Genomic DNA, 72,089 nt, shown 5'->3' with positions numbered 1-72,089 from the left:
AAAATGGATATATTATAGAATATGCAATCTACAATTTGAGAGAGAAAAAAATGAGAAAAAAATGCAATATAAGGGAGTTATCAAAATTTCTGGCATTAAGTAAATTCTCCTAAATTAGTCAGTACAACACGTCCCTGTTTTTGATTCAGATACAAAAGTTGGCCAGCCCTCTCCTGCCTACCAACTTATCACTCCAAAATAACCACAGTTATAATGACCAGATGTCTATTTTTAATTTTTTAAAAGAAAATAGGTGATGAGAAATGAACCCTATCCTATTTAAGGAGGATCTCAACAGGTGACCAGATTTTAACCTAATTGCATGATTACCTAAATACAGAGATAACATAAATAAATAGCAAGAAACAGCACACCCACCAACAACTATCGTTCTGCTTTCTTCTTCTATATGGTTATGGAACATGTGTTGTTCTCCACATTATGGTGCAAGGTACTTACTGTGATGTCACTTTCAATGCCAAACTATAGTAGTGTGTTCAGAATTGAATGCAAATGAAAATATAAAAGTAGTATTATAAACAGTTTATGTGGATGAATGCGGCTATTTTTTCCTAAACTGAATGCAGCTTTTTCCTAAACTGATTATTGTGAGTTTTCTGACTTTCTCCTACAGCCTATCTTCTTAAATATTATACCAGCTATCAGTTACTTCTCAAAGTCTATCTGCTTTAATCAATTCTGAACATGTTATTACTATGTTAAAGCAAGAATAAACAAGATCTAAATGAAACCTGGAAAACGCATTTATAAAAAACATGTGAGAGTAGTGCAAGCAGTTTTTGATGTATATTTTGGCTTTTGCTTACCACTTCTGCTTTGAATAATTGACATTGACTTAAACACTTCTGATAAGATGTCCTGCATGCTTATGATCTATTTGCCATGTATGCTTTTTAGGATGATATAAAGTACATGAAGCAAAAAGATACCATCATCTAATCGTGTTACTGTGAGCAGAGAAGAATCCAAATTCAGGCATCCAGAGTAACCAATCTTATGGGACACATTTGACTCAGCCTTAGCCTCCTTCTCTACAATTACATTTCCCCACCTGGGACTTCACAGATCAGCAGTAAACAAACTCCAGGTTTCATTTCCATAACGTGACAGAAGATGGGTCCCCTGAGTGAAGACGGCCTTCTACCCTTCATCTGAGAAATTTGAGCCAGCAGATTTGATAATAAATGTTAAGGGTGTGCAATTAACACACAAAGTGGCACCTGGAAAGGGCACTGCAGACAGGCGTCTGGCTAGAGTTAGTTCTGTGCCCAGGAGAGACAAAGTAGCTAATAAATGTTGTTCTCTATTTATGTGTTGACTTCTGAGACACTCCACTTTGACTGTTTTCTTGGTAAAGAGTTCATCGGATCTCAAGAACCTAGCCCCCAAGGAGGGAAAGGCCATTGTCTTTGCCTTAGATTGGCAGGCAGAGTAAATGAAAAATTAAGAAATTATGTTAATTCCCTCAAAGAGAAGAGAAGGCCTAGGGTGACTATTTTATGTTACATGGAGATGAGGGTGTGCTTATTCTTTCAGCTGAGATAATCTATTAACATATGTAAAATACTTATAAAGAGTCTCTAGCACATGTTAAGTGCTGAATAACACAGCAGCCACCACCACCAGCATCACATACTGCTGACAGGCATTGTACTAGCTCCTGGGATTCAAACATTAAACATATGTATTAAACATATAAACAAATAAAACACCTCTATGTGTTCAAAAATATATGTATACAAATGAATATGTCCAATACATTTCTATGAAAAGTGACTCTACAAAGAGTCTCATAAAATCATGGTTATGGCTGGTAGACCAGCAGGTTAAGTGAAGGAGGTCTTCAAGGAAGAGGTAGCACAGTCTAGGAACTGTTCATCAAGCACGTAAGAGAAAAAGACCTTCCCAAAGAAGGAAGAAACAAACACACCCTGGTTAACAGGGAATTCTAAGAAGCCCAGTTTGACTGTTGACTCTGATGTGAAGAGTAAGGGGAAGACATGAGGCTAGGGGGAGGTAAACTTGTGGGCTCACCTTGTGGAAGTCTTTGCTGCCCTGCTAAGGAATTGGAGCTGTATGTCATAGAGATCCATTTGACAGTTTCAAGAGGGCCATGTTACAGGGTCTCTAAAGATAGCATGCCCTTCAATTTGCAAAAACACATACAATTTAAACTCCCTGTGCTGACTTCCTCACTAATAGAGTGAAGGTTATTATGGATGGAAGGAGTAACATGATAGAAGCAAAAGCAATGCTAAAACCTTGCAGGGATGTATGATATATTAGTTTGTTTTCACACTGCCATAAAGAACTACCTGAGACTGGGTACATTATAAAGAAAAGAGGTTTAATTGACTCACATTTCCACATGGCTAGGGAGGCCTCAGGAAAGTTACAATCATGGAGATAGGCCAAGGGGAAGCAAGGCATGTCTTACATGGCAGCCCGGGAGAGAGAGAGCAAGGGTGAAATCATCACATCTAGTGAGAACTCACAATTCCAAGAACAGCATGAGGGAAATCCAACCCCAATGATCCAATCATCTCCCACAAGGTCCCTCCCCTGATACATGTGGATTAAAATTCCACGTGAAATTTGGGTGGGGACACAGAGCCAAATCGTATCAAGGGAAATCACAGAATTTTGTGTTGCCATTGAAAATTTGAAAAAAGCAAGGTGGAGGTGAGTCTTATCACATCTCCACTTAACTTGCCTGTCTGATTCTTATAGAAGTTAGATGGGTTTCAGACACAGCCAATGGATTATTGCAAACATAACAGAGTTGACTCCAAAATTGCTATTGCTATGCCAGCTGTAGTCATTTTACTAGATCAAATAAACACAGCTTTTGGAACCTAGCATGGAATTATTCAAAAAAAAATATTTACTTCTATCCCAGGGATCCACAGCCATACCCATGGGTAAAATCTGATCCTCAGTTTTTATAAATAAAGGTTTATTGGAACACAATCACACCCATTCCCTACCATATTGCCTATGGCTACTTTCATGCCACAGTGACAGAGTTGAATAGCTGCAAGAAAGATTGTGGCTCACAGAGCTTAAACTATTTAGTATCTAGCTCTTTTTAGAAAAAGTTTGTTGACACCTGCCCTATCATAATGAAGATGATAAACAGGCTGCTTCCACCTAGCATAAACATCAGTATACCTCTTCTGAAACTATCCCAGGCCACGATAACTCTTATGTGCTCTTCAAAACTCAGTCTACAGAACTTTGATCATTTTAATATGCCACAGAACATATTACTGGTCCACATACAGTAGTTTCTTACTGATAGGATCTATCAGTAAGATCCTACTGATAGGATTTGGTTTCTTACTGATAGGATCTAGTGATCAGAAAATAGAAAGTGCCTCTGAAAGAGAAAACCTGCTTGATCTCACTTGTGTATAGATTACAAGTGTGAAACTCATATAAGCAAGTTGAATGGTGGTTACCAGAGGCTGGGCTGGGGTGGAGGGGAAGACTGGGGAGATGTTAGCCAAAGAATACAAAATTTCAGATTGACAAGAGGAAAAGATTCAGGATAACTATATTATACATTACAGGGACTATAGTTAATAATAATAATAATGTAATATATACTTGAAAATTGTGGAGGGAGTAGACTTTAAGTGTTCTCATCACAAAAAAATAAGTTTTTAAGGTAATGGATATGTTAATGAACTTGATTTAGTCATTACACAATGTATACACATATCAAAACATTATATTGTATGCCATAAACGTATACAATTTGTCAATTAAAAAATAACAGAGTAAAAATTGTCGTAAATATATTGTAAAGTAAGACATAAATGCTAGATGGAAATACAGCCCTTAAAAATAACCATGCTATTGATGATCTGACCTATTTACTGAGTAACTATAAGGCTGTCAGGTTTATGATGGGGCTGTCATGAAGACTCCCCAGCTGGGATGCTCTGCAGTTCAAGCAGCTGCCTTTTGATCCACCAGATCCAATGGTGCTCAAAGTGTCAGTGACAGGTTAATAAATATATGAAGTCTATTGCAAACTACAATAGGATAATTAATAGTACGTGCCTAGACTTTTGTTAAAAGCCAAGCCCTTTAGGCAACCAACAATTCTCTTGTTGATAAAGATGTCTGAACTTATTACCAGACCCTGGTAGAATCACAAAACCATAAACTTGCATGTGCCATTATCTTTGCTTCTTTCTCTATTCTGCTGCCTGGAAATCAGATATAAACTTGAATGTCACACGCTAGGGATGATGAAGGGGTAAGTTAAAAGGTACTTGGATCTATGTGGGCTTCATGGAGTAGAGAAGCCTTACAAGACCCTGCCCTACAAAACCCCACATGAAGATTCTGTTGCTCTCTGGGTAACACATTGTAGTAGAGAGAAATATGAAATTATTGCCTTAAATCTAGAAAGGGCTAGAAAAGAGTAATGTGTGCCCTTCACAGAACAGAGGAAAATCTGAGGAGTTTTCATTTACAGAATATGTGTTAAAAGAAGAACACAGGCTTTGCAGTTTTACGGATTCAGACTCCAATCCCCTGTGTGCTATTTGACAACTCTATGGGCTTGAGAAATTCACTTAACTTCTGTATGCATGAATTTCCTTATTTACCAGATAAAGAAAATAGCTACCTTATAAGGCTCTTGTGAGAACTAAATAATAACCTATATGCAAAGTATAGTAGGGGTTCTTTCATTTAATAACAAAGAAGAGTTGCAATCTCTCCATCTCTGTCCCTATATAACTCCCAACAAAAACTAACAACCACCAACCAAACCAACCAACCATTTCTCTGAATGGGTAATTATAAAACTTTAGTAATTGTAAGATAGATACCAGAATCACAGCTACCAGAGATGTAAAATTTAAATCATGGGTGAGAAATGGAGGGAGAGTAGCATAGAGATATAGGCTTGTATAACATGATCTAGATCTAAAATGATCTGGAGGGTGACTTCTAAAAATGTACATAAACATCACACTCGAAGTTCCATTAATTCCATAAAGAGGACATTATCAGGTCATTTGCTATTTCATTTTATTGTAAAACACAATTTATATATATTTCTTTAACTTATAACAGTGTAGTAGCTCAGACATGACAGTTATCTCAGATAAATGGAACATATAAAATGCTACAGCAGTTTATGAGATTGGCATTAAAAGCACATATTTGAAAAACAGAGGAAGACAAGTCACATATTGGAGAACTTATGATCTGTCCTATATTTGTTTTATATAACTGAAGAAAGAGGCCATGTCAAAATTGGCTGAACACCTAGACCATAGATGTGGTAACTGTTCGTGGTAAATAGTAGCCTATCCTTGAGTTATCACTTGGACAATAAAAATAAGTGGAGAAAGAGCTAAAGAGGTAGTCTAGTTTTCCAGCTAAGAGCATAAAAAGATCATGTCAAATAACATGAGTTGTTGGAATGTCTACTGTTCCACTTCCTTGCCACAAGACATCTGATGAGTTAGTTAACCTCTCTGCATTTCATTGTCCTTATCTGTAATTCAGGGGCAATACTACCAAAGTCACATCAATGCATAGACAGGAACTGAAAAAATGAACGTGAAATATTCAGCACAGGGGGTGGTATAGGCTACTTACCCAACCCAAGTGGCAGTTACTCATTTTGTTAAAGGTCAATATACATGGTGATTAAGAATAAAACTTTGGAGCTAGAATAACCTAGATTTTAGTGCTAGTTCTGCTGTTTATTTTCTCTGTTTCTTTGAACAGGAATTCTTGCTAAGTTGCTGTTCTCTCATATGCAAAATGGTGAAAATGATAGTACCTATTTCATGAGATTATTTTGAACCTATCGTTAAAGCAGTCAGTAAGTGCATATTATTGCTGTTATTATTAAGTGGTTAATAACTGTTAGCACTTATTAAGTACTTACCATATAACAGAGTTGGGTGAAAATACTCTTCATGTACTGTGTTATTGATCTCTCACAGAAACCATTTAATGCACTTTCCTCATTTTAGCAAAAGAAATTGAGGCAGAGTTAGTTACTTGCCTAAGTCCTACCTATAGCATTGTCAGAGTTAGAATTCAAATCCACTTTAAAAGGTTAGAAAAAGAACAAATTAAAGAAATTAATCTAAATGAAGATAAGACATGAAATCAACAAAACAGAAAATGGACAAGCAACAGAGAAATCAGAGTAAAAGTTGGTTGTTTAAAAAGATTAATAACGTTGCAAAATCACTGGAAAGAATAACAAAGGAGAGAACACAAACTATCATTATTAGAAATAACAAAGGTGACATTACTATAAATTCTACAGACATTAAAGGGGTAATTAGAAAATATTAACAACTTTACGCCAGTAAGTTTGATATCTCACATAAAAAACAAATTACTTCAAAAAACTATAACTCACCAAATACAAGAAATAGAAAATAAGAATAAACCTATATCTATTTAAAGGAATTTTAATTTTTAATTAAAAATATTCCCCCAAAGAACATACAAGATCTATAGCATTTGTTAATTCTATACAACATTGAAAAAAAGGAATACTAAACTTATCTTAACTCTTTCATCTGTCCATTCCGAATATAACACCAGCAAAACCCTGTTACTAAAATCAGAACAAGATATTTAAAAGAAAACTACAGATTAATATCTCTCAAGAACATTGGCACAAAATTTCTGAACAGAATATTAGCTAACCAGATTTAGCTTATGTAAAAAATAATATATCCTAAGTAGGGATTATTGCAGGAGTGCAAAGATGGTATAACCTATGAAAACCATCTACATAGTCCACAAAATGATTACAATAAAAGTGAAATGTTATGATCACTTTAATAAGTGCAGAAAAGATCATATAACTCTCTCATGTTGTAAACTATCCAAAAACTAGAAAAAAAAGCAAGTTTTCTTAATCTGATAAGGACATCTGAGAATTCCCTCTAGCCTGTTTCATGCTTAATTATGAAATATCAACATTTTTCCTCTAAGATCAGCAACAATGCAAGGATGTCTGCTCTCACCATTTGTACTTAACATTCTGCTTACAGGAGGCCTTAGCAATTATAATAAGGGCAAAAAAGTGGACTTGGTCTGAGCCTATAGTAGATAGCATGTGATATTGTTGAAAGAATAGACAAATACATCAATGGAATTGGAAGAAAGTCCAGAAATAAATCCACATCTATACAGTCAAATAATTTTTAATAGGGCTCCAAAGTAATTCAATGGGAGAAAGAAAAGACTTTTCAATAAGTGGCAAAGAATTGACTATCAACTCTTATCTTATACTATAGGCAAAACTAAATTAAAACGAGTCACAAATCTAAACATAGACACTAAAACTGTAAGTTTTATAGAGAAAACCTAAGAGAAAAATTTGTTAACATTGGAGTAGGAAAATAGGTTTCGAGAGGTAAGGGAAAACACTCAACATTGAGAAACTGAACTTTATGAAACTTTTTTAAAAAGTTGCTTACCAAAAGACCTTGTTCAGAAAATAGAGAAGCCATGGAATGAGAGAAAATATTTGCAGCATATATGTCTGATAAAATATTTTTGTCCAGAATATACAAAAGAATCTTACAACTTAATAAAATGGAAGACAACCCAGTTTAAAAACAAATGAGCAAGAGACTTGAAGAGACACTTGTGAAAGATGATACACCAATGACCCTTAAGCACAGTGTAAAGTGTTCACCATTATTCATTATCAGGCACATAAAAACTGAGACCACAATGTGTTTCCATGGCATAGACACACTAAAATGGCAAAAAGATTGTTGACATGGGCAAAATGCAAGTGGAACTCAACACTGGTCAGAGGGTAATCACTTAGGAAAACTACCTGGCAAATCATTCATTAAACCATCTACACCTGAAAGTAACACACATTCCTTTCTTCATTGCCCAGAACTAGCCATGAAGCCAACCCAAATGCAAGGGAAGCTAACGAAAATAGAGGAGCACATGGATGCTGTTCAACAAGAACTGTCTCTGCTTCATGGAGGTTTTACAGTACCAAAGGTGAGAGATGAAGATGGCTTGAATTACGGTGGTTATAAAGGAATAGAGGGAAATGCATAAATGCATGAAATGTTGCCAAAGTATCATTGAAAAGACTGAAAAGAGTGTAATTTGGGGCAGGGAAGAGAGGATTCTGGAGAAGAGAATGAAGAAAAATAAAATGAATACAGTTAAACAACCAGTATTTATTGAATGCTTATGGCAAAACTCCTCTCCAATAGTTCATCCTTAGAAAGGAGTGAAAGAAGTTAGTTAATAATTAGGTTATTAAAATTCTGTTATTGTCTACCCTACTTTTACCTAATATGAGGCAGAGGTTTATCATATCTGGGCTAGTGACCTATAGCACACAGACTTATAGTTTCTTCAATCACAATCTGCCCTCTGTATTAGTCTGTTTTCTCACTACTATAAAGAACTTCCCAATACTGGGTAATTTATAAAGAAAAGAAGTTTAATTGACTCACAGTTCTGTATGGCTGGGGAGGCCTCAGGAAACTTACAGTCGAGGTGAAAGGGAAAGCAGCATCTCTTCCATGGCAACAGGTGAGAGAGAGCCCGTGTCAGCGCCCGAAAATCTACCATCAGATCTTCTGAGAATTCACTCACTATCACAAGAACAGCATGGGGAAAACCACCCCCATAATCCAATCACTTCCCACCAGGTCTCACACCTGAAGATTGTAATCCAAGATGCGATTCAGGTGGGGACACAAAGCTTAACCATCTCACCCTCCATCAACTCTGAATTTGGACCACCTGTGCACTCAGTGCTACCTTATTCAGCCAATCATTACCTTAGTTACAGGTGGGCATAATCTACAGCCTCAATCTGACTCAGGGCAAGAGTAGATTCAACTCACTTAAGGATGAGGTCTGAATGCCAGAATTACAATAACCTCAAAAGAACTAAGAAACTGTTAGCACACCAAGTTGCTGCCTTCATGCTAAACCACTTCTGCACGCTCAGGCTAAACTTCAATTTTGCTTATTTTTTTTCCTTTCAACCTCATATTTTATCTCTCAGTCTTAGAGCTTTAGCACTTAGCCTTTTCCCCAGGAGTAACCCTTGTTCCTTGAATCCTGTGTCTCAGTAGGGCCCTCCTGTGATCATCATACTATCCTGCCTGGAAGCAGGATACTAAGAATTGAGTGTATTCATGCTCTGCCTGCAAGAACAGCACTCTCAGGCCAGTATCATGGCCTACTGGGCAGAGCCAAGCATGTAGTCTACAAGAAACCTGTGCTTAATGTAAGAAATATTTGATTTAGTGATTTCATTTTGTCTTTTTCCTACTAGCCTGTTAACAAGGTCCTAGCATACCTCAACAGGGACTTACTGGAATTATTCAAGATGGGGCTAAATTTCATTACTTATAAAATAAAGACTTTACTTTTTAAATAAAAATGATAAATGCTCATTACTTTTAAAAGCAGTGGAAAAATAGAACAAAATCTACATACTTGTGTTTTCTCCTACTTCTCTCCAACCTCTATTTCTTGTTTTCTCCAATTCTTAGCATATTGTTTTGAAGGACATCTTGGTCAGTTGAATTTTGTTACTCAGAAATTCTTTCAAGAAGTGTTCATGAATACTGTATACTGGAGGATGTTCATCTCCAGCCTCTATGCTGGAGGAACAACTTCGTGTAAAATGCTTGGGTAAAAATTTCTCTTGGAACCTTATTGCTCTGCTCACTTGTGGTGCTTCATATTTCTGAAATACATGAACCCATCTTGAAAGGTTTTCCTAATTTTTCAGAAGTTTCCTTCTATTGGATCTTCGAATATATTCTTGGACTTTTCCTATTCTATTATCATCTGATGAAGCACTAAACCAAGTTCAGAATGTGACTCCTTTGCCTCCCTTAGCTGCTCATTAGCTTCCCTATAATCATTTTTTTTCCCCTATAATCATTTTTACCACTACTCTCCACTTTGTGTTAGGCACCCTCTTTAAGACAGGACAACACATGCCCAACTGTTTTCATTTGCAGATATTTAGTTGCTTCTAAGGTGGCTTTAATCATTTTTATAATTTAATCTATTTTATACCTTTTCCCTCAGGCTTGTAGCTAACTTACTTGATTTTAACCTTATTCGTTTGCCTTATGTTATCCTCCTTTGAATTTTGCATCTCTCTCTGACCTGTTTTAGAGAGACGCTTTTATCTAAAGCTACTTTGAGTTTAGAATGAAGTAGTTGTACAAGACCCTTCCAGAATTTCTTTGGACAATTAATTCTTAGGATACATGTCTGTTTCATCTTACTTTCACTTATATTTTCAGTTTTTGTGCCAGAGGCCACTTCTTTCTGGCTATCACTTATCTGTAGAAGGGGCTAAGTTACTGAGGATGGGCACAAAAAGGGAGCAACAAAATCCTCTGCTCCAAATCAGCTTTGTTGTCTGCAATGTGATTTAGCCAAAGCTTTTGTTTCTGTGTTTTAGGTTAGTATATTTCTTAGGTTTCATACACTCATTTATTATTATGTAATCAAACATTGTGTTATGAATATTGATGAAGCCTTTATATGCCAACTCAGTCCAGATTTGGGGGATACGGTGGTGAATAGGATGAGCCACATCTGACCTTTAGGCCCTTTTTTCTTTTTAAACCAGTGAGCGTGGTTTTGTTGTTTTTGTTTTGTTTTGCAGGACGACAAGGCCCTTATTTTTTAATGGGGATGAGAGACATTAAACAAGTAACAAATAAATTAAAACATATAATTACAGTTTCTTATTGCTATTAAAGTTGGTTTAGAAATTTACTTGTATGAGTTAGCACAAGTTAAAGCTTTTATGAGTCGGGGTAAGTCACTGAGCTCTGAGTTTTCTCATTTGGAAATGGATACAAATAAACCTGTCCGCTGATGGTTTTGAAGGGCCTTAAGTGTGATAATATATGTATAACGCCTTTGGAAATCAATTATATAAACCTTGAACATTGCTAAAACAAACACTTTTTTCTAACTCCACTTGCAGCTCTCTTTCTCCTTGGCTGATGATAAGTGAATGTATGTAAAGGAAAATCACGGGTGTTTCTTCGATTGCACCTCCCCATCTTCAACTCCCTCTCCCACACCTGGGAGTGGGGAGGATTGTGCTGTGGTTGAGAACCACTTTATTCCCAGTTACTGCTGACACAGGGACAGTGCTCATCTTCCACAGGGACCCTCGCACAAAGATGTGCTGACTCTGGACTATTTTCAGTCAGAATTAGTAAGAGAACATTATAATTTATCAATCGACTTGAGTTGACGTTATTTAATTAAAATCAATTTCCCAGCATCTAATTATGCATGGCGAAGCAATACCAATGCCGATTCTGAATCTGCAACATTGGGAACTACTGGTATATGGTTCAGAGGCTCTCCGATTCCCTCAACTCCATACTTCTAACATAGTGTCTCTGTTGGAGTTAGAGTCTAAGGTAAAACCTTCAGAAAAGCCTTTTGAAGTGTGAGTGTGGAAGCCAGGATAGGTTCTTCAGCATGCTCTGTTAGCATAAGGAGTGCAAGAGATAAGGAGAGACTCATGGGTACACCGCCCAAATTCCTGCAGGAAAAAAATTGCTAAATGCAATTAGCAGCAGTTGAATTATTGGAGAGAGAAACTATCATTGGCACAAAGGCTGTGTGATTTGAAGGGGAAGAAATTAGTCAGACCTGAGCACCTGCTGTATTCCAATCCCTTTGTGTGAATAGGGTTTCATTCCTCCCCTGCAGTCCAGCGAGGGAACAGAAAAATTCAACATATAGCAGGCATTGTGCTGGAGAAATGGACAAAGTGCTCTTGGAATCCAGATCAGTGCCTGATGGGGCGGGGAAGAGATTTCTCAAAGGTTCACTTTTGATGTGGCCTTAAAAATGAGTGGTGGATTGACAGTCAGAAAAGGAGGAGAGAACTTTCAAGGCAGCAGACCTGAACATCCCAAAAGGTGTGTGTGTTCATGAAACAGAGTCTTCTAGTGTAAAGAAAAGAGGACGATGTCAGGGACAGGCCAGGAAGAGCCTCCAATGACAGGTTTCGTACAGTCCAGATCCTATTGAGGAGCTCAGTTTTAAAAGTTAGCCAGAGAGGTGATATGATTCATAATGTACTAGAAAGATGATAGTGACAACAGTGTGGTAAGCAGTCTAGAAAGAACAAGGCCAGAACCCACAGACTGGGAAAATGGTCCTGGTGAGAGGTACCAGCTAGCAAATATTGAGCAGCAGCCACAAAGCAGCATGCCAAGCACTTTACACATAGAACTTCCTATAATCTCTGCAACCCTATCAGGATCCACAATCTCTCTCCCTTGTGCATATGAGGATGCTGAGAACCAGAAGGATGAATTGTCCGAGGTAAGACGTGTAGTAAGTAAGCGATGAAACTAGAGCTCAAGGCCAGGTTAAATAACTCTAGGTTGCATGTTCTTAACCACAAGGAAGAAAGTTAGTGCAGGATGAATAAGAACTTTCTAACAGACCTATGTCATTAGGTTACTGCGAAGAATAAACGAGATAATGTACTTAAAGGAGGCTCTGTGAGGCAGTGAGCCCACGTACAAAGAGGTGAATAAGCAGAGGCTGTTTACTGAGACACAAAGTTGGGAGCATAAGTCCCCACCCAAACTCACATGGCCAGTAGTAGACCAGTCTATAATCCAAATCCAGGCTCCTCTGACCCCAAAGCCTGTGCTCTGAGATCCTGTTTCACACTGACATCTAATGTTCCTTCAGCACTGATGCTACGTTTTCACGATGTATCCTTTCATGCCCCGTAAGTGGATCACCTACAATAGACTGGACTTTAAAAGCTCCTCCTTCTCTCTCCTTAATTGGGGCTTTTCTGTGCTGAGAAACTGTGCTTAAAAACCCCACAGAGCTACGGATGAAGTGCCAGCCCCTGGGTTGCCTCCTGGTCCCCTTTCATCTGGTTTCAAAGAGAAGACATGATGGATAAGAGCCAGATTTATTTCTGGTTATTTTGCTAATTCTAAGCACCGTGTCTCTGCCACAGGAGCAGAATGTTAAGGTAAAAATGTTCAGACCAGCAAAACAGAAACCCTCTTTGTAGGTGAGCAGGACTATGCTAGCTGAGTGGACCTGAGCTTGTAAACATGCAGATTTAAATGTGTGTATGTGCATTCATGTATTTGTGTGTGTGGTTGCTCTCTAAAAACAGACCAAAGAGAAAAGGATGCAGAGAAGTAAAAAAATGTTTAGGAAATTTAGAAATATGGTGTAGTCTAGAAGAAAGGGCAAGAGTTTGGAATGTAAATGACCTGAGTTTAAGTTCCACATCGGCCCCCTAGATGCTGTGTGACTTCGGAAAAGTTAATAACCTCTCTGACTCTCACTGATGAGATATGGAAAGGGGAACATGGAAGAGGTATGAAAGGATGTCCATTCAGAAGCACCCCCTTTTTTCTAAGTTGGACGCTTTGCGTTTCTGGACATCTGGGTCCTTACTCTCACTTATTTCAGTGGACACTGCCTCGCATAAGGGCTGACCTCCTAAAGATATTCCAGAAGGGATTCACATCTCTGATAGGAAAGTAAACTAGCTCTGCAAGCGCTCATCTGATGTTTCTTCCATAGGCATACATTTTGGGCCCCCATGTCAGTTGCCACTGCAGTCAGCCTTGGCAGGGCCCCCTCTTTCCAAGTGTGGGATGCGGCATCTGTCTGGCCCTTTTCTGTGCTGGGGGAAGCAGAGCAGTGAAAACAGCCTCACTCCTTTTTACGTTTTGGCCGTTTTCTTCTGGTCCGTGTTCCTCTCCCTCTAAGAGTTCTCAAAATCTTAACTGATTCTGGCATTGGTTGATGTCTTGCAATAAAGTTTACAGTTTTCATCTTACAGATCATCCATGCTGTGGATATGTGGCTGGGCATGGGGCCAGTGAAGACACTGAAGGTGTGACTGCCTATAAATAAATAACCCATAAATGACTCTGAGAGTCTATTTCTAATCTTATTTCCTGCCTTTCACCATTAAGAAGGGTCCTATAATCTATAGACAGTTTAATTGTATTTTTTCAGTGTATGACCTTAAATTTTTATAAGCACATATTCGTTAGCAAAATCTAAATTTAATTAATATCCCTACCCTTCTCTTGAATTGTGCATGGATCTTAAAACTCTTTAATTCCAATTATACCTCTCCTGCTTTACTAAGGATGCTATTTAACATTTTAATTTCCCATTGTATGTAAACTCTGAAATTACTCATTATCATTATAGCAAGGTTGTTTTATTTGATCAATTCTTATTCGGGTTTTCTCACATGTTGATCAATTTCTTTGCTTGTCCTTGCTTCTTTCAGAGTTCAGTTTCTAATAGGAAAGTGAACTACCTATCCAGGGGCTCATGGTCTGACGCTTCTTCCATATGGATACATTTTGTGCCCCCATATCAACCACCCGTGCAGTCGGCCTTGGCAGGGCCCCCACTTTCCACATGTGGGGTAGGGCAGCTGTGTTCCAGGCTTTGGTGTATCCTTCACTGAGATAAGTGAGGGGCAGTCCTCTTGGAATTTTCTCTCTTTTGGGGAGAGGAGAAGGTGTAGAAATGCTTATTTCTTCTTATTCTTGAATGATAATTTCGCTCAGTATAAAATTCTAGATTGATATGTTCCCCTGACACATCGAAGATGTGATTACATCATAGCTAGCTGTAGTTTTTCTTGAGGAATCACTGAAATTGCATCAGTGGAATTGATGCCTTTTTGCAGTAAACCTGTATCTTCTCTTTGGTTGTTTTAAAAGTCCTCCTCCCCTTCCCTTTGGTCTTCTGTTTCAATATGATATGTCTAGGAGTGAATTCATTTTTCTATTTTGACTCTGTATTTATCATTGTTCTTGAATCTGAGGATTCATATTTTTCACACATTCCATAAAATGGTCAAACATTTCCCCTCTGAATATGTCTTTCCTTCTATTTTCTCCATCATTTCTTCCTGGAACTTCTAGAGATAAGTTGGATCATTTTATCTACTACTATCTGTGTCTTCTAATCTCTCTTTCAAATTTCCTGTCTTGTTACTATGTGCTGCAGGCTTGGTAATTACCCTAGGACTGAGCTTCCAGTTCACTAGTTCTTCCTTCAGATGTAACTAATTTGATGTTTAATCTACCTATTCCCTTTGAGTTTCTTTCTCAATAGAAATATTTTTATTGTAGAACATTGAATATATTCTTTTTCAAATTTGGCAGTTCTTTATTAATAGTGTTTCTGGATTTTTGTTCCAATTTTTAATTTTTATGTATTTAATTATATTACATATACACATTTTGTATTCATTTTCAGACTGTCTTTTATCTCATTCTCTAGGTAGTCTAATCAGTTTTGTTTTGTCTGCACTATTCCATAAGTAAATATTTTTCATTTTGTTATTATTTGTTTGCTTTTTTATAAAAGTACTTTATTATATAAAACTCTTTTTTAAAAAATTCCTTTGAAAATCCTTCCTGTTGTGTGTTTTGAGTACAGTTGGCCCTCCGAATTAGTGGGTTCCATATTCATGGAGTCAACCAACCTCAGATAAAAAATATTCAAAACAAGTTTTGTCTTTATTGAACACATACAGACTTTCATTCCTTGTCACTATTTCGTACTTTATACAACTATTTACAAAGTAGTTGTATCTTATAGGTATCATTAATATAGACATGATTACATGGGAGGATGTGTGTAGGTTATATTCAAACACTGCACCTTTTTATATCAGGGACTTGAGCATCTTCAGATGGGAGGTTCTAGAACCAATTCCACATGAATACCAAGGGACATCTGAATTTCCCTCAAGATGCCTGAGCTCCAGTGGTTATCTTCAGCCTGGGGCTGACTTTTTTTTTTTTTTTTTTTTTTTTTTTTTTGAGACAGAGTCTCACTTTGTTGCCCAGGCTGCAGTGCAGTGGCGTGATCTCAGCTCACTGCAAGCTCCGCCTCCCAGGTTCACACCATTCTCCTGCCTCAGCCTCCCGAGTAGCTGCTGGAGCTGACTTTTATGCTACTTTCTTTGAGTGGGAGTTCTTGCCCCACACAGGTAGTGTTAAATCAAGCCCCAGGTCCACATGAAGCCCAGCACTGGGTTTTCTATTCTCAGGATCTCTAATTTTCCTTCCCCAGACCCCAGGCAGAAATTATCTCTCTCTTCTAGGATTTTTAAAATTCTGTCCTATGAAAACTTTTAATTATAAACATTATTTCTTATTTCATCCTTGGCTAGAAAATATAGTTGAAGCAGAATCTAAATGAAACCCTTAACAGTTAATAAAGAACTTTTAATAATTGAGAGTTTGTTGATTCGGATACTTTGAGATGATTAACTGTGAGCTAACCAATATACCTTCTAGATAAAAAGGGAAATATGAGTAAATATTGGCATAACCTGTTAGCATAAAAATTAAGTCAAATCTGTATTTATTCTGGATCTTGTCATCATAGAGCTGAGTTTCTTTCTAAATGACTTGCTAAAATAGGCAAAGGCCTCTCTTATTATATTGAAAGGAGGTTTACAAAAATACTGCAGTTACAAGAACTCTTGAATTGCAACCTTGAGACTGGCACTAGGCTATATTTGATGTAAAACAAATGTTCTTAGAAGGTACATTTTACACTATATATTTTTGCATAACTTACAAACTACGTCTATCATATAAGGTTGATCTTACCTACCTACCATGGTGATAAAGTGATTCACTATAATTTCCCCACTATGACATCACTGATATTAACCCAATTAGCTTAATCTTTGTAAAAAAAAGATGTAAAGACAGTCTTAAAATGAGGCAGGCAACTAACATCATAGTTCACTTTTTTCAATATATGTACAAATGAAAGCAGGTGACCAACAGACTCACTTGAGAATACAATGTATCTCAAATTGGCCCTATAAGCCACTCTACAAAGGGTTCAGAGCTTTATGCAAAGGTCTAGGTTCTAAGTCTCATGTGGGTTGGATCCAGAACTTCCTGTCCCCACTACTTTTGAGACCTACTGTGGTGGCTTTCTACTCTGTCAACTGCACTCAGCTGGAACTGCATCTTCTAGAATCCCCTTCCCTGCATGGCTAACATTGCCGTCAAGAAACATTTTGTGCAAGACTTAGGAGGTTAGAGTGAAGTGGAAGCCATGGTTATTCTCTGACATCCATGCTCAGGGACTTTATCATGTCCTGCTGAGTCCCTGCATTGGCATGCAGTGGCTGCTGGCCCTTCCTCTCCAGCTGAGTCTACATTAATTACAAAAGTTCATGAGTGTGGCTGAGGATGGCTCCTGTGTAACCATCTCCAAAGCTTAGAACCCTATCCAAATATATTAATCAGATCACTTTTCCTGATGGAAGTTATTTGGTTTTAGACAATGTGCATAGGGTGGACGGAGCTGGAAAGGGAGAGTGCTTGAGGAAGGTCTGAGTTCATCTCACTACCCAAGAAGGTAGGAAAGTGGAGTAGAAACTGTGTGTTAAACTTTCTCTGGGACTCACGCTTTGTAGATATGAGTCTTTGACGCCGTTTCATCTACCTTGAAAACAGTTTCCCCAGCCCCATTTTTGTCCCTAGCAATATGTTTCTATTTCGATTAAATACGTAGAATGTCATCTCCTTTTGAGGCTTTTTCTTGTCCTTCCTTTCTTAGAATATTCTCTTTCACCTCCAACAGAACCAGATATAATTATTGCCTCCTTAGAGTTCCCTTTCTTTTTGTTTGTACCCCTCCTGCAACACTTGTCAAGTTTCTTCTTTTATTGTAATCACATTGAATACATTTCTATTCTCTCACCTCCCTCTTTACACCATAAGGAAGAGATAGAGAAAGAAATAAAATAGAGGAAATAAGGAAACAAGAAAAATAAAGTGGAAGCAAGAATGTCAAGTTGTGAGAAGGTAGTTGAAAGCTATACAATTATAACAGGTGTAGGTATAGAGAAAAGCATGCTCTACCAATCAGATTTTATAGACTGGCAAAAGAAGATAATCAAGAATTTTGAACATGGTAGTTTCAGGATTAATGGGTGTCTGTGATGTTTGTGCTAACAGTTAGTGTTTACCATGCACCCAGGTGACCTTTGATAAAAATCTTGCAATATTTGATAAAAAATCTTGAGAGATAACTCAGACTATTTTTATGTATTTGAATTTTGTAATGAGGGAATTGAGTCTCGGGCAGGTGAAGTAATATGCATATCACTTCATTAGTACATGGCAGAAGTAGCCCTAGAAATATTGACTGCTATTTTAGTAATATGTCTATTAAATGTGATGTAGTTGCATAAAGTTGAACCATATAAAATGTAATCATAAACCCTAGAAAAAGTGAAATTATTTGTGAAGTGAAATTATAATGTAGAGCAGAGAGAATAACTGCACCTAATTGGGAAGCAGCATCGAACAGCCATCTTTAGCATATAAAGAAAGAAATCCTGCTGGCCAGTGACTATTTTCTCTACTTTTGGATCTTGGCATCATCATTCACTATATACCAGGTTGCATGAATCAGGGCTGTGACTGTGGGCACTAGGATGAAGAGTTCTGTGACACTGAAGAAATGAAACATGTCTTCAGCACTCACAAGAATGGCCTTTCCAGGTTGAGAACTCCCATATAGCAATGAGGTATAATGTAAAATATATTTCATCAGAGACCTGGGTTTGAATCCCAGCATTGTTGTTATCACCAAGTCCTTTCACCTAGCTAGGCCTCCATTTTTTCACCTGCTAAATGAAAATGATAATCTGCACCATGCTGGGAAAAAGAAATAATATTTTACATGTAAAATACCCATCACATAATAGGAGTTTTATGAATCCTCCATCTCTATCCCCACTTGCCTGAGAAGGAAAAAAAAAAAAAAGAATAAAACAAATAAGCTCATATGTGTTTGTAGGGTGAGTTCATCTTTTTTACTTCGATGTAATATACTATGCGAATGTCTAAGGTGGCTGAGTAGCTAATAAATGCCTACACTACATGTCTCAAAGTTGTCAACTAGCAGTATGTAGAAGTGTAAATACTTTAACTTTCATATTGGCTGAGACCTTGTTGCTCATAATTCCCTTTAAGTAAGTTCTTTCTTGGCACACAAAAGAACAATTCCTTCCAAATGTTTCGCTCTGAGCAGCGTATTGAAGCTATTGTAGATACATTGTTCTACACTGATCTATCAGCATGATTACTTAATTCTAGTTCTACATCACTAGTTAAGGTAGAATAAAGGTTTGCAAGACTATTCTGGGGCTAAACCCAATGCTGGCTTAGGATCTGCAGAGCCAGCTGTATTTAAAATGTGTATTTTGGGTTACAAAAGCTGCAGCATTCTGTCTAAATGAAGGGGCCCTTGCTTCTGTGTGATGTGTGCTACAGAGTAATAGAAACTTAATAGCAGCCAAGTGACAGAAAGACCCTAATCACAAAAAAGCAGAAGGGGGAAAAATGGATAAAGTTTGCCTCAAGAGATTTCAGCAGAAAACTCTCTAAGAGAAGGTAATAAGGTTGGAAGTTTTTCAGAAAGTGGTAGTGGGAGGCATTGCTGGTGATTAAAGTAAGAAACTGGGAATAAGATGGTCTTGACTCAACTTCTGCTGGCAGGGCTATTTGGCTGGTGACTCACAAAATAGAACTCTGCATTGCTGATGGTCAAATTCCCTCAGCTGTAAACAGACACCATAGCATGGCAGTTAGCAGTATGTCTCCTTATGTGGCTCTGTCTTTAAAGGGCAGCATGGAATAGTTGAAGGAGCACGGGCTTGACATCAGGCTCTGTGTCACTACTAGCTGTGCAACTTTAGGCAAAGGAGTTTCCAATTACCTTGCTGAATCTCTCTAAATAGGTCTCCTAATGCCTACCAGACAGTGATGTAATGAAAAACAAATGGGAGTGTATATATTCAGCCAATAAAATAAGGTTCTATTCTCCATGAACCATGTTAAAAAAAAAAAAAAAAGAGGGAGAGAGAGACTATTATAATAATTTGACCTGTTGCCCTACGAATTTCCCTCCTGCCTTTCTTCCTCCAAGCCCACTCACTAGCCCCTGGATACCTGCAAGATACACAAAAAAAGATGGGAGTGGGAAACCCTGACCTGTTCAGGCCCCAGCATCCAGCTAGGGGATGCAGCAGGTAACTTAAACTCTCTGAGCCTCAGTTTCCTCATCTTTAAAGTAAGTACAGCAGAGTTTCCCACATTTACTGGTTGTTCTGTATAGCAAAAGAGACACAGCATGTGAAAGCTTTTGAAGACCTGTAAAGCCCATGCATATATTAGTTATGCATATTTATGGTTAAAATTGCCTAAGAGAAAACAGGGACTCAGGGATCCTAAGTGACTCTCCCAAGATCATGCAGGAGTGCAAAGACAGAGCCAAGATTGAGATAGAAACTTTGGACTGAAGGACTGAATAAAATTTCATAATTCATAAGTAACCATGGGTGATGCTATAGGACTAAGGATTACATGGCATGATTTTGAAAGCCCATATATAACTCATATGCCATAATGTGCATATTACAGATATATATGTATAGGACACATGTGTATACTACATATATATCATATACATGTATCCTCATATGTATAAAAATGTGTATAGGTGTACATATATATATGTATAAAGAGAATGAAAGAATGGAGTTCCAGATAGTTCTTAGAAGATGGATTTCGATTTTAAAAATTGTAAGTAGGCTCTGCTTCTAGTGTAGCAACTAAAATTCAGCTTTGGGACAGAAACTTCCTTTCCTGGGGGAGGAGCTGTGGATGCAATCAAGTTTTCCAAAAGCTGCTGCCTCAGACTGAAATTTCTCTTCAGTAAAGCCAATAGGATACAAAAGCCATGGGATACCCGGGAAGGTTTAAAATTGTTTTTATCCTAAAATTATCTTCAGACTGCAATATTCCTGACAACCACAGGACAATCTTTATAAAACCATCGTTTCCATTAGATTGAGAGATACACCAGGGCTAGGTCAACAACGGCATGAAGACATGATTCATCCCAGGCTGGGAGGCAGATTGGAACGGGTCTAAGCTGGTTGTCTGCCTCTCTCACTTGGCATGAGTTAGGAGTCACACAGATTTGGCGGCGGGGGTGTTGTGGCAATAGCATTGTCTCTATCTTGGGGCTGGACCATGTCCTTGTGCTTGGTGTCAGGTTTATCCTGAACATTCCTACCTCCCATCTTTTTTTTTTTTTTTTTTTTTTTTTTTTTTTTGCATTTGTTACAAACCTGAAACATTATAATTCTGAAATAAATGTTCTAAATGTAACTCAAAACCTTCAATATTCATTCTCATCAGAGGTCTTGCCCATCAAAAGAAAATGTCCTTTATAAAAAGAAGATGAGGGGGATTAGGGGAGAAGACTTTCACCTGAATGGGAATGTGCCTTTCAGCTTTTCCCTCCTCTCATCAGTTTTCACGTGCATGGGAGGGCAGTTCAGGCCAGGGAAGAGTGAGGGAGGTTGCGGCCCTGCGGAGGCTTGAGTGGTGCTAATTGAGGGGAGAGCAGTCAGTATGGCCTGCAGTCCAGGAAGGTGGAGGAAGGACAGTCCTAGGAGAGAGTGGAAGAGAATAATGGTCACCTTGGGGTGCGGAAATCATGGGGACCTGTGGGGGACATATAAACCGGGTGGATTAACTGAATATTACTCAATATGTCATAGAATTAAGGCATAGAAGTGAAGTGTCGTTTCGTGGACACTTGAAATAGGCCTTCTGCTTTGGCTGGCATAAGAGATAAGACCAGTTAGCATCTAGAATATGGGAATGAGCACCATCATTTGACTTCCAGAGTCCTGGGGGCGACAGGCATTTGTGGTAGAACAGAACATCGTGGCCTCTCTTCGTAGCCAGTGCTTACACCAGCAGGGTACTGTCTCCTGGTGATGCTTTTTTAGGGTTCCAGAGAGAACTATTTCTGAGTTACTTACACAGAGGGGTATTGCCATTCTTTTGTGAGGAAGGTTGGACGAGACTCCATACAGGAGGGCGCATTTGGCCCGGAATCTGGCAGCGGAGTAGGAGTTCCCCAGGTGGAGACGAGCATCAACAAGGTAAGCTCTATGACTGAGAGGCACTGTTTGATTTGCTCGCTGTGTCCCCAGAACCCGGAGCAGGGCTTGGGACATGGTTCGTGCTCAGTACATTTTTTCATGTATGCAAGTGTAAAGTGTGAGGGACAGAGAGAGATGATTTGTCGTCAGAGTGGTTAAAAGTAGCTCCTGGATATCTTTGCTGGGGCAGAAGAATGACAGCAAGGAACCATCAGGAGCTGAGGCTATAGAAATGGAGATGGGACAGATTTGAAAGGCTGTACGGGGGGATGTGTATGAGCGTCATCTTGTAGATGTCCTGGGGAAAAACCGCTGTCTGATAAGAAGGTTCTGGGTGCAATGCCAGGCATTTTCAGATGCTTTCAAATTGCCCTGGAGCCATTCTTGATGTTTGCCTCTTCAGCTGTAGTGGATAGAATAATGGCTCCCCATAGTGACATCAATACCCTAACCCCTAGAACCTGTGAATATGTACATGGTAAAAGGGGCTCCATAGATGTAATGAAGGTTACAGACCTTAAAATAAATATGAGCCTGGATTACTGAGGTGGACCCAGTGGAATCCCCTGAGAACTTTCTCTGACTTGAGACAGGATAGATGCGGCAGAAGGAGAGCTCCGGGATTTGAAGCATGGAAATAGTTCACTGCACTATTGCTGGCTGTGACACCTAGGGGGCCACATGCAAGAACCAGAGAGAGGCCCCTAGGAGCCCATGGAGAGCACAGGAAGGGATGGGGGTGCCCTGGACAGCACAGGCTGGTCCCTGGCTAACAAACTGCAGAGCCCTGTCTCTCCTCCTCGCCTTGCCTTATTTTTCTCTGTAACACCCTCAGCTGACATTTTGTTCTTTTTTTTTTTTTTGAGACAGAGTCTGGCTCTGTCACCCAGGCTGGAGTGCGGTGGCCAGATCTCTGCTCACTGCAAGCTCCACGTCCCGAGTTCACGCCATTCTCCTGCCTCAGCCTCCGGAGAAGCTGGGACTACAGGCGCCCGCCACCACGCCCAGCTAATTTTTTGCATTCTTAGTGGAGACGAGATTTCACTGTGTTAGCCAGGATGGTCTCAATCTCCTGACCTCGTGATCCACCCGCCTCGGCCTCCCAAAGTGCTGGGATTACAGGCGTGAGCCACCGCGCCCGGCCCTGTTCATTTTCTTAATAGCAATTAGCACTTACTCCTTCCCTAGCATCTAAGCTGATGAGAGCAGGGACTATTTAATTAGGATGCTATCTAAGTTCCTAGAAGAGTGAGTGGTCTATAGCTGCTGCTCAAAAAATATTTACGTGAGTAAATGATTTCTATCATTATATCCTCCCAAGAACCCCATGAGGCATGCATTATTATTCTTGTTTTATGGAAGACAGCAACAGGTCTCTGAGAAGTTGCAAGACTGTCCCCAGACCTCCCCAAAGTGCCCCAGCTTCTCAGCTCAGCACTAGAGACAAGGTAGGAGCCTGCACGCATTCTCTTAACAGCTAACCAAGGTGGCTGCATTGAAACCCAGGCCTGTCTCATGGCAGGTACAGGCAATCTCCACGACACCTTGTGGCCTGCCCTGCCCTGGCAGCGCACAGATGTGTCAGGTGCCATGTGGACCCACCTCTGCCAGCCTCTGTTCATCTCCCTGCAGAAACGTCCTCCTCCTTTCAGTTTCCCATTTCCTTCCATAGTAAATATTCCATTTATTTCATGCCAGAGTAAGCTTCAGCCTTGAATCACAACAAGGGATGTCATCTGACATCAATTGCCACTGCTTAAAGAGGTTTAGGCTTGACAGACTGTAAAGCTGTTTGCAGGGGCTGGAGCTGAGTGACAAAATGCCCGTCATGAGGTGTAAACCTGTCAACCGCAATTACCCACGAGGGATTCCAGAGAAGCAGGAGAATTAAATCTTGTAAATCCAAAAGGCCCGACTGGAGTGACGTATTTATTGGGCATCACTTAATGAGGGCTCCCAAATGGACTTTGTTTCTCTCCTTGGGACTTTACTTTCTTCCTTTTTGTATAACACAGATATGTACATGCAAGGGGAAGGGCAGGAAAGGGTGCCAAGGTACTGTGAACTGGTCATACGGTCACTTAGAGCTAGAGAGTCCAAAGCCCCCATCTGCTGGGACCACTGGGACCACCAGCCACAGCATCACATCCAACCCCTATTAACAAAGGGCCCTAAAATGCTTCTGGCTCCATATTGAGGGAGCCCATCAGACTACTCAACAAAATACTGTATCTTTTCATAATATGGGGGTGTAGCTGATGTAACCTAAATAATGTTAGGTATTCACCAAATCCCATTTTCCTCTCCTGTCCATATAACTAACCTAAATTTCCCAGGCTCACTTTTCATTAGCTAGGAACATATGTCTTTGCTCTACATAGAGGCAAAGTGACAGCCATGTCCACCTCTATCACAGTTCTTCCTTCCTCTCATCCCATCCTGGCAGGCAGATGTAGGGAATCCAGCAGAATGATTTACAGTCTTGGGGTCGAGAGAGCCTTGCCATGGAAGGAACCTGAGTCCCTGAATGACTTCATGGAGCAGAACTCCTGTATGGACCTCACTGCCCCAGTTTCTGGTAGAGAGTAAATATTAAATGTAGCTGTAGGCAAGGAAGGCTTTAAACTATTCTTTGAAGAATTAGTACAGTTTCTGTAGATAGAAAACATGGAAAAAAGTGTCTGTATTGGAGAAAAAGTTTTAAGTCGTAGGCAACTTACATTTTTAAAGAATCTACAAAGTAGCCTGATTACACTTGGACGTGTAATAGGTATCTCAGACACATCATATTCCACACTGAACTCTTGTTTCTTAAATCACCCGCTCCCCTACCCCACGAAAGACCTTTACCTTCTCATCTCTCCCAGTAAATGGCAATTCCACTTTTCCAATTTCATATATCAAAATTCTCTGAGCCAAGCTCAACCCTTTTCCTTTTATATCACTCCACATGTAATCTAGCAACAAATTTTATTAACTCCACCTTCAAACGATAGCCAGATCCTACCACTTCTTGTCACTTCCTCAGCTAGTAACACTTGAATTGAAGCCAAAATCTTCCCCTAGACAGCTTCTAAACACAATCAATTTCCTTGCTTTCATTCTTAAACCCCTTAACTCCACCACTATTTACTGTCCACACAGCCAAGAGACTATTTGAAAACATGAAGTCACCACATGCGCTTTTCTGCTTTCTGACGAGTTTCCAATCTCATTAGTAATGGAACTGAAAGTCCTAACCATACATTTTAAGGCCCTGTATGAACTGCCTCTCCACAACTTCTCTGGCCTTGTTTCCCACCACTTGGCCCCTCACTACCTCTTTTGCAACCACCCTGGCTTCCTTGCTGTTTCTCAAGCAGCAAAGTTCACTGCTATCTCAGGGCCTTCAGACTTGCAGTGCATTCTGCCTGAGAAATCTCTCCACGAGTAGTGCACAACTCAATGTTGCTTCTCAGCCACCCCCTAAGCAGGGCAACCTCCTCACCCCCATCACCCTGCTTGAAATAATATCCCTGCCCCTGGCTATCTCCATGCCCTAGTGGACAACATTTTCCTGCATAGCCTGAGATAGCTCATCTATATTTATTATCAAGTTCCCCCTATGGGAGCACAAACTCCAACAGAGCAGAGACTTGGAGCAGGGGCAGGAATTCACTGCTGCATACATACTTATTTTCCTGCCTGTTTTGCTTAGCCTTATACCATACACTTTTTACCACATTGTTCATAAACACAAAACAACTTGTGCTGATGGTCTTAGAAGGTTTCTTATATCTAGTGACACTTAGTTGATGTGTTGAAGGACGAGAAGCACTTCAGCAAGGTGAGGAATCCTACCCCAGGCAGAGCCAACCACACAGTGTTAAAATGTAGTATCTATAAGGTCAGGGTGCCTATGTGTTTTATTCACTGTCGTGTCTTCAGCAACTAGGATGGTGCCTGGTGCATAGTGGAAACTCAATCTATGGAATAAATGAAATTTCAATACACAAAGGTATAGACAGGCAAAATTGTTTAATTCAGAGAAGAACCAAATGCTATGTGGTTTACACACTGAGATTTTACTGCATCGCATTGTCAAGACACTTCTGGTGGCAAATGCCAGAAACCCAACTTGAACTAGCTTAGGGGAACAAGAAAATTATTTAGATGAATACCAGGGTCGTACTAAAAGAGCAGGGATTGGATTGATCAGCAGGCCAATGCCGTCCAGCCAAAGACTACCAGGGACACACCTGTAGTTAAACAAGTTGGGTCAAGGGAAGATGAGTACCTTGGGAAACTGTAGGGTATCTCAGTAAAGGGGTGGTAGAAAGAACAGGGTTTGGGCTTTGGTTGGGTGATTCTGTGGAGTTTTAAAGAAGTGAAGGTGTACCATGGATTGAACGCTGTCAGGTGGCCAGGGCAATTCTGTGATTGAGTATTTTAGTAAATCTCATCTATAAGGATGGAGACTAGAGAAAGAGTAAACCATAATTGACAAAATAGAACAGTCACTCGTATCAGCCAGGATGGTGGAACATTTGTTATTTGGTGGTCTGGAGAAAGTTTATGCTCCTGGTGGAGCTGTCTTGTTTTTGTCTTGATCCGTCATGGTCATGGCGTGGCCTTGTCTGAGGTTGCTGTTCTGTGAAATTACGTTCAACAGGAGTGCACCAAGGTCTAGCTCTGTGGGCCAGGCCAGCTCCCAGAGGAAAGAGCTGCTTTTCTGAATTATGAGAAATGACAGGGATGCAGTTGGGCTCCAGGAAGAACTGACACCAAGGATGTAAGCACATCAACTGTCTTCCTCGGCCAAGTCTCCTTCCCACCTCTCTCCATGGGGGAGATATTCTCTAGGAAAACAGTAGCTCTCAATTTTCATTCAAACAAAATTAAATCAAATGGCAGTGTCAAGGGACAAAATCAGAAATAATCAATTTCCCCAAGTCTTCCATAAGAGTCTACTACAAAAATGCAATTTATCTAAGATGACTTTTTCTCAAAACTTACTGAGCCTGGGGACACTCTGCGACCTTTACCCTTTGTTCAGATGATCACAAAACAAGTTTTGCTTTATGTCTTGTTCCTGCTAACACATTGCAGGATATCTTGCCCTAGCAACTTCACATGTGCTCGCTCTTAGAAATTCCTGCCTTTTCTTTGCAAGGGGTCATTTGTTGCATTGGACAGTAGCTTTCCCTGCAGCAAGCCCAAGCTCCTCAATGAGATCACAGGCCATTTCATTTCATAATAGGGTTATTTTATTATTTCCCCAAGCATGCAAATCAAATCACTTCTGGGACTCAAATCTTTGCTCAGCAAGGAAAACCAGCGGAAGGCTCCAAGCAGAGAATGGCTTTGCCACTGACGACTGCATCTGTTAATGGACCTGCTCCCTGCCTCTCCCCACCATTCTATATGCTTCCTTGCCCTCCTTCCAAAGTAAACATGTCTCAATGTCGATTTGCTTTAAGGATAAGTAAAAGGGTACCTTAAGGGGAAGGGAAACAACTGAGAATTTATTGAGTACTTACCACACAATGAGCATAGGTTATTTCATTTATTCTTCTCAATGGCCCTCTGGAGGCAAATTTTAACCCCCAATTTACAGATGCAGAAACCAAAGCTGAGTGAGTTGGAGTTTCTTGCTCAAGGGCACACAGCTAGCCAATGACAGATCGAGGATTTTATCCCACCCTGCCTTTTCAGAGGACATTGTCAGGACAGGAAGGACACAGAGGCTAGGATGGAGACGATGTCCCCGTAGTCAGAAAGGACTTGATGTTCAAACTCCAGGAGACCACAGTGGGATGGGAAGACATCCCTTCTTGCAGTTTATCAATGTGGAGAGAACAAACTAAAGCCAGATGCTGAAAACAAGAGACAAGTAAATATTAGGCTGGGAGAAGAGCCTGCCTCTCCCCTCCTTTTTTTCTTGTCTCCTTTATTTCTTTCCCCTTTATCTTCCTCTGTCACTTTTCTCCCTCCTCTCCTTCCTATTGTCTCTTGCCATCTTCTTCCCTCCCTCCCTTTCTGCCTTCCTTCCCCTCTCCCTCCCTCTCTCCCTTGCTTTCACTCTTCCTTCCTCCTTTTCCTTTCTTCTTCCTTCCTTCTACCCTTCCTTCCTTTCCTCCCTTCCTCTTTCTTTCTTCCTTCTTCCCTTCCTTCTTTTCTTTCTACCATTTTGCTCTACAAGTAAATGTCCTTAGCTATACATTATGCTAGGAACCAGAAAACTGAAATAAATTTGACAGAGGTCCTACTTTCAAAGACTACCACAATACAAAAATTAGGATCTGGAATCAGTCTCACAGTGAACTTATGTGGGATCCAGGATCCCAAAAAAATTCTATTAGGCAGGCAAAGCAGTACATGGGAGGATGAAGGACAAAAGTGTGCAGTGTGGAGTTTATGCAGGAGCACCTGCTGGAACCACGGGACCACCTAATGTAAAAAAAGAGATGGACCCCCGGCCCACCTATGAGTGGGGAAGAGTGACTTTCTACTCAACAAAGCAGGTTTCTGGTGCTTTGAGGAATGGGCAAATGGGGATTGGCCTGCAGACACTTTCAGGGGGACTGACTGATGAAGCAGACTGCTGCTGACAGCAACAAAGCAATGGCCTCAGTTGTGGAAATTCAGGACCATTCAATTCTTTCAGCACTACTGTCACACCCGCTCGGTTTTTTGCCTAGGTTTATGTCCTCCCTCCATTCACTTAAGTAAGTGTTTATTAAATACTTACTATTCATCAGTCCTTCTGTTAGCCTCGGTGGTATAATGGTAAGCCAGATGGAGACAGCCCCTGTGCCAACTGATTGACATGGTGGAGAAGTCAAAAAAGAACAAGTGTACTTGTAAAATAAGTAAATGATTATGTTTGTGATGAGTGCTAGCGAGGATATACACAGAGTGATACAGTCAGAGATCACTGGGAAAAATACTCTCAGCATCCTGGTGCCTTATCTATTCAATTTATACTGCCGAGACTGGAGAGATTTCTTCTTCTCTCACTTACATTGGCTTCTCTCATATTCAACTGTTACAGGGAGTGGGGACTCAGCCACCCCCTCTTACTAGAAGAAGCAAGCTTGGAATTCAGGATCCAATGAAGCTACACGCCAAGAATCTCCCATTGTCAGGATCTCAAAGGCTTCCTTTTCCAGTTCTGTGATGCTCCATTCTGTGTTTGAGTTTTCTCAACAATAATTCTGCCAAGAAGACAGGTCACCTCTGCTTACTGCCCTCCAGGCATGAGCAATGAGGCATCTCCCAAAACAGTCCATTGAGTCTCCAGACAATCTTTTTAGAAAGATATTTTAAAAATTATTCTGAATCAACTTTTCCCCACTGGTCTTAGTTCAATTTCTTAGGGCCTCAAAGAATATGTAATCTAACAAATTATTTTGGGCACCTCCTCTGTGTCAGTCACTACATCACATAAATTCCTAGTTATTCTCTTGGCTAAATCAAAAGAAAAAATATATTTTACCCCATGAATTTGGGTATATTTTTGGTTGATATAACTGGAATATAAAATCTACTACCATTATAAGCACCAATTTTTCCTACATATAAAATGAAAGTCCTAAAACCCAAACACAATTTTACCATTACCCATCCAGAGACAGGCTGGCAAAATGGAAAGAGTGTTGGCTTTGGAATCCAAGAGAAGTGGATTTCAATCATTGCTTCTTCACTTACAAGCTGTGCAAGTGTCTAAGCATCCCTGAGTCTCGTATTCCTTATCTATCAAATAGAAACAGTAGAATCTAAAAATCAGTCTGCAATGAGAATTTGGGATTACTTAAATAAAGCTCATGATGTGAGACCTTGAAAAGCAGCTGTTAATATTAGCTCTAAGCACAAGCCCTATTTGCATTAAAGAATCTATTTGAATTCATAGGGTGGTGCAGCGATGAAGAAGTTCCAAGATCATCCAGTCAAGCACCCTTCAGTTAGCAGATAATGAAACTCAGCCTCACATTCTTTGCCTAACATTACACGGTAAATCAGAGGCAGGACTCCTGGCCTAGTGATCACGTTGCTATCCCTGTGAACTCCAAAGCCTTGGGACTTGACTTGGAAGCCTTGTGACACTGAGATGGGTTCAGGGAAATTTCAAGGGGCGTGACTCTACCCCATTACCCCAGAGAAGCTCTAAATTTATGCTTTCAATATATGGGTGTTGTCTCAATGTTTTCATTTGAAAAAAAGTTTTACAGCTTTAAAACCAACAACAGAAAAAAAACTACACGTCTTTTTAGAACACCATGTTCCAATGCCTTAGGGAAAGAATATAGACACTTGGCTAATATGCCTCCCTGTTGTGTTTTATCTCTAGAGAGCTGAGTTTTTAAAACGTACATATTCACATAGCTGTCAAGTTTTAATTAGTCTGCCTTTGATTGTGAGAAACTTTACTTAGATCAGACGTATTCCCCACCGCCTGTCTCCCCCATTAAAAACCCATTTTAAAGGTGTAGCTCAATTAAGTTGAATGGTTGATATGGAACTATTTCAAATAATGGAGGCAGGCAGATAATTGGAAGCATTTTTCATGGGTGAGATAAGGAGTGGAATATTGAGGCCCTCTAAGCGTAGAGTGCAGGGTTTTCCTTAGAATTTTCATTTGAAAAGATCTTCCCACTTAGTACAGAGAACCTACTGTCATCCAAAGTCACAGAGCTTGCTTCTTCCTGTGCAAAAAGGCATAAATTTGGGCAGGAAAAAAAGATCTGTATTTAATAGAAAACCACAGTGATGGAAAAGAAATTTAATTGTATATGCATTTTTTTCCTTTTGGCTTACCCTAAGAAACTTCCATTGAAGATAAAAGGAAAAAAATCCTTTCTAAAATCGGGGCTGGAGTCTCCTGCAGTCCCTTCTTTGCTCTCCCACCTCAGCTGCTACCCAGGCAATTGACACCCTTTGCCACTCAAGAAAATTTCTCCTAGACCCAAGAATAAGTTATGCTGCTCCAGAGCACCATCTTTTGGAACATGCTTTACCTTCTATCTAAAATGTCCTTTCGCTGCTTGTCTATCTGGTAACCTCAGGACAAATGCCCCTTAGGACAAATGTCCCTCAGGGCAGCCTTACCTGGGCCCTACAGCAAATGGAAAGCACTTACTCTAGTCACTCAGTATGAGTGGTTGCTCCTTCATTACAACACTTGTTCTCTAGATCATAATTTAAATAGAGTAATAATAGTGATAGCAACCACTGAATGTCTCTTAATTCTCACATCAATCTACTATGGTCAACACTATTTCCATTTTACGGTAGAGGAAACTGAGCTTAGAGAGGTAAAAGAATTTGGTCAAAGTCACACAGCTGGTGAACAGTGAAGGCCTAATGACAACTCAGGTCCAATGTCAAGGTGAGAACATCCCTGTCTTTCCTTCCTGGAAACATGAAGTCCCAGAGAGCAGCAGGCTCTGTCTTCGTCTTTATATTCCCCAAACCAGGAGAAATGATGGTAATCAACACATACTTGCTGAAGGCTTGTGAAATGCACACATCTGTTTTTGCTCACTTGGGTCATGCCCATCTCATTATTGATTTGTGATAGATCACTTCCTCAAGAAAAGACCTCTTCTGAAGTCTTTTGCCTTTGACAGTAATTTAGGAGGGGAAGTGGAAAAGCTTGCCCCAAGTCACCTCCCTTCATTTCCATTCTCTATGATGTCCCGAGAAGATAATAACATTCTGTTTTTTGACCACTTCTTTCAGAATTACAAGTGTGTTAGTTGTGTAATTTGCATCCCAAGTTTTCTCAGGGTAAATATTTGTCAAATAGTTGCAACTGCATACGATAGATCTGTTTTCCAGTCTTTAATGATAGCTTCCTCATTGCCCACCAGCCAGATTATAAACCAGTAACACTGTTATTTTGAATATTTTATAATGGTAACACCCTCACTTTTAGATGTCAATTTCTGTGTGAATCAAAATAAGTTAAATTGTACTATGATAACAGCCTAGAAATTTCTGCATTAAGACCAACCAATATCTATTGATTGTTGATGCTACTCTTGCAAAGCACGTTGGCTGGGAGGCTCTACACATTCTTGTCACTTATGGAGAAGCCATGTCAAGATGAGCTTTGACAGTCTCCACAGTGGAGATGAGGAGATGTGAGGAGATGTAAGACCCTGTGGATCTTAAGGCTTCTTTCCAAGAAATGCTACATATCACTATCACTAACATCTCATTGGCCAAAGAAAGTTACATAGCCATGTCTACTCAATCTTCGTGCCCAGGAATGGAGTCCCAGAATGTTAGTGGGCAGTCCTAACTACACTCATGCCTTAGATGTAATGATGCCAAGATCATCAGCTTGAATAAAAGCTTGAATAACTCAAGCAAGAGTTGAATAATTCAAGTAACAGCTTGAATAACTCAACTGTGTACCTAGAAAGATTTTCAAAGGATCTGTTGTTTGAGGAAAGGTATATGCTATAATCTTATCTCAGAGAGAAATCGACCTGTAAGGGCAAAACTCAAAGCATAGCACACACATGTTACACAAAGCATTTGGTTTTCAATACATAGCTCAAAATAGTTATGGGTATTTAAGAAATATTAAGGATGACAGTCAACTCTACTGCTAATATTTGGAATTTGTTGTTTGGCAACTTTGCTTTATAGCAAAATAATATATTTCTAACATGGTATAAGAGAGCAAGATAAAGATTCCGAGTTTTGTTTCTATTTTTCATTGTTTTTGGTTTTTTTCTAGTTCCAAGTCAACTCTAGTTTGTAGCATTAAGCAAATCATACAAACTATTTTCTAATCTATAAATAGTGGACATAGTGATCCATGTCCTATTCAGATTACCTCATGGAGTTGTTAATAGGATTAAATATAATCATGTACAGGAAACCTTTTAATCAATTTTGAAACAAATCCACCACCATGACAGTCATGGGGAAGATGGCCATAATTAATCACAAACTCAGTCAGTGTCCACAGAATGGAAAGGGTTATTAACCAGGACAAAATGTCATTAAATTGTCAAGTTCAACTTTTTAAAGTAAAATTTCATCATATAGTAGTAATGTCAAAGAATTTACAAAAATGTGCATATTTGTATCTCATAGCTAAATTCTCAAGTTTTTCAACATAATATATTGATAGTATAATTATATAATCATTCTAACCTTATCTGGGCTAAAATAATCAAACCATCTAACACTGTATGCTAGACACTCTTCCCATTTTACATATACTAGCTAATTTATTTCTTACAGGAAACCCATGTGGGAAATATTATAATCATTTTCTCCATTTTACAGATGAGAAAACTGAGGCACATATGGGTTGAACAAATTGCTAATATCACATATTCAGGATACAAACTCTGTCTGACTCCATAGTCTTGATATAAAATCATTTTTTCTATATCCCTATTCCACCTATTGAAAGGGGAACATTGAAGTTTTGAGCGATTAAGCATACCGGGGGTGAGGAATCTTGGGGACTTGCACACCACAAAAGAGTAAGAAGATGATATAGAAATGATAGACAAGGACTAGGTTATATGGAGTCTGTAGGTCATGGTAAAGACATTGGGTATCGGGAGGCAGAACTTGCAGTGAATCGAAATCGCACCATTGCGCTCCAGTCTGGGTGACAGAGCAAGACTCTATCTCAAAAAAAAAAAAAAAAAAAAAAAAAAAAAAAGGGTCTTATGTTGACTGGGGAACTGAAAATCCCAGCATTCAATATCACTCGAGTTTAGAAATGAGGAAAGTGAGGCCCAAATACATTAATTGGCCTGTTCAATCATTGTGCTACTAACTGGCAAGCCACGAGTGGTCTCAAATCCTCCTTTACTGAAAAAGAAGTAATGACAGTCATGTATATTTCCATGTGGAGGAGCTGAAGGGAAGATGGAATTGCATGTGGATACAGATGGGTGTGGAACATTACAGGAGACTGGAAATGTGTAAGCAAAAGTATATAGAAAAGGTTGAAGGTGAATTCAGTACCCTGTGAGCAATCATTTTTACTGGAGTGAGAGGTGTCCACACACGGTATCAGAACACAGGTTCAACTACTTTGATGCTATCATAAGGAGTTGCACTGAATTTGGTGGGCAGCAGAGAGTCAGGAATGGTAATTAATAACCTGCTATGATAATATGACATGATCAAAGCAATGAGAACAATCACTCTGTGAAGGAAGGGTAGATGGACTTGCATACAAAAAGCTGATAATAGAGGCAGGAAACCCAGTTGGAAAGTAACTGCTGTTCTGCCTTCCATACCATACCAGCCAATGCCATGTGCAGCATAAGATTTGCCCAGCTGAGCCCTGCCTCAAGTTTTTATTCATGAAATCATGATATAAAATAAAATGGTTGTTGTATTGAGACACTAATGTTAGGGGTAGTTGTTATGCAGCAAGAGACAACTGGATCAAATGCCAACAGGGGTCAGATTGATACATTAGGTATACATAGTATGAAAGCTTGGGTCTTACACTGCTATATACGCTGATTTTTTCAAGAGAACAAATTAATCTTTATTTTTATGTGGGATGTTTGGATGCTTAAATGTTTGTACTTTTTTCCCCCCAAAATCACTAGAGGGCGAAACAAACACATTTGCCTTCATGGCCTCTGATTTTGAGCCCAAACCCTTTGGTCATATAGATAAGGTTCTCTACCCTACCTCCCCCATACCCCTTCCATTAGACTGCCTTCCTGGGTGTTGACGACAGAATCAGGATCTGAGTCCACTTTCTCTGATTTCAAGGTCAGAACTTTTTCCGCTGCAGCATTTTCCTGCAAGTACTCAGAATATGAAAGTCATGTATTTTATACATCTTTCTGTTCATCTATGTCTAATCGAGGGTTGGGTTTCTGATGTGTACTCAGTAGGCACTCATTGGAGAATTTAAAGAGCACCTAAATTTGTAAACAACCGGGAAGCCCTGCTTCTGCACAGAATCGATTTGGAACTGAAACCAGGAATCTAAGTGGCATGTACAATGATTGGAACTGATGAATGTATCAAATTGGGGAGCATTCTTTCTAATCCCTGGGTAAGATTTGCTCCAGTGGGAACCCACACATAACACCAAAAGCAGTATTAAAAGAAGGCCCTAGAATATTAAAAGAGATTCCAGCTTTCAGACCTTAATTATGCAGAGCCTTGCACAGGGGACTCCCAACAAAGCAGGTTGGCAAAACCTGCCCAAGGACTATTAATATTTTTAGGTCCTGGCTTATACATTTCCATTGCCTATGGAGAGCTTCCCCTGAAAAACTGCCCCTTCCTTCTGCCCCCACACATACATAACACTGCTGCTTTGCGCTCCAATAGCACTGGATACCTCTCTCTGCAGGACTATCGCCCACCTCTCCACCCTACCTTCCCCCTTCCTATTAACCTGATCGCTTCAAATGATGTTGACTGGCATTTCTCTGGTATCCAGGTGGTGACCGAGCAATCTGCAGGGTCCAAGACAGCCTCACTCATGCCTGGCACCTTGGGGGGCAGGGTGGCTGGAAGGCTGGGTTCAGCTGGGCCCCTCTCTTTCTTGATGCAATCTCAGGACTTCCCCAGGTAATCTCTTCAGTAGGGCATTTGGATATTTCACATGTTTGTGGCTCCAAGAGAACAAGGCTGCAGCGAACAGACGTTTTAAAATGAGACCCACAATTGAGAACACATTACTTCCACCATCCTCTATTTACCAAAGTAGTCATATACCAGCCTAGATTTGATGGGAGAAGAAATAGACCCATGTTTGAATGGGATGAATGCCAAGACATTTTCAGATATCTTTAATCTGCTACGATGTATGAATGCACATCCTCTACATTATCCCATAGATCACTGGGAGCCATTGGAGAGTTATTAGAGACTAGGAAAGATCACTGTGTCAGGAATGTGCACTAGACGCAGGAGGGGTGTAACACGGGTCAGAAAGGCCAATTAGGAGACACTTCCAATCCCAAGGACAAGAAAGGACAGCAGCTCTAATTAAAAGTCAGTGGTTTTCACAGAGAAAGATGGATTCAGTTAATATTTGGGAGACAGAAGTCAACAGAATGTGTGGGAATTGAAGACCAAGAAGAGTCGAGGGCAATGCCCGACTGGGGGGAAGGTCAGGCCACCAGTCTTGGGCCACTCAAGGCTGGAATGGAGGGTCATCTTTTACTTTTCTCTCCTTTTTCTCTCCTTTTCATATTGCTCTTCTGTAAAATCATCAACATATGGATCAACTATAGCATAAGATCAACTTTAGCCAAAATTTACTCACTTAAGATTTTAAAACTTTTAGTTCTGATTTAAATAGTTGAATATATTAGAGAACCTATATCCTATATTCTGCTGATAGTTCCACATTTTGCTGGCAATCTTTATTTGCTTTAAAATAACTCAGTGTAGGGTTGAAAAGGATGCACAGGTATGGGAGGTATACATGAACCAGATGGGCCATGAACATTGAAAACTGTTGAAGATGGCTGAGGAGTATGTGGGGGTTCACAATACTGTTCTGTCCACTTTTGTGTATGTTTGCAATTTTGTATAATGGAACCTTTACTTTGGGTTACAAGTTTGCTAAATGTGTTACAACTTTGCTGCTCACATGTTGACATTGTGGAGGTTCTTGTTATTAACAACAGTGATGAGTGCACTTCGGCCTCCACTGTGAAGCCAGAGACTTGGGGCTCAGTCCACAGACCTCTTCTGAAACACAACCACCAGCAGAGGCTCCTAGCTGGAATGAAAAAAAGAAGAAAAAGATGAGTTGGTCAGCATTAATGAAATGGAGCTGAAATGTCAGCATTTGGGATCCATTTCACTTCTGCTTGAAATGAAATTCCCTTTTCTATTTGTTTAGTAAGAGAAGAGAGTGAGAGAGAAAGGATTTATTTTCAAATTCCACCCCACGGAGCCCATTCACCATAGAGGTGTGTGTGTGTTTCAGCCTTACAGAGGGGTGGTTGGGACTCAATTTTTAAAATATTCGTAAAGCTTATTAAGGATGAAATATGTGATGATTATTATTCTGATAGGACTAGAACTTTGTTTTCAGTGCTGAGATCTAATGAAGTTAGCTGAGTCAACTTCATTAACATATTGGGCAGCGCATGGCCAGTTCTACCCTCTGACATTCTTCCAAGAAATCCACCTCAAAGGACAGAAATTTAAAAGCATAAGATGACACTTCTCGTGAGTTATGAAGAGGGTAGAAAGGGGGTTTACAGTTTAGTTTCTCTGCCGTTACCCACTTAACTCCTGCTCGGGAGAGGATTTGTGGCCACCCAGATGGAATCTGAGATTAAAGCTGATATTGGAGAGAGGACAGGTTGGCTTTAGGAAGTCCAAGTTAAAGCCAAGTGGTCATACTATGAATGACAATGTTTAATTTCGTGCAGTATTCTTGCTTTTAAAAAAATGAGTTTCAGAACCCACTTTTTCTGTCAGAGGCATCGTACTAGGCACTAGGATGGTGTAGAAAGCATTTTCTGGCTATCAGGCTTGGATAAATGAATTCATTTCTCCAAGCCCCAGTTTCTTCATAAGTAAAATGAAGATGATAATCAGAGTTATGTCACAGGGTTTTTTGTAAAGATTAAATTATATAACTGGATATGCCTTGTTTATCGCCCCAACTGGCACACATGGCTTGTAATTGGTAGCTGTGCACCTTATTATTATTGCTGTAGGAATCTACTGGTATAGAAATAAACAAAAAAATGATTACACTTCTCGTGAGTTAGAAAAACAGTTTGAAAACCAAAAGAAAAAAGATCACACAAATGAGTATACTTCATCCAACCCAAAAACGCATTACATGTAAGTAGATCATAGAAATAAAATAATAATGGTTCAACTATAATGAACATAGAAATGTACTCTTTGGAAATATAGTGTAGAAATGGAATAAAGGATTTAACTATTTTCAGGGTAGAACTGTCGCATAGAGATATAACAGAAAGATAGTACAAAAAGTACTGAGTCTCACTCTCCGTACCAGGCCACATTTCTACATCTAGTCCACTGACTACAGAGTCAAAAAGAGCTTGGCTTTATTCATCCTGCAATAAAAATTAAAAATGACCTCATGTCGCAATGTCTAAAGAATCTTTCACTTTTGAAGGCATCATTGATGCCTTAGGAAGGAGTGTGGAGAAGCTCAATGTTTTGCATGCTCTTAAAACATAAAGAAAAGGTGGATTTCTTTTGATTACTCAAATTCTGATGCATGTCCCAGTCGTAATACAGATAATGTTATTGTCTCAAGGTTTCAACATTTCAAATGAAACACGTGCCTATGGAGCGTGAATGTGAGGGACTGCACTTTCTGACCCTCGGTGTTGCTGAAACGGTCACAAGTGTATCAGAAACCTACCCTAGAGTAGGCACGGTGGCTCATGCCTGTAATCTCAACACTTCAGGAGGCTGAGGTGGGTGGATCACTTGAGGCCAGGAATTTGAGACTAGCCTGGGCAACATAGGATGACCCCATCTCTGCAAAAATAGGGAAAAAAAAAGTAGCCAAGCATGGTAGTATGTGCCTATAGTCCCAGCAACTATGGAGGCTGAGGTGGAAGGATCACTGGAGCCTGGGAGTTTGAGGCTGCAATGAACCATGATCACACCACCACACTCCAGCCTGGGCAACAGAGCAAGACCCTACCTCAAAACAACAGCAAAAAGATACTTACTTTACACAAGCTATAGCTTTCTTAAAACCACACCAATCTGGAGTCCATGACTGTTCATTATTGTTTTTTGTTCTTAGAGTATTTCATTTATATCTTCATCACAGCACTTTTATAGACAGATAATTTTGAGATACTGCTGCAGGTTGATTTTTCCACATTTTTTTGTCTTTTTTATCTGCTATTCAGGCAGAAGAACAGCTTTCTAAACTCACTGCATTCATGGGAAACAGTTATTTATCCTGGAGGACAAAAAGACACATTTTTGGCTTTTAATTCCATATAAAGTTTCTTAAAACATATAACAAAGGAGTCGGCTTAAAACCAAACCCACAAGATGATCACAGGAGGCATAATGAGAAACAGTGGCCTTGTATCAAGGATATTTTTATTTTGTCCTTACTTTGAAGCTGGACATAATATTCTATATTTCCTTTAAAATAGTAAAGGCATTATTCTGTTGGCTTCATGCCTCCAAACACTTATGCAGTGTTGCTGTTGACAATAATTTATTTCTCCTTCTTTTGTGTGTGATATGCCTTTTCTCTTTGAAGTCTTTTGGAATTTTCTCTGTGACCTTCCAAAATTTCACCTTTTTTATATCAAAATGTGTTTTCATTAACCTATGTGACCCTGTGTGCCCTTTAAAATGGAAATATTGGCAGCCCATTCCTCCACTATTTATTCTCCTCTTAATGTTTCTTTCCTGGAATTTCTGTTTTAAATATGTTGATATTTTATTTCTACACGTATATTTAGTAGCTACATTGTTATGTTTTCTGTCTCATAATTTCTTTATTTTGGGGGTTAGGGGCATGCTCTGTAGTATAGATCCTTAGCCTGGTCTTTCAGATCAATAACTTGTTCTTTGTAGACTTTTGTATTTGTCCTAGCAAGGATGTCCATTGTTCTTTATAATTGCTTGTCTCTGCTTCATGTTACAAATACTTTTATAAAAAATTCTTTGGAAAATGTTTTCAATACCTGTTTTGTTGGGTTCATAACCTTTGGCCCACTTGCTCTAGATTCTCTACTCTGTTGTCTTTATTTTGTTGAAGTTGTATTCCTTACATCTCAAGATACTTCCCTTGTAAACTCATAGTCCTCTGATGAATGTTTGAACAGGGGGGAAAGTAGAAACTTCCTTTTAACTAAATTCTCCCCAGGTACTGTTTCTCTCAGGACTGTATCCTGCACTTTTTAGCAGGGTCATGCTCTTCATTCAAGATGATTTATGAGGTGCAGAGGAGTGAGTAGAGAAGGCCAGCTGGTTTGCCTGCACATGATCTTAGGCACACCTTACCCACTCAGGCCTTAGGATCCCTGCTATTTCCCTGTCATCCTTCACCAGCCTTGCCAGGTGCTGCACCAGGTGTGGCACATTTTCAGCCGTGGGCAATCTTGAGGAAGAAAGGGAGCATATCTAGAATGGAAACCGGGTCTATCCCCCATCTGAATCATCCCACTGTCTCCCCTCATGGTACTCTCTCTCCTGACGCAGTACCCATCTGTGCTCTGTCTTCCCTGGGATACCCCCATCATTTCTTGCTCATTTCTTAAATCCATAGGCCTCATAGCCATTTTCTGTATTATCACAAGGTTGAATGTCAAGGAAATAGCCAGAAACCCATATTTGTTGGTTACCTTGACAACAACCAGAAATTCTCCTATTTGGGCATTTTTTGTGTCCTCCTTTGTAGTCACTAGATGGTGAATTCCAGGACACATAGGTTGAACTAAGTAATTTTTAGATGAGAAGAGAAACTTTAATAATGGAAAAGGTCAGGAGCCCTTGCTTTACTTATCCCCTAGTGGTTTCAAACTCATTTTCTTCAAGCTGTAGGAGTTCAGCAAAGGACCCAGCTGAAGTGGATGGGTGTTTAGTGTTTAAGCTGCCTATTTTAAACACCTGTCCTATTTATAGCTGATCTACATATGGAGGTTTCACTTCAGATTTAGATGAATAAAAGATTTCAAAGATAAAAACAAGGTTTGAAAATCACAATCAGGCTGGGCACGGTGGCTCACACTTGCAATCTCATCACTTTGGGAGGCTGAGGCAAGCAGATTGCTTGAGTTCAGGAGTTTGAGACAAGCCTGGGCAACATGGTGAAACCCCATCTCTATAAAAATACAAAAATTAGCTGGGCATAGTGGTGTGTGCCTGTAGTCCCAGCTACTCAGGGTCCTGAGGTAGGAGGATCGCTTGAGTCCAGGAGGTAGAGGTTGCAGTGAACCACGATCACCCCACTGCACTCCAGCCTGGGCAACAGATCAAGACCCTTTCTCCAAAGAAAAGAAAAGAAAATCACAATTGTATTATTTTTACAGTTTACAAAGAGCTTTCATAGACAATATGCTGTTTGTTTTTTTCTAGATGCTTTGGAGACTATAATTTTACTATAAGGAGCATCATTTCAGAAAGGTGACTCTTACAAGATCACGTGACAATCAAGTAGCAAAGATCAAACTGGCAGTGGGGTTTATTTAATAAGTGTGCTTCTTTCTTCTGTATCAGAAGTTGGCACGCTTCCTTTATATACGACCAAATGGTAAATATTTTAGCATTTGCTTGTCTTATGGTCCCTGACACAGCTGCTGAACTCTGTAGTTACTGTGCAAAAGCATCTGTAGATAATATGTAAATAAATGAGCATGACCGTGTTCCAAGGCCTACTGGGGTCACAGTCATGCTGTGACCCCAGTGGGCCTTGAACCCAGGTCACAATAAACTTTTCTTATGAACACAAATTTGAATATCGTGTATTTTTCATGTGTCACAAACTATTATTTCAGGGCAGCCCTCTAACACACTTGGTTCCGGAAGAAACCCTATGCCACCATTAAGTGAACCTGGTTGAGAAAACTAGGAGCAAGAAACCAAGTAAGAAATCCAAGTGTACCAAGGCAAATGGGAATTATGGAGGCAACAACCATTCTATAGTTTATATTTTAAAAATTATTTGATCTCCACAATATCTCATGTGCTTATTCCTGATCTCTTCATACAAATGAAAAAAAGAAGGTGATGGACATGTTAGTGATTTGTCTGCAGTCACAAAAATAATGTTTTTACCCCGGATTCTAAATCTAGACCTGGGTGAAACAAAAGCTCCTATTCCTGTCTAGGGTACCACATGGCCTCACATGGGATGCTAAAGAAGAGGAACAAAATAAAGTGAGAGGCACAACTTTGTGAGAACTTGGTGTATTTTCAGGGAAGAGGCCCATTATAATCTCTCTAAGACTCACAACTTAGTATAAAAATAGCAGTGAATTATAGTTTAAAGTCCAAAGTCACTAAAAAAGTGCATTCTGGGTTTTTTTAAGAAAAATAAATTTCCTCTATCAAATGCTTGCTAGTTCACATCTTTGAATGCAGGGTTGAATAATACTATTTGTATTGAAGTTATAAGAGAAAAACATCAGATTAAAAGAATATTACCTTTGTAGCAAAAGGAAGCACAATGCAATTAGAAGTGGTCGTCTTGGCTTTAAAGGAAAATTAATTTAAGAAAAAAAGTGTCAGCTTTAGTTTTCTTAACCTCTCTTTTCTCTAACAGAAGGAGATGGAATAGAGACCTCTGCATTCTTTGTAATGCCAGTAATTCTGTACTCGCAATAAGAGGGCCATTTCTTTTCATGTTCAATTCACCATGCATTCTAAAGTAAGCTTTGCCACATATATTTTAGAACTAGATCATTATTGCTTCCCAGTGTCAAAATACTGACCACAAGATCTTTAATAACAGAGAGGCAGCCAAACAAATATTTCTTTCCAGCTGTTACTAGTTTTCAGAGATTGCAATATGGCTGTGTTTGAAATAGAATTGCTGATATTATTAACTGACTTTTTGGTGCCAAGCATATGAAACAGGAAAGAAAAAATTCCTGCAACTTGATTTCTTTCTATCCAGCATTCCTCATCAGAACTCTAGGACTCTAACTCTGCGAGGGAGCTCAGCTCACCCTTTCTTGTTTCTCCCTCCAAGGAGAAACAGATTGGTCAGTTTCCAGAATGTCGATTGAGCCAAGTCTTCAGTAGTGAGCAGGGTCTAAAGATCTCCTCCCTTGGTGTGAGTTACTCGACTTCCCCTGGCGTCCATGAGAAGGGAGCAGTGAGATCCCCTGTGGTTTCCTTCCTGATTCTGAAGGCCAGCAATTTCTCTCTTCTCTCTTGTCTATAGTTTAGAAGTGGCAAGTAGAGGACCTGCGAGTGGTCAACCTCTGTCTTTATTCTGCTTCTTCCTTCTCTGCATCTAAAGGAAGAGAGTTGTACTTGTGCCACAGTCTCTGTCTTTCCTCTGTACCTATTCTGTCACTGTCCTATTTTCTATCCCTCCATGGTATTGACTGGAAAACGGTAAAATCATGAGACTCAAGCCCCAGTAAGCGAGATGAAGACCCCAGGAGGCCTAGAACCCAGGTCATAGACTTTGGACTAACCTGCCAGAATTTTAATAAAGTAGAACATTTGTCCCCCTATATGTTTCTGTTGTCTGTGTGCACATCTTCTTACAAACTTCATCGAGATAATAAATATAGTGTAGAGTAGGATTCCTGAATCCCTGCAGTTCCCCAGGATTCTCTAGAGGACATTTTAATATAATAATTAATATTTTCAAACATTCTAAGAAAACTTGGTTGAGAGAGGCATTCTATTAGACTAAAAGTAGATTTATTTCATAAGTAATAATGATGTGACTTTTTAAATGTTTTCATTTCTTCAAGCATCTTTCTTGGGCTTAATATCATTTCAAATTCATTTCCTACTTGTCCACCAAAGAAAAGCTCTGGAATGTGGTTTATAAAATCAGAGTATTGAAGTGATATTCATAAATATTTTAAAGTTGTCCTTGATTTTCTTTATTTTTAAATTTGAATTTTAAAAATCTGCCTAATCAAATTCACATAATTATAAAGATAAAAATGCAGTAAGAGGCTGAAAATGCTTTGAAAACTGAGAAATGATACAAATAAGAGGACATTTAAAACAATAAAAATGATGCATTATACAACGCAATATTAAACGCAAGTTAAAATAAGAACTGCAGTATAAAAGGAAATATAAAAAGCTAATTCTATTTCCTCGATAGGAGAACTTCTAGTTTCTTATTAATCCTCTGAGCAATCCCACCATTAGACTTTGCAAATCTAATTTATTTTTGCATCCAGGAAGTTGTTAAACTATTTGGAACAAGGATCTTTAAACGCATACCCAGCACTGATGGTTCCAAATTGCTTTATTCTTACCTTGATATATCTGGTTTTCCTCTAAAATGGGGGAGATTGAGATGTGACTAAAAAGAGGGAAAAAAATTACAGACCTTAAAAAGCCTGCTAGCTTGCAGAGCATGCTGGCTGTTTGGGGAAATATGTTTCTCTGAAAGTCAGGGAGGGGAATCAATTTTTATTCTCTACTATCAAGTCCTAAGTCCAAATAATACATAGGGTTGAATACTAGAGGGATCAGGAACTAAGCTCTTTGTAGCTAAGCTCTCATTCTAGTAAGAAAAAAAAAAAAAAAAAGTTTTTGAAGTTGTACATTGTTATTTCTTGCTTTCAGCCCAGTGGGAGCATCATAGATGTTCAAGAATCTAGTTTAAGATTTTAGTTCTGCCCTAAATTACATATTCCAAGCATGGGACGAGGAGTTCACTATGGCATTCAGATGTGTGTGGAAGGGACTGCTTTGTATTGCAGTTGATGATATTGTTTCTGTTCAACAGCATTGCAGAAGAAAGAGGGGGAGTGTTCCAGAAGAGGTGATGGGAAGATTGGGGATCTAACATCATGGATCACAGGGCATGACTAAAGTACCTACAGGTATGTCATAATGTTATGTAGTGTGAACTGGCATTTAGGAGGGCAATGAAGAAATTATGTTGGTTCCATATGTGTAGAATCATAAATGGTGAGAAGGAATTATGAATATTTTTATCACATTGAATTTGGGGGGGTGTTTTTCTCTGTGGTATACCTAGAACACACCACACTTTATCTCACTTCATGCAGTTTCCTGTGCTCAGCGCTTACCCAACCTGTCATCTACCTCACTGCAACTTTATCTTCCTGATTTCAGATTGTTACTTAGTCATCACTTCCTCTAAAGAGGCCTTCATGTCATTGAACCTTGCTGTTTAGGCTCATTTCATTTTTGTTTGGGCTTAGAGTTGTATAAAAAAAGCAATGACTCTTAAAGGGGGCCTGACCATCCTCTTTCTATGTAACCATAAAATAATTTTATTGGTATGGATTTAATTTGGATATCTGACTATTCTCCTGAATTCACCTACCCCTCATTCTATTATTTAATGAGACTGATTTTTATAATCTGTAAATGTACCATAATACTAGAATTCTTAAGCCATATAATGGCCATCTAAAAATTAAAATCACTTCCTAACCAGGCTAATATTTCCCTCTCCAGCCTCAATCTCTTCCCTTTGTTGAAGACAATCACAGCCAGACACTCATTAAGGGGGTAAAGATAAATTTTATTAAGAAACCATCTTAATAGGGGAAAAGAGACTTCAGTCGAGAACTGAGCACAATTCAGAATACAACCAGGAAGCATTAGGGTTTGTAGCCAAGGAGCAGGATGGTTAGTGGATGGAAAATTACTAAGAGGAGATATCAAGGGTAGGAGGATTCCTGCTAAACTAAAAACAGGATTCTTGCTGAAGATAGCCTAGGGTGATGACATATTGAGTAGGGAGTGAGGAATGTGATCAAATATCAAGGGTGGAGGTTTCCCACTAAACTGACTTAGCAGGATTCTTGCTGCAGCTGGGCTATAGAGTTCCAGCAAGGATGGGGACCAAGGTTGACACCTATCTGAGCGGGGGACTAAGAGCAGCCCGACTAAAGTTTGGTGAAGGAGAGAGTCTGTCACATTTCACCCATTAAAACCTACACTCCAGTGATGTCATTCCTCCTCTGAACACCTTCCTCTTCAGAACCTTGGCTCATGACAGTCTCTTAGTCTGGTTCCTGTTGCTCCTCATCTCTTAGTTCAGATGTTCCTCCAGGTGTCAGGGTAGATGCACCTTTCCCAGGATTTTTTCTCTGATGCCTTCAAGTTTCAGCCAGCAGCCTCTCCCAAGCACTTCTCACATGTGGTTGAAGTGATCTAGTTCACAAAACTACACATTCCTTAAAGTCAGGGACCATGTCTGTCTTGTTCATTGTTGCATTCCTGGCATCCACCTTAGTATCTGCTACTTTTAGGATCCACCATATATTTGTCAAATAAATAATGATGACTCGTACTGTATCCTAAATTCCTGTGGGGGTGACTAAACATAGAATTAGCAGCTGTTGGTATGGAAGCAGGTCCCACTTTAGGGCTCAGAAAGGCCTCTCTTAGGCCTTTTCAGAATTTTCTGGAACTGAAAATTCCCAGGGAACTATTCCAGGCTGAGAAGAGGGCCACTCTTACTAGTTTTGTTATGACTCATGGAGCTGGGAGGACCAGCCTAACTAGATAGTCCAGGGAAAATTATTTCAATCTACTAAATAGGATAAATTTTCTCAGCCTAGTGAGAATGAGTCCTTCCTATTGTCTCTTGCCAGGATGACTGTGCCTTGGGAAAAAGGAAATACTCATACCTTTTGGGGATTCTCGGACATAGGCTCTGAACTGATACTGTTTCCGGGAGACCAAAAATGTCACTCTGGTCCTACCAGTCAAGGTGGAGGGCTTAAAATCCACTGTGAGTGGGGTGATCAATGGAGTTTTAGCTCAGGTCCATCTCATCATGAAACCATTGGATCCCTGAGCCCATCCTGTAGTTACTTCCCCTGTTACAAAAGGCATAATTAAAATAAACATACTCAGCAACTGCAGAATCCCCACCGTGGCTCTGGAAGAAGCTGACTGATCCCCTTTCAAGGGAATCCTTCAGAGAGAAAATGACCACTTTTTGCAGGTAGATGTCCAATGGTCCCCCTTTTTTATTCCCTTAGAGTGTCTGATCAATGAAGTACATGTATAAAGATCAGTAGTCAAGTAAGAACAAAATGCCATCTTTATTCATCTATTTAACCATTAAAAATTTCATATTCAGGAAAAACACGAGATTGAGCTTGTGGATAAACACTGGACAAATAGACCTAAGTTATCCTCTCATTAACAAGAATCTGTTGAGAAAGATGATGGGGGCCGCCCTTCCTAACCCAGGTCTACGAGTCACAGAGAGAACTAGGCCCTTCCATTGTGTGCTTGCTTACCAGGAGCCAGAGGACAGGAAGGACCAGTGTTTACTCCTCCAGGAAAAGAAAGAGAAGGAGCAGGACATGCAATTGATATGCTTGTGCTTATAATGCAGCAGCCCCAGCACAAGTAAAGCATGACCCCCAAAATCCAAAAATGCTTGTAATCAGTGGGCAAATTAAAGTTCCCAGGAATATGTAGTTATATATACACATCGACGTCAGAAGAGATGCTCCAAAAAATGTGAAAAGTGAGAGAAGACGTTTGAGGTCTTCTGGTCTAGCAAGACCCTCAACCACTAGTTCCTTCTGCTGCAGTTCCTACAGCCTCTTGTGACCACCATTAGGGATTCCAGCCCCTGGAGGTCTATTATTCCTTTTGTAGATGGTTTTCACTGTCATTGTCTTGAGGCTGTTCCCTGTAACTTCTTCCCTTTTACAGTTTTTATTTTATTTTATTTCATTTTATTTCATTTCATTTCATTTCATTAGATGGGGTCTCACTCTGTTACCCAGGCTGGAGTGCAGTGGCGTGATCTCGGCTTACTGCAGCCTCCACCTCTTGGGTTCAAGCAATTCTCCCACCTCAGCCTCCCGAGTAGCTGGGATTAGAGGGGCGTGCCACCATGTCTGGCTACTTTTTGTATTTTTAGTAGAGATGAGGTTTCACCATGTTGGCCAGGCTGGTTTCGAACTCCTGACCTCAGGTGATCCACCTGCCTTGGCCTCCCAAAGTGCTGGGATTACAGGCGTGAGTCACCACACCTGGCCCCTTTTACAGTGCCTGTTTTCATCCTAACATCTTTCTACTCAGTGTGTGGCCCAACAACCAGGAATGGCAAATTCTGCTTGTTAGAAATGCAGACCCTCAGGAAGCACCCAAAACAATAGTAAGAGCGTTTCTGTTATAACAAGGTCTCCAGCAAATCTGCACCCATACTAAAGCTTGAACATTAATCTATGCCTTAATCTCCTCAGGCTGCTGTACCCAACTACTGTAGACTGAGTGCCTTCAACAACAAACATCTATTTTTCACAGTTTTAGAGCTTGGAAAGCTAAGATCAAGGTGCCAGTAGGTCCAGTGTCCAGCCATGGTCGTCTTCTGGTTTATGGATGGCCATCTCCTTCTTGTGTCCTCATGTGGCAGAAAGGCTCTCAAGGGTCACTTATAGGAGTGAACCCTTACAACCTAATCACCCCCAAAGGCATCATCTCCTAATATCATCACCTCGGGGGTTAAGATCTCAACATGAATTATGAGGGCACACGTACATTCAGCACACATGGCAATCCATTACCCCAAAGTAAAAGTCGAATGTGGCTTCACATGTTACCCCTTCAATACTTAAAAAGGGCACCATGCCTATGTCAAAACGCATCAGGATCAGCAAAAGAAAAACAGATCTATACTTTTTAATCGATGACAACAAAATAATTGCTGGACTTCTGATATTACACTGTAGTCCATAAATTAGACCAACACGTCTTGGTAGGCAAAAATCCATTCTGTTTTAGTTTAATGCTGCCATTTATGTGTGATAAGCTAAATTTACCCAGTAAAATTATCTCTCATGTAAAATTCAGTTAAAAGATGAGCAGAGCCACTTAAAATAAATTGGCCGAATATTGCTCAATTTTTAGCCAGCTGCGCCCAACTCCTCAGGACAGTGGTAATCAAATGAAGACATTCTCTGATGTTCTTGATCAAGCAGGAAAGTATAAGGTGATCTCTTCCAAACTCTGACCTGACAACAAAGACAAGCTATAGGAAATGTTCTGGCAGCCTGAGTCTAACAGACAGATCAAGAAATAAACTAAACCAATTTGAAGAATTCTACAAAATCAGAGATGGAAGAGACCATTTATTTATTTGGTTATTTCGAGACAGTCTCACTCCGTTGCCCAGGCTGGTGTGCCGTGGCACGATCTTAGCTCACTGAAACCTCCGCTTCCCAGGTTCAAGTGATTCTTGTGCCTCAACCTCCAAAGTAGCTGGGATTATAGGCATGAGCCACTGCACCCATCCCAGAAGAGACTTTAGAAATGGTGTAGTTCAGCCTTCTGTAACCACGTATGAAAAAACGGAAAATCATAGAGACGAAGTGAAATGACTTAAGTCAGAGACAAAATGTGACTATGGCTGTATCTCAAATTAGGAAGCCTGGATGCATGTTTTTAGTTACAAGAATTTTGCTTTGAAAAAATATAAAATAAATTTGCCAATCACTTCCCTTAAGACAAAAAGTAATTGGTGTGTTCTTTAATAGCTTTCTTGAAATAAAATGTATGTACAATTCATCCATAGGTATACAGTTCTATAATTTTCAGTAAATTTTACAATTGTTCAACAATCAACACAATCCAGCTTTAGAACACTTTCTACATTTCCAAAATTTCCCTTATGCTCCTTTATAGTTAAATACCTCCTATTCCCAGCCCTAGGCAACCACTGATCTGCTCTGTGTATAATTTTACCATTTACGGCCACTTCGTTAAATGGAAATGTGATGTGGGGTGTTCTGTGACTGGCTTCTTTAACTTAGCATAGCATATTTAATGTTCATCTGTGTTGAGGCATGTATCAGTAATTTGTAACTTTTTATTGGTGAATAGTACACCACTGTGTGTGGCATATCACATTTCATTTATCTGATAGGTAATAAAACTTTGGTTTGTTTGCAGTTTTGGTTATTATGAATACTGCTTCTGTAAACATTCAGATGTGTGTCTTTTGTAGACAGGCATCTTTATTTCTCTTGAATAGATCCCTAACAGTAGAATGTTTGTGATATATATATCTACAGGTTCAGATTTAATTGTTTTTAATTGCCAAACTGCTTTCCAAAGTGGTTGTACCATTTTACATGCCCACCAGAGACACACTAATGTTACAGTGAAGCGTGTCCTCATCAAAACTTGGTATTATGTGTTATGGACTAAATATTTGTGTTCCCCCCAAAATTCATATTGATGCCCCAGCCCCCTATGTGATGGTGTTTGGAGACAGGGTCTTTGAGAGGTCACTACATTTAGATGTTCATGAAGCTGAGGACCTCATGATGAGATCTGTGTCCTTATAAAAAAAAGGAAGACAGACCAGCATGTTCCCCACCCTGACTTTATTTTAGGTTGATGGGATGAGAAGTACAGATTTGATTGCCACCGTGAATGAACTAAATTACTGGGAAAAACCATTTGGAATAGTCATCTGTAAGTGAGCTTTAAAAGTAATAATAATAACTATCATGTTTATTTTTAGCAATTCCCATGTACCAATCATTGTCTAAGCGCTTAGCATATAGTCACTCATTTAACTTTCCAAAGTTAAACTTACCACACCATCTTATAATAAATTGCCTATGAATCTTCTTTCCATGATAGCAGGAGATAGGTTGTATTCAACTTTGGATCCCGAAAACTTATCACAGCAATTGACACAGAATAAGTGCTGTGTGTATATGTGTGTGTGTGTGTGTGTGTGTGTGTGTGTGATTTTTATTTTTGGAGACAGAGTCTCTGTCACCCAGGCTGGAGTGCAGTGGCATGATCCCGGCTCACTGTAACCTCCACCTCCTGAGTTCAAGCAACTCTCCTGCCTCAACTTCTCGAGTAGCTAGGACTAGAGGCACCCGCCACCTCGCCTGGCTAAGTTTTGTAGTTTTTGTAGAGATGGAGTTTCACTGTGTTGGCCAGGCTGGTCTCAAACTCCTGACCTCAAGTGATCTGCCCACTTCAGCCTCCCAAAGTGCTGGGATTACAGGCGTGAGCCACTGTGTCTGGCCCTCAGCATATATATTTTAAGTGAATAAAAGAATGAATAGGAAAGAGACATCCCATTTGCCCCACATAAGTTAATGCTTTATTGTACAGCAATTTTGGCATATTTGGTATCAATTAAGAATGTGAGCTTTGAAGTCACAGACTCTGGAGCTGCATCTCCACCCCATGCCTTTGATAAGGAATATAGTTATATGATAATTATATTATTATATCGGTTAATGTCCAGTTAAAGAGAAACACTCTTGTTATTTCAAGAAGACTGGGGCTTAATGCCAGTAATCGTTTACAATGGTGTTGGAAGAGCTGAAGGTGCAGAAGAGAAGAGACTTACTCTTAAGTGAAGAACCTTCTGCTGCCCCTTGGCTGGAGCTCATGATCACCACCAGTGCCAGATCCCTGCTGCTGTTACTACATTGCATCGCCACCACAGGCAGGAGCCCCAAAGCCCCTACTCACCCAGAAACTCACAAATCATGATCACATGCTGGAGCCCACAGTAGCTTGCCTCAAATTCCCTGCCCCTGCTCCCGCCTCTGTAGGAAATGCAAAAGTGGACAAAAATAGCTCCTTTCTTCCTCTTACCTTTCTATCTCCTTTAGTGCCTCCCACTGGCAAAACCTTTAAAGGAGGTTTGCTCGCAGTGGAGTCTGTTAAATGCAGTTTTTTCAGTTCCCAGCCCCAGAAGTACAGAGCAGTACTGTCCCCTTGGGAACTGGCTAACATGCAGATTTTGAATCTGCCATTGTGGTGAGGGGGCCTGGGAGTTTGTACTTCTAACAAGCTCCCAGGTGATGCTAATGCTACTGGTCTGCAGACCATAGTTCCAGTTGTAGGGGGGCCCTCAACAGACATGCTGAAGAGGACCTATGGGTGAGAATCAAGGACAATCAGCCCACAGTCATCTGGGATGCACATTCTCTCTCTGAGCTTTGGCTTCCTCATGAATAAAGTTAAGACAACAACGTCTGTTTTCTCTCAGATGCTGGTAAATCTCAAAGTGCCTCATAATTCCCTGGATAACTACTGAAATAGAAATTTCATGTTTCTATCCCAGAGATTCTGACCCGACAGGCCTGGATTGGGATTCATTTTCATAAAGCTCTTCAGTGGATCTCATGGGCATATAGGTTTGGGGAGTCTTATCTACCTCATAGGATTAGAGTTGATGCAGGAGTTTTCTCAGTCACTTTGCCAGCTGGGACCTCCTGCTGGCAGCACCCCTGCCTGGCCCTTGCTTGGGCACACTACCTGTCACAGGAGGTGTCCTGCCCACTCGGCCCACCCAGGCTGTGCCTGGCTTGTGCATGGGCTCAGCCCACAGCTGAGCTGGGCATGTCCCAGCCCACCTGTATTATAGCTCATACTCACTTTTGGCAGTTCCCTAGTCCTTGTCCTGCATCCAAGAAAAATGAGGATACACTGACAATTGAAGGATAAGGAGGGTGGAGAAGAATTTTATTGAGGGATGGAATGGCTCTCAGTAGACAGGGGACATGGAGGTGGTACCCACCCAAAGTCCAGTGGTTTCTCTCCCAGGGTGGCTGACTCCCAGGCATTTATGGGCCCAGAGTAGGGGAGTGATTGTTGATTGGTTTGTGAGTATGCAAAAAAGTTAAAGGCAGCATTCCAAGGTGGGCATGACAGCATAAAATGCCAATTAGGGAAGGGTAGGTATATGTAAAACAGGTGAAGGGTAGGGATCATTCAGAGGAAAGCACACCGAAAGGGAAGACAGGTTCTCAACCCAGTCTGGATTTACCTGGGACTTACAGCTAGACTTTAAATTCTCTTTGTCTTGAAGGTGGCGTTTCACCAGGGACCCAGCCCTGTCTGCCTAGGCATTTGTCTGCCTCCTGCCACTCTCAGGGTGTGTATTAAACCAGACATCCTGGAAATGTCCTAGGCTAGTCCCTGGCACATTTACTCCCATTGCATCTAGCCCAAGGTGGCACCAGTAAGAATGACGTTGAGATTGATTCATTGGCAACATACAGATTTTCATTTTGGCTGATTATCAAAAGAGAAGAAATAAATAACATTTGAAATGGAATCTGTAAGTCACAGTCAACATGTGGAGTATGAAATCCTGTGAAAAATACCAAGATCACATTATGAAGCATGGTGCAAATGGCTTCCTAGGCAGACGGTCAAAAGCTTTCCTTCCTAGAAGAATATTTTGAGTTGAGAAATGGAATATCTGCTCTGAGCCTTGTATTGTGTTGGCAACAGAAGAATTTCTGGTCAATTTTGTCTGTGCGTGTTCTGGGTCTGACCCTTTCATATTCTTCTGTAGACCTGATTTCATATTCCTCTACAGACCTGATTTATCAAAGAGGCTAGTCTGTCTGGATGTCTTTACAAAACTTTATAAGATGATTTTTGGGTTTTATTTGTTTTTTTTTCTCTGCTGACTAGTGTTTTGCTTAGGAAGAACATTTTTAAAGACTCCAGACAATCAAAACTGTACAGGCTGGGTCAATCTCAAAATAGAGATTTCATGTCATATGATTTTTAAAAAATCTTTAGAGTTTCTCTGAGATGAATGATGTAAAAATGTACCTAGGAAATAGAGTGTTTCATTAAGACATTAAGGAATCATGAGCTAGCAATAACACCATCTCATACAAAATACTATACAATATATTTAAAAGGGGGAAAAAGGAAACCATGTGATGAAATGATGATTGGCCTTGGGCAAACTTGTGCAGTAGAGAAAACTTCTCTGTGGCAAATGTCTGATCTTATACCTCATTATCCTTGTGAAGCCTTTTCTCGTCATTTACAAGGCCTAGTAGCTGCTAATAACTGAAACAGATGAAGAAATATTGAAGGCACCCACACTGATGCACTGAAATCTAACAGATGGACTTGCATACCGGCACCACCATTCACTAACCAGGAGACTGAGACAAGCGATACATGATCTTACACCTCAGTTTTCCTATGTGCAAAATGGGACCAAAATATCAAATATATGAAACGCCTCGGAAAAGTTTGCTAATTCTCAGACCTCTTTATTGACCTTTTATCTTTGCTCTGCCAACAGAGAGAGGTCTTCCAACAAATAACTTCTCCTCTCAGCTGCAATTTTCTCATCTGTTCAATGAGCTTGATAATCCATGCTTTAGCTTTACCCTCGGATTGTTGGGAAGGTCAAGGGGTATGTGGGCACACTTTGAAAGGGGTTGGCCACGGACACGGGAGGGGACGGTTTCATTGTTTTCCATGGCCATCATGGGAAGCAAGAGATCACAGCAACTCTTCGCCACAGTGTGTGTTAGTGACCCAATGTTCAGCATTCCTGGGAGCCTGCTCATCCAAGAACAGGAGACAGTGAAGCGCTACCTAAAAGAAAATTCATCAGCAATGTGGTACATAATCATTGGCAGAATAAATATTTCTAGGTGGAGGCATTTCCCAACATCTTCCAAATAGAACAGTACTATTCATACCATTGAAGCCTTATCTGGTTAAGGCAATTCCTGACACATATATGAACTGGTTTCAAAAGACTTCGCATTTGAAATTTCAAGAAAAATTCAAGGAAGCTGTATATTTGATTATTCTCAGGTAAAATCTGAGAATGTGATTTATTTGGTAACAGAAATAGGGATTGAATAAGCAGACAATTTCTTTTAAGATCCCTGTATAATAAAATTATTCCAAAATTGTGTTTTACATAACACCTGTTTGTTGTTGTTGTTACGTAAACAGGCATTTCTTCATGAGAGGATTCTGTAGTAAAATTCTTTCAGGAAACACCAGTTAAAACCCAGTCAAATTTCTGCGAGACTTTGATAGTCTCTTACAGCATGCTTCATAAGACTATAAGAGTCGCTGGGTTAGTTGGCGGCCTTCACACGTGTTTACCCATTGACCCTTTTCTCCACAGTGTTTCACTAGAAAACTGTGTTCCATTGCTCAAAAGTGTGACTTTTCAACCAACAGCATCAGCTTTATCTGACCCTTGCAAGAAGTACAGACTCCCAGGACCCATCCCAGACTTCCTGAAGCAGAATTTAACAAAAAGCCTAGGCGATTTGAGTATACATTAAAATTTGAGAAGCGCTGTTTCACACTATTGCAAACCTCAGTTACAAATTATGGAGCAGGAATGACCACAGGGGCTTGTCTGAAAATTCCTTTCAAGTATACAGATTGAATAATCTCTCAAAATGCTAGAGACAGAAGTCACCTTGGAAATCATCTACTTCAAAGGTTGGCAAGCTGTCTCTGAGTAGCATTAAAAGACTCATATGCAGAAGCCCAATATAAAATGGAGAAAATAAGCAGAGCTGCTCTGGTGGAAGCCAGGGGCGACTCCTTCTCTCGTTACTCCAACCATCCAACCACCTCACCTGATGGTCTTCATTTGCGTCACTAGGATACCACCAGTGAGACCTATTCACTCAGGTATATAATGAACAGTGTTCCCAAGAAGGCAAATGACTTGCTGATTTCTACACAGCCTTTTAGAAGCAAAGCTAGGGCTACTATCCAGCTCTCTTAAATCTAGCTTTCTTCTTTAAAAATGTTACAATAATCATCTCAGTGAGAACTCTACCTCTTGGCTTCCCTTCAACCTGTGCCTCTGGTTACATACTCTTTGCCCATTAGTGATGGAAAGCTGGAGTTTGCTGGACCCCTAAATAGCCAATGTCCATTGTTGGGCTAGAACTCTGCCAACGTTTTTCACTTCGTCCAGAGCTTAATCACTCCAGTGATGACTAATTCCCCACATGCTGTGCCATCTCACAATGAAAACTCAGATTGTTTTCTTCTCATACTTCTCAGGGGGTACTAGAATCATTGAGATAGGACTAGAAGATACAACATTGCAGAAAAGCATTCTATGTGTATAGGGAGGTTGCATAAATTATGAGGTAAAGGTGCTTTGGTATACAAAACAAAGAATACATCACGATTGCTAAAACAAAGACTTATGTGTTAATACATCTTATGAGGAATCCTAAAAAGTAATGAGTTTGAACAGCTGGGACTAAATGGCAAAGAGCTTTGAATTCTATGACAAGAAGATTGGATTCTATCCTACTGTTTCCAAAAGTGTGTTCTGCAGAACACGAGTTCCTCTACATGCACTGGAATAGAAAGGTTTCTGTAGTTGAATGTGTTTGGAACCCGCTTTGCATCCCTCTTCTTAGAGACGCAAATCACACATTTGCATGTTTTTTTTTAGAGAGCTTCAAGAAGTACTTCAGTTTCAGATTTTAAAAACCTCTCTTTTATTAATTTCATATACTATTTTTTGGTAACTTCTGTTAACATCTTAGGGAATTTAATTTGGGAAATAGTACTCTAGGCAAAGGAAAACCCATTGCTTTTCAGCACCCTCTGCAAGTCTTGCAGCTCCTCATCCAGGGAGGTGTACACTGTATGCTCTGCCCTCCTTCTAACTTCCAATGAGTCTCAGTCATGTTTGTTCTTTTTTTTTTTTTTTTTCTTTTTCCTATAAGACAGACCTATAATATATGAAAATCTTAGAACTGGAATAAACTTATTTTTTCAAATAGTGTTGTTCAGTTCTAAAACTTCTATTTCATTCTCTTTTTTAAGTTTCCATTTCTCTGATGAGACTTTCCATCTTTTTGACTACAAGTTTATTTTCCTTGTTTCTTTGAATATAATTACAGTAACTGCTTTAAAATATTTGATAACTCCCATTAATCATTTCAAGATTGATTGATGTTGATTGTCTTTTGAGAATTAATGACATTCCTGGATCTTCATCTGTTAAGTAATTTTCGTTGTTATGTCTTGGACATGTTAATGTTAGATTTGGAGGTTCTAGATGTTACATTCTTCTGAAATATAATTTTATCTCTCGGTTTGTTTTGTTTTTGTCAGGCATTTAATTTTATTAGACTCAAATTGCAAACTCTAGCTTTTAAGTAAAAGCTTAAATTTCCTCCTTAGCTAGAATCTGTCTCACACTTGTGTAGTTCATGAATCACTTGAGATTTGGACAGAGCTTATACTTTAAATTTTTGTTCTCTCCTTCCAGTCAAGGCCCCTTATTTTCCAATCACTGTGGTTGCCCCACTCTCTGTCCTTTGCTTCAGTGAGCCAGAAAGATGGTAAATTTATTTTGTTGTTGGTGGTGGTGGTTTTTTTTTTTTTTTGGTTGGTAGTTTTGGTTGGTAATTTTTGTTTGTTTTTTTGTTGTGTTTTCTTGATTTGTTATAGCCATCCAACATGGCACTGACTTTAACCTGCTTTTAAGCTAAAAGTGGAAAAATTAAAAAGATCACTTATTCCACGTCATCTAGTCTTCCATCCAGAGTCTGCCTGGTTTTGTTTATTTCTAGTAACTTTAGGCCATGTTTTGTTTTTCTCTCACCATTTATTACATTACCTGTTGGAGGATCATGTCTGGGAGGAACTACTTAGACATACTTCATGCAAAACTCTTCTGTTTGTTTGTTTTTTTTTTTCCTCCTGTAAATGACTAAAGCAAATTCTAATCTGGTATTTTAATCAAATAATTAATTAACAATTTATTGAAACACCATTTTATATGCAGTACAATGGTATAAGGGAAAGGGGATAGAATAAGTTGAAAATATGATAGAAACGTTAGTGTTTCAATTTGCTTCTTTCAGAGTTGTGTGGTCTTAATGTTTTATCTCAGACTGCCAAAACCATTGTGGAAACAATTGTATTTTCCTGAAAGACAGTTAAATGGAATCTATTTCCAACTCTGCCACTAACTTCCTGTATAATCTGGGGGATGCTATCTGACTTCACTGGGACTCAGTTTTCTCATCTGATATTAGAGTCAGATGTACTAGACAATCTCTAATTACCTACCAGGTCTAATGTTCTCTCATTTTACTGAAGAAAAAATAGCAAATTCTTGAACCAGCCCCCCACCCCCCGCCAATGCCTGAAAAGTTGTAATTAGGACTTTTTTATTTCTTGATTTTTCAGATTCAGGGTTATTAAGTACAACATCCTATTGTGAAAACACTAAGAAGAGGTCTTTTCTTTCTCTGAGGTTAATATATAGGACATTAGTTCTTCTTCTAATTGGATAGGTCACCTGGAAGACCTCTCACACTTTCACAGAGTGTGCCCAGTGGATAACATGGCAGACCAGAGCACTGCATAGAGTTGTAAGACCAAATTCAGATTGTAAACCTAAGCTCATTTATGAAGCAACCACAGCTCAGGAATGGAAGACAACTTAATTCCATTCTTCACAGAAGATGAGTTTTGCAGTCAGAAATACCAGGGGTTATATCCCATTTCACCATTTAATCACTGTGTGTCTTGAGCAAATCACTGCATCCTTCTGAGCATCAGTTTTCTCAGGTTAAAACTAAACTAACAATCCCTAGTCTACATATTAACATATTCCAAATTATCTAGTACAATATCTAATTGCATTTGATCAATATGAATTTGTACCACCCCCATGCTAAGCTAGGCTCTGTGCAGTGAAGCAAAAGAAAGAACAAAGGAGAGGCTTGACCCACAAAAAAATTGCAGTCATAGTTGGAGACAGAAATACCACATAATTAGGTAAAATCTAAGATGGGTCTTGGACAAGCAGCACTTATTTCTGTACATTTTAGACATTTTCATTCGTAACAGCTTACAAGAATGCACCTGCAAACCTTAAGAATCCAGATACACTATCTCTTAACTACTTTTAGCCACATTTAAAATTGCATTTATATTTTATAAGCCTCCTTCATATATATTATCGTGTTCAAACCTCAGAACACCCATGATGAAACAAAATACCATCTCTTTCATTTTATATTTGAGGAAACTGAAATTTAAAAGAGTCAAGAGACTTGCCCAACATCTCATATCTAGAAAGCAGCAGAACTATACTTAGACTGCAAGTTTAACTGACTTTAAGCCCATTTATTTCTCCCCATTCCATAGTTGCAGCAAATTCAAACCATTGAATAATTTTGATCGGGTCCAATTACACCATGCATGGGGAAAGAGAGCTTCTCATTTTGAAGTCACATAAAATAAAGCATTTGGCATTTCCTAGACAGTTTCCCAAACATGCACTTGCTTTTTCTTACCTACCATTCTTTTTTATTTTATTTTAGATGTAAGTGCTCCGCACAACTCTGCTGTGAATGTTTTTTCGTGGCACTGGATGAGTCAGTTAATCTGATTTCCACAGAATTTCTCATTTCTGGACCCACCTTCCCATCTTCTGACTATTCTCTGTGTTCTGGTTCTCACTGCTTTCCTCCTAGACTTTCCTCTCTCCACTGTACCAATCAAACTGCAACTAAAGGGAGCCTCTTAGTGATCAAGTAAGGTCACTTTCTTCACTGGTTCCTCATGGCATTGCGAATCCAAGCCCTTTATCTCCAAGGCATTCAAGCCGTTTGTGACTTAGCTTCTTCCTAACTCTCTAGTTTTATCTCTCATTTTTTGTCCACACTCACTCTCTGTTCTGGCCACCCAAAGCCTCAGTATCTCCCAAAGCTAATCACATGGTTTCAGAATTACATGCCTGAAAAAGGTTCATCTTATTCCTCTTTTCTACAATTTCTTCCTTATCGTGAATAACTTTGAAGCCACAGTTCACCTGTTCTTGATTTAGCAAAGATCCCTTGTACCTCAGATCTTTTGCATTCCATGCTCCTCTGTGACGGACAGTGGCAGTAGCATCAGTCTTACCAAGCAGAGGTCATGTGCACTTTCACTTGTAATTAACATGGAAGATTGTGTTCCAAAGAGGCTTACAAATTTACACTTCCAACAAAGTGCCTATATCTCTACATTGTCACTCACACTTCTAATTTTATCCATCCTTTTAAAAATTTCATCAGTATGATGGGTCAAAAACGAGAGCCATTTTTAAAATTTGCATGTCTCTAATTACTAGATTGTCTTTTCATTTATTAATCTGATCGTTTATAGTTTCTCTTCCAGAAATTGCTTGTCCATATAGCTTTAATTGAGATATTGTTTTGCCTTATTGATACAGAAGAGTACCTTACATATTATGGATTTTAATGATCTCTATCTCTATGTCTATGGCTGTCAAGATACGTCACATGCATTTGCCTGTCATTTGAGTTTTAACTCATTTGTGGGGCTTTTTGTGATCCAGAAATCTTCAATAATAATGTAATAGATCATTATTTTCCTTTATGACTTTATGAGTTATTTAGAAACTCTCATGTACTCCAAATTTCTCCTATGTCACTTTTAATATCAACTGCAATTCAATATGAACTGTATTATTGTGTATAATGTAAAGAAATTTTTTGTCCAATATATAGTTGTCCCAACACCAATAATTATCCATCTGTTCTTCACTAATTTTATATGCCAACTTTGAAATATTAAGTTTTCCATAGAATCATAGGTCTGCTTTTAGCTCTCAGTGCTGTTAAAATGACCTATTATTTTAACAAAAAATACATTTTTCATCCAAATAGAATTTAATTTAGGTGACATAATTGAAATATCTTGATCAAGTAAGGATTTATTAATATCACATAACACAAAATTCAAGGGTGGTCAGCCTACGCCACAAACGAGCTGGGGTTGCCGTCCTTGGCAATAGTGGCTCCCAGAAAACTCACAATATCCCCAACAGATATCTGCTTACACCTCATTGGTCTACAATGAATTAGGTAGCCTTTTCCTTCCACTTGCAGGAGATATTGGGGAACTGATATATTTAGCTCTCCAGCCTCCATAGTCAAGGAGAACAAATGAGAAGGTGGTGAATCTAGATATTAAGAGACTAACCTACATGTTAGCCCATTGTTGAAATACTTACAGGCTAGAGTAAGTTTTTCAACTAGTACAGCTACTCAGTTTCACTATTCTTCTTTTTCAAACACTTCTCAGTTGCTCCTGTTTTTATTTTCCAGATTCATATTTAAATCAGTGTAATGAACATGGACATGTTCTACTCAGATCTCCTGCAAAAGAATTTGATGTAAAGTCGGAGTTTCTGACAGCCCTAACTGCTGCCCCCTGAACTCTGAGGCCATGCATCCCCCAGGATGCCCCCGGCCAATGACTGAACATGGTGGAAGACTAGGACCAGGATTCGTACTCAATATGAAGCAGCCTCTGCTTCATAAATCCCCATTAGTCTTAGAGTCACAAATCCACTGTGCTCTGAGATTCAAACTTTCCTCTTCTCTATCTCATTCACAGATACCAGATCTGCCTCATAATAATCTCCCTATTATTGTTTTCCCTTATCCTTTATTCATTATAGGTTTTTCCCTCAATATATTTCTTGAATATCTAATTCCATATTGGTTTATGCTTCTTGGAGTATTAGAACTGACAGAAATATCACTGGAAGTAGTCTCAGAAAACAGGGGTAGGATGAGACTTGAGAACTGGATCATTCACCACTTGACTAGCAAGGAAGATAATATCCTACATGAAATGCAGGGTACAGATTATTCCTGACATAAAGTGGAGTCCAAATTGTTGAAGATTTCATCAGTGATTACCTGGAAAAAAAAAAAAAGTCATGATGGAGGATAGTACTTTTGCTCATGTGATAATTCAAACATTTGGAAGATATGAGAGAGACAAGGCCTTCAAAAATAGTGGATTTGTAAGCAATTATTAAGTTATACTGAAGTCCTGTAGAGAATTAATGTGATATTAACAACAGCTAACAAAGAGTTAAAGGTTAAGTATCAGAGCCAAACTGTCCTTTGGTAGCTCACAAAGAGACACTTACATATGCTGAAATTGAAGAGGACTCACAACTGAGAAGTAGACTCCAATCCTGTTAGAGTCACAGAGGTCCAGAGGCTTTCAAGAGCTAGAAAGAGAAAGCTCTGTTAAACTGAAGTCAGGGCTCTGGTAAGAAAAATCTGGAACCCTAAAATTGGGATGGGAACATCTGGGTCGGTATCCCTGAGAATTCTGGCTTTACAGACATCCCTGACCTCAAACGAGTAGAGGTTGCAAAAACGATCCACCCACCCTATTAAGAGCTAGCACATCACCATTAAAGGAGACTGTCACAGAGATTAGATTTCTCTCTAGGCAGTAGAAACCCTTATCAGGAGTTGTCTTCTCCTTCCTGCTGGCTTCCAGGTTATTAATAATGGTTCTCAGCATAATTCAACTAGGGGATATGCTGGACCTCATAATGGGGGGGAAAAAAGAGATTACACAGTAATCATGCTCACTTTTGAAGGAGAGTTTTGCCAGATATTGAATTCTTGGTTGATAGCCTTTTTTGTTTTTTCCTTCAGTATTTTGAATATATCAACCCATTTCTTTCTGGCCTCCACAGTTTCTGATGAGAAATCTGCTGATAATCTTACTGGGATCCATTGTATGTGATGAGTCACTTCTTTCTTGCTGCTTTGAAGAATCTCTTTGTCTTTGGCTTTCAGCATTCTGATTTTAATGTGTGTTAATGTAGGCCTCTTTGAGTTTTTCTTGTAATTCATTTCTTGGATGTTTATATTCATATCTTTTATCAAATTTGAAATGTTTTCAGTCATTATTTCTTCAAATAATCTCTCTGGCCCTTTCTCTCTTCTCCTTAAAATCCCACAATGCATATGTCATTTTGCTTGATGATGCCCCACAGGTCACTTAGTCTCTGTTCATTTAAAACATTTTTTCTTTCTGTTTCTCAGACTCAATAATTTCTGTTGTCCTGTCTTGGAGTTCACTGATTCCTTCTTCTGACTGCTCAAATATGCTTTTAAATCCCTCTTATTTTAGTTATTGTATGTCTTAGCTTCAGAATTTTTTGATTTGTCTTATCTATATCTTTATTGATATTGCCACTTTGCCAATACATTGTTTACTTGATTTTGTCCATGTCTTCTTTTAATTTTTCAAGCACTTTTATGACAGTTGTTTTAAAGTCTTTGCCTGGTAATTCTACCATCTTGTTCTCAGGAACTATTTCTGTTAATTTATTAATTTCCCTCTGAATGGACCATGCTTTCCCATTTCTCTGTATGATCTGTGATTTTTTGTTGAAAACTATATATATGTGGTATATATATGGTGTATATATATGGTGTGTATATATATGGTATATACATATATATGGTGTTGTGTATACATATATATATATATATATGATAAATGTAGTAACTGTGGAGATTCTTTTCCTTCTCTAGAGTTGTCTGTTTTTGTTGTCATTGTTGTTCTGATTGTTGTAAGATGGGTCTGTGCCAGAGACAGCCTAATGTATAAAGTCGTCTTATTTTCAGAGCCTGTGCCTTTTTCTTGGCATGCACAGTAAATTCCATTGTATTTGTGGTTATTTTTGAATGTAAATAAGTGTTTGCATTATTTACATTCAAAATGTAAATAAGTGGCTTTTGTGTTTTTGTGGTTTAGTGGTTTTGGCTTAAGTGTTTTCAACTCCCAAAGCTGAAAACAAAAGATAAAGGGGAACAAAAAAGATCCTGTCACTGACCCTTTAACTCCCTTGGAAGTTCCTTCCACCAGAGGCAGAGGAGCTTGGAAAAATGACTGCCCACCTCTGCAACTGCATCTCTGAGATCAGAAGCAATAATCATTGATCAGAGCACTAATCCATGATATTTAGAAAACAGAATCCTTTTTTTTCCCCATCCTGGCTATTGCAAGTTGCATGCAAGCTACTCCTAGAACACAGGCACAGCTGCCTGTCACGAGGCAGTCTGGGGGTGGAGGATTGGTGGCTGCCACCATGCTAAGAGGTGAAATTTACCAAAGTAAACTATAATTTATTGTTCAAGCCTTTTCATGGACGTTGGAAGCTTTCAATAGACTCCAGAGTTCCAAAATAGTTACATTATACAGATTCTGCTACTGCACTTGTTGTCTAGTTATAGGGAAAGATTTCTGGTGCTTCCTATTCTGTCCCCTTCCCTCTAGCTCCACTTTAAGTTTATTCTTCAGTTTTCAATAGTTTTGTCATTGTGAGAGGTATTATTGTTCTTAATAGATAATTGATCATTTGCTACACTGTATTGTGATGATCTGTCTTCACCATTTTGAATTTCTGGAGGTCAGGCGCTGGGTTGGGCTTATTTACCAGTGTATCTCCATTACTGAGTATACTACTTGGCACACAATTGGAGCTTAATATGACTTTGCTTGATTAATCATTCAATAAAGTAATAACTGAATTATGTGCTGCCAAAACCCATTGTTCCACCACTAAAAGGAAAATGCAGTGTCCATATTTTCACCATATTTTGTCCAGCATTTGGAACTAATCCTTTTGCTGCAGGGATAATTGAGTACTAGCTGAACAGAGTCCAAACCATATGCTCTGAAAAACATTTCTCTTTGTAAATGGCGGAAATAGTTCTGGGCTTTCTTATTGGATTTTGTGACAAGGTGGATGCTTTGGGCAATGATGTTTTAATGCTTGCCCACCCCCTTGACTTTCCCCAATGCTTCACTGCGACCCGAAATGCCCCTTGTGAAGTCCTATCTTTGTGTCCAAATTATATTCTTTCTGTAAGACTCAGTTCAGTTGCCTCTGTCACATTAACCCCAAGAAGGTTTTTGGTCCACTAAGCTTCAAGAAAAGGCTTACTCTTCTGCAAATACAGGAAATTATGAAGTGTATGCTTATAGCTAATATAAACATAAATGTTTATATATATTAGCTAATTTCTGTGTGTGCAGGAAATATTTTTAATGACAGAAAATTTGTCAAGTAAGGTGAAATGAAATAAAAATGATGTGAAGTGAAATGAAATAACATACAATGAAATGATACAAAGCAAAAGTTGCCAGGAGGTCTGCATAAGCATGCCTCACTCCATCACCATTCATTCTCTCAAGGGTAGAAAATCCAGTAAGTGAAGACAGTGAAGAACAAACTTATGCTGAACATAAATAATGCATTAGACAATGCATTATATATTTTAATATATTAATAAATAAGGATACTAGCAAGAATACTAATATAACACATTTCATCACAATGGCTTCTGTTCATTGAGTTGCTTTCATGTGTGTGGTATTTTACATACACTATATTTTCTCAACTTTATGTGACAGATAACATAGATAAGACTGAATTTCTAGGTATATTCACTTGCCTAGGATAACTCAGGTAATAAATTCCAAAGTTTGAAATTTAATCTGTCAGTCTAATCTTAATTCTCATACCGTAAAGCATTTATTACATTGTCTATATTTAAAATGTCAAGTTATACATTGTAAAAATCTGTAAACTTATGTACTATACAAATATTTATCCTTGCCATGGTTGACATTGTTGTTGCAGTTACTACTTTTTTTCTGGCCTCCCTCACCTGCAATTCAGTTTTCTTATCAGAAGAATGGTAATATGATTATTTTAAAAATTATAAATAAAATATGTGAATTTTATGGAATATAGGGAATACTGATGAAGGGTTTTTCATTGTTGTTATGATTTTAATTACCTTCTTATGTTTTGACTTAACTTTGACAATTGATTTTAAATTCAGTTGAAAGCAAAATTAATGAGTACTTGCTCTGTATTAGGTGCTACAGATGAATGTAAATTTGAACCAGAAATTTGACATAGATAAGTCATGGCTCCTACCATTGAGGAACTCCAAGTGTGTGTATTTTTTTAAATATTTATTAATTTTGCTATTTACCTGATGGTAAGACTTTAGTAACTAGTTTAATTTTAAGAGGCTGCATCATGAATTTTGATGACGTGAAGGGAGACCTTTGTGGAAATAAAAGTGCATAGAAACTCCTTATTGATTTTTGCACTCTCCTCCTGGGAATGGGGTTCCTATGAAACAGGATATTTCCATAACCACAGGCTAGCAAACTCTTAATTGAGATAAACCAGAACAGTCATGCTTTGGTTTCTCTTCTGACACAGATTTCAGTTTTCTTAGACAAATTGGGCAGTGTAGAATCTGAAGAGTGTATTTTATGAAGTAATTGTTTGCTTACAAATATATTTGGGCATCAGCAGAGGTGAGAGAAGGTTTCCTATTATAGGACTGACAGCTCACTGACATTCTGTGGGTTTTCCTTTGATCTGTTAATGTGCAAAGCTTTCAGTGAATTTGATCTGAAAATGATATATTGGGCATTTTCTTGCCAGAATGTATAATTTTCTAACACGATGTCTTCGGTAGCAGCACATGTAATGAAGCTGTCTGGGCCAAGACGGCGATATTTTCAGGATAACTCTAAGTTTGATGAAATGGGATTGTGGAGGAAAGGAAGGGAAAGAGTACCCTGTTGCAAATGAAACCAGGAGAAATAAAAGATATTTTGAGACGAAGTTGCATGCAGGATACAAAGTCAAAGTTACTTAATAAAAAGAACATGGATTTTGAGTCCAACAAGCTTGGGTTTAAATCCTTGCTTAACTTTGCTTGTAAACTTGGGCAAATAAAAAGATTCTCTCTTCTGATGGACTTTTATGTCCCCCATGAAATGTGGAAGATAAATCATGTCTTATAAGATTGTGAAGATTAGAAATTTTGATACAAAAAGCTTAACATTGTACCTGGTAGGCATTCAATAAATATCACATCTACGCATACACATACACATACATGCACAGGTACCTGCACATACCCACACACTCATATGAAGGTGGCAGTCAGTAAGGAGAAGACAGTCAGATCCTACCCCAGGGAGATCTTTCTGCCTCTTTCTATCTGCTCTGCTATTATATATCTCTTGGAACATCCATCAGTACTCCCTCTTGCTGTCTCAGTCTGTTCACTTAACATCTTACCAAGGTTACCAGCTGATGTCACTGAAAATAAATGTATGCAGTGTGACCCCCTCCTTGAGCAGAGCTCATGATTCGGTTGGGAACACAGAATGGGGAAAAGAAGTCATAGTGCAATATAATTGCTTTACTAGATGTAAGGACATGATGCAGCCCACCAGATAGAGGATCCTCAACTCAGAGTGAGACAGAGCATTTTAACAATGGGTGGGATTGGGGTGAAGCTCCAGGTAGAAGGAGATGATTGTGGGTTCCATCACTGTTGTTTCCAAAATGTGTTCCGGGTGTAAGCTGTCATATGTATGGCTGGACATGTTTAATGCAAGACTGCTTCATGACCTGGCATAAAGAATTCTCTTAATTGCAGGATTGTCTAGGATGGCCAAGAAAGAGGTGCTCATATGAATCTGCTTGCTTGCTTGCTTTTCTTTCTCAATTTTCCTATCTTATGCTCTCCATTTTGTCTCATCTATTCCACTTTGTCAAGACCAAAATTCCATCTCCAGGCTTTCCACCCATGTCCTTTCTTAAAACTAACTTCTTTTCTTTTCTTTTTTTCCTTTCTTTTCTTCCTTTCTCTCTCTCTCTCTTTTTCTCTTTCTCTCTCTTTCTCCCTGTGTTTTCAGAGTCATAACTCATGTCAGGTGCTGAAAATACAGAGGCAAAGAAAAGATGTCCTTGCCCTTCACATGTACAATATCTAGCAAGGAAGGCTTCCAAGATCTTAAATCAGAGGCAAGTGATCTTAACATAGGACAAATAATGCTGAGTACTGTAAAATGACCAAAAAACTTGCCTTTGATGTCAGAAGACCTGCAGGTTTCTGTACAAGTAGGTGGGGGAGGAAGGATCTATAGAGGTTTCTGAAAGGCATGGGAATAAGATTTTGGAAGAAACTTGTGGAAAGGAAGAGCATCCCAGGCTCAGGAGGTAAGTTCAGTCCTAGACTTTTGAAAGCAGAGATTTATACAGAGAATGGCAAATGAAGCATTCTCCAAAACATGATGATCTTATTCAGGAGCCACCCGTGAAGTGTACAATGCCCAGCTGTTTCTAGTTCCTGACATCAGTCACCAATGGGCACACTCTGGTGCTGGGCGGGGCTCATCCACAGGATAGGCCGTGCCACATTAACCCAGAGACTGCTTGGTTTTAGGTGAAATAAGCCAGACTTTAGTCATTCCATTTGATAATGGCTTCCTAATACTAGAAGTTCTCTTTGAAAACTGCGACCCATTTCACAATTTACAAAGAATTTAAAAGTGTTATCCCCTCCCTCTCCCTGGGGGATATGTAGTGTTATACCTGCTTCACAGAGGAGGACTGCATAGCCCAGCAACCCTACATCCACGAGGGCCATGTGAAACACAATCCAGAAGTCAGCAGAAGGGTCCGGGACAGCTGGTGAAATGCTGGCGCACCCTGAATGTTTGGATATGGTTGAACTTAGCAATTTAAAAGATAGCGCATGGTTGGCTGGAGAGGAGCAGCTGTCAAAATTCAAATGAAGATGACCTACCTTTAAAGAACAGCGAGTCCTGGGCTCTAGATCAAAACAAAAGCCCAGGTTTTAGGTTTACTTCATATAAAAGACAAATCCTAAGGGAAAATGAACTAAAATATCAGCAAGGTAGTCCTCATCCTCAGTTGTGATGCCCTAAAGAGCATTAGGGGAAAATGGAAGAATGCCCTCTTAAGACAATTTTTAGATAGCCATTTTCCAGCATTGCTCCAAGGCAAAAGCGGACGGGCCACTGAAATCTCTAGGTTTTTACACTCTCATGATTATCCAGGGTGGGACGAGAAAGTCAATAAACAGCATGTTCAAAGATCGTTGCAAAAATACAGTTAACTCAGTTTTCCTTTCTCATGTTTACCATCTTGTCTTATTTTCCTTTGTTATGTCAAAGTCAAAATTCTAACTAACTCCAAGCTTTCTTAACCTGCTCCATCTCCCATGTTCTTTCTTAAAGCAACCTGCTTATTTTCTTTTGCTAGGTAATCTATAGTCTAAACAATTGCTTCTTACCAATGTGAGTTCTTCATGTTAAACTCAGTTAACTATTGGATCTCAGGCATCAAAGGGGCATTAAAAGTTTACCTTGCACAATCACTCACCCAGTGATTGGCATTTGACTGCACCATCCTTAACAGATTGTCTGATAAAACTGTACTTGGACAGCTACAGTGACAGGAAACACATTTCTAACTAAGTCTTCATGTTCCCTCCCTGGGCAGCTATTTATCACTAGAAATCTCAGCCTCCTGAATCCCATAGAGCAAGTCTGTCTTTACTTTGGCTTGAAGATCTTTCAAATAAATGATGTAATGCTATCTCTCTCCAACTATGGAACAAAGTATTTAAAATCTCCCTCAGACTGAACATTCCCACTTCCAACTGTTCTTACATGACATGTTTTAGGTTGTTCTCCACCTCACTTTATCCAAAATGGATCTCAGTTAAAAAGCTCATAAGCCAAGTGGGTTCTGACATCACATTAACAAAATATAGCTGCTAGTTCTTTATCCTTTTTACCTTCCTAATTTTATTTCATTTTTTCTGACAGAGTCTTGCTGTGTTGCCCAGGCTTGAGTACAGTGGTGCGATCTGGGCTCACTGTAAGCTCTGCCTCCCAGGTTCATGCCATTCTCCTGCCTCAGCCTCCCAAGTAGCTGGGACTACAGGCACCCGCCACCACGCCCAGCTATTTTTTTATATTTTTAGTAGAGATGGGGTTTCACCGTGTTAGCCAGGATGGTCTCGATCTCTTGACCTTGTGATTCGCCCGCTCTTGGCCTCTCAAAGTGCGGGGATTACAGGCATGAGCCACCGCACCTGGCCTAAGGTAATGTTTTCAATATCGAAACTGGGTAAAAGTCAATCAGTGTATCTGTAGTAAACATATATTCTTTCCTTTCCCAACAATCATTTCCATTGTGAGGCAATGGGCCCAATTGTTGTTTGGAGATGCCTGCTCCCCAACTCTCATTCCATGTTGTTTGAGTCAGGTCTGCTCCAGTCCTACAGAAGGAGCAGGAACATGCCTGCACCAGTCAGCAGGTCACAGTAATTGACTTGACGGTGGACTCTTAAGTCAGTGAGATCAGAGTGAACTGCATAACTTCAATTGGGTATATTTCAGGTGGCCATTTTTATGCTGGATTTAAGCTTAGAAAAGATGTAGCCTAAATGCCATATTGAGCCAATCGGTGACTCTGAGACCTACTGGAAAATGGAGTCAGCATAGAGGAAGCAGAGCCAAGATACAGAGAGAAGATGAACCACAACCTGGTGGTATTGCTGAAGCAGTGGAGCAAGCATATTTGAAGTCAGATGGATTCCCGGGTATGGTACATGAGTTGCATACAGCAGTACATTCCCTTTTGTAGTCAAGTCAATTTCAATCTGTTTTTTAAAAACAATTTACACTGAAAGAATACTAATTAATAAAAGATTATAGTACAGTCAAGAACTTGAGAAAGAATCTTAAAGATTCTTTGTATTGGTTCTGATGCAAGTTTATAGGCAATTTTCTGGGCCTGTTCAGCCATCAATAAAATGAATACCTTCATGTCCATTATCAGAGGAAATCCACGTGGCTTCTCCAAAGATGCCTTCAAGGACACTTCTAAAACATTAATACAGACACATGAATTACAGAAATTAATCCTGCTACTCCTCTGTTGATTTTGAAGATACACATGGAGGCAACAGTGGGCTGACTCTCAAGACCTGGACAATAAAACTGCTGTACCCTTAGAGCATACCTGGGAACCCAACACATAATATGCTTATAGAAAATTTATGTTAAATGAACAAATGAATAATTTATCCTAGTTATTCCATTTTTCCAAACCTAGATCTTTGGAACTAATACATATTCAAGGACAGAAACATGAATAAGATATCTCATCCATGACTATCATGAGAGTTTCATGTGGTACTCTCATGGCTAAGAGGCTAAGAGGTCATTGAGAAGACCAAAACATAGGTATCTATGATCCACCAAAACCACACCTAGGATGCACCGTTTTTCCAAAGCCCACTTTTGCTTCCCAACCCTGTCCTACATCCAATACCATACAAGACTCAGACAAGCAATGAAGTCCCTTAAGAAGGTGGAGGGCTCCTCACAAGCCCTATAAAAGCATCATCTACCTGCTGTTGCAAAGCTCCTGGCCTAGAGTGATGCAGAGCAAGGCTCCCTGGAAAACTGCACCAGCTTACTCTTAGAGGACTTAATGCATTTTTCAAATGGAAATAATAGACCCTCAGGAAATATTATGAAAATGAATCTGTAAACATTGAAATTGAACCTAATCATGAACAAGTCATAGCTTAGACTAATGAAGAATAAATTATGCTGAAATATGAACAAGATTTGTCCTTCAGACTGATGGGGAAAAAAGGTGTCAGTAGGAGGAAAAACCCATACATGACTTTGGACTACAAGATATAATTTGATGAGCCACTGCAAAACTCATCTCTAAACAGACTTATTTGGCTATAAGTACAGGTCAACCACTAGAGTTGGAAAACAAACCTTATAACCTTTGCAGGAGCTACATTTCTTGCTCAAAACCTTTCTCATTTTTTCTCCCTTATTCATTCTTTTTCTGCTCAGGAATCATGTAGGTCTGTACCACATGATCTTTTATTTCTGCTTGAATTGCAGATCCCATTTAATGACATTATCTCTTAGTCCAGTTGTTGGCATTATCTGAAATACATTGTCTTTTGTATCTTTGGCTGACCAGATTGTTAACTTTTAAACTTTATTCTGAAGAATTTGCTTCATTTATACATTTCCCCCATCTGTATATCTAAGCTGAATGTTATCCATGCTCTCTACATTCATCTAGTCTTTCATGCTGAGAATTCAAGTTTCCAAAGAAACTTTGTCCATACAGAGAGATACCTCATGTCATATATCCCTACCTTTAACCACACACCCATAGCCACATAGAGTATGACCTATCTCCATTACATTGTTCATATCCTTGGTCCTGAACCACTCACTGCCACCCATCCTGAGCCATGCCAATTAATTTTTGTGTAGATTTGTCCCTATGATCTGTTTTTTTCATTATCTTAATTCAGACTATGGTAGTGAATCTCCAAGATGTCCTCCAGTGATTCTCACCTCCTGATTTTCATGCTCTTGAGTAGGGCTATAAGAAAAGAGATATTGCAAAAATGACAGTGTGGCTTTCCAGAATAGGTCATGTATTTGTTCATTCTCACACTGCTGTGAATAACCGAGACTGGGTAATTTATAAGGGAAAGAGGTTTAATTGACTCACAGTTCCACATGGCAGAGGAGGGCTCAGGAAACTTACAATCATGGCAGAAGGCAAAAAAGATGCAGGCACCTTCTTCACAGGGCGGCAGGACAGAGTGAGTACAAGCAGGGCAAATGCCTGATGCTTATAAAACCATCAGCTGGATATGAACAGACATTTCTCAAAAGAAGATATTCATACAGCCAACAGACACATGAAAAAATGCTCATCGTCACTCGCCATCAGAGAAATGCAAATCAAAACCACAATGAGATACCATCTCACACCAGTTAGAACGGCAATCATTAAGAAGTCAGGAAACAACAGGTGTTGGAGAGGATG

The sequence above is a fragment of the Rhinopithecus roxellana genome, chromosome 9 (assembly GCF_007565055.1).
Source record: "Rhinopithecus roxellana isolate Shanxi Qingling chromosome 9, ASM756505v1, whole genome shotgun sequence".
Taxonomy (NCBI): Eukaryota; Metazoa; Chordata; class Mammalia; order Primates; family Cercopithecidae; genus Rhinopithecus; species Rhinopithecus roxellana.
Note: the sequence above shows the minus strand (reverse complement) of the source record.